Genomic DNA, 70,199 nt, shown 5'->3' with positions numbered 1-70,199 from the left:
CTTTTCAGTACTTTTTAAAAGATTAACCTCCCCCACTTCTCCTCCCTTCCATACTCTGGCCTTTTGTAATGAAATTTAAGACAGCGCAGATCTTTTCTATTATCAGTTTGAACCCTTGGGGAACACACTCAAACCATGAACAGTTAGTAAAATCCCAAGGAAAGCCAACAACAATCTTCTCTGATTATTTATTCTTGAGAAACTCCCAAAGGCCCCCACCTCCGATACCATAGGTTAAATTTCCACCCTCTTAATACCATACAGTGAGGACTAAATTTCAACACACCAGTAAAGCAAAAACTCTTGAAACAGAAATATCTCTGAAATAAAAAGTGAGTAAGTTCTTTATGCCATCCAGGTCTCCGAGGAAACCCTCGAGACCTGCTAGATCCGGGTCCTGAGAGGCAGGGCTGGGATTCCATGCCTCAGGCAGAAGTCAGGTGTAGGCCATCCTGTTAAAACCCGCCTGAGTTCGTGCAAGAAGTCAGGTGCAGGGCTTTGGGACCTGTTCTGCGCATGTGACCTGGGATCTTGTGATTAACAGGTCATGCCTACTTCTCTGCCATCTTTGCCACACCCTAATCTCTTATCGCCTATCTCCCTGCCCCCTAAGAGACACGTATCCCCGTAATTCTTTATGAGGTGCCGAAGGGAATGGAGGTCTCCGTCTTCTGAAGGTGCGGTAGACTCTGTCTACTGCAGACTGTGTGCTCTCCAAATGCCTTGGGGTCCTGTGGCTCACTGGCTGAGAGGAAGAAAGAGAAACCTGTCAGATCATAACAGAAAAAAGTGTTATTGACCACTGGGCCACCTGTTTAACAAGGAAATAAACTTTACTCTTCACCCGAATATAAGGGCAATTCAGATTTCCACGCTTCCTCTGATAGCACTGAAGTCTTGCTTTTTGAAGCTCACAGGAGTCGCTTTCCCCTTTTGAGTGATCTCGTTCTTCAGACAGTTCAGGCGGGACTGCCTTTATCCTAGAAAGATGAATCCAGTTACCTGTCTCTGCCACACTTGCTGCATGGGTGTGGCAAGGGTCACTGAGAAGGAGCCTCCTTTTGAGGGAAGACGGGAGCCCCATCAGTTATGTGTAAAGGGCATCAAAGAGACACGTCCGAGGTCTCCTTGGGAAATCGAAAAGCTGAGAGGGAGGCAAAAGGGGCAGCTTTACAGACTCTTGAGACTCTAGCCTTGGCCGGGGATATAGCTCAGTGGCACAGCACCTGCCTGGCAAGTGAGAGGTCCTGAGTTCAATTGCTGACACCAAATAAAATAAAAAAAACTCTAACCATATTTACAGTTCCTGAGGAACCATTAAAACCAGTCTGTACTATCTAGGAAGATAAATGGACCTCAGGACAAGGAGGAATTAAATGGGACTGGTGGTATATAGAAAACAAACCAGTCCTTCCTAGGAACAGTGGAAGGCTATAAAAACACTTTGTGATTTCTTCCATGTTGCAGGTGATGCAACATTGGAAATAAACGGTAGCTGAAGTTTTCAGAGGACTAGGATTAGTGGCGCGCCACCTGTGATGCAGTCAGGGGTTGCAAGGACAATAGCATACAGGACACAAAATTTATAGTATTTATAATGATCATTCAAGGAGTCAAATACAAAGAAAGTGCAGGAAATCTGTCCACAACACTACAGACATAGAAAATCCAGCTCAAGAGTCTGGATCCCATAGCAATAACCTGCACGAGTTCAGCTGAAGACCCAGAGCCTGTGACAATGGCCCATGCAAGTCTATCCCATGGGTCTGCACTGGGTAGGCCCAAAGGTCAGTGGTAGAAGCTAAAAAGTCTATGCCTTTGGGGTGAAGGATCTGTGCCAGCAGGCTGAGGGTTGTGTAATGGAGCCAAGAAGTGACATTCAAATTAAGGATCAGAGCTTCCTGAAAAATGCCATAGCTATCCTTAGCAACAGTGAGATCCTGAGCTCCTCCGATGGCAGCAGCCAAGGAGTTTATATCGGGAAGTCAGAGTGATAAACATCTGGAGATTAAACAGCACACATCTTCCCATCCAGGCCAGAAAGTGGTGCTCAAAGTAAGGACCAGGACTCCCCCAGGTGAACTGCAGCCATCCTCAGCAACAAGGTCCCAGGCTCTTCTGAAGATAACAGCTAAATTAGGATAGGGATTTAGCCCAGCAGCATAAGTGACTGCCTGGCAAGTGTGAGGTCGTGAGTTTGATCCGCAGCACCAAAACAAAACAAAAAAAACCCAGCCGAGTTCATATCAATATCAGGGGAGCCAGCAGGACACTCTCTTCCAGGAAAACCAATGGCTCCCAACAACCACAGTTAGGAGAACCCACAACACTACTGTTCCTCTCCAGGTCTCCTGTTTATACTAGCAATAGTCCTGCCTGAGAAGATGGCTGCCTCGAGGAGCTGTAGAATTCACTGGTTGTGCTTTATGGATGACTGAAAAGCTTCTGCCATCAGTGACCTACACCTCCCAGGTTCTGGAGGGGCAGTCATTGATGCCCTGCCTGCTTGTGTAGATCTGGGGGATCACCTGTTCTCAAGGGTGGCTAACTTCTGGAGCTGCAGGTATCAAAAAAATAGTAGGCTTAATAGTAGTGCAAGTTTTTATAATAGCTCAGGGGTGTCTAAAAACATGGCCTGATACTCAGCGAGCCATTTTCCTGCTAACCGCAGGTAACCTTTAGTTTCCAGAATAGCTCTGACCTAAGGGAAAGTCAAGGCTTCTCATCTCTGTCCTGGGTTTGCTATGTAACTCCTTCTGTTAGCACAGCTGCAAAGACTTCTGATTAGGGGTTCGGTTGTATAGTCAACTATGGCTACAGATCCAAAGGAGGGTTTTCTAGTGGAGTAAATAAAAAACAGAACGAAGTCATTGAATTGGCTTACCCGAGATAGGTAAGATTACCCAGGCTTCCTCACGGGAGGCAGCAGTGTCCATGGACAGGGGCATGGCAGGTTTCCCTGGGCCTTTTCAAAGTGAACGAGGCTTTGGCTGACCCAGCCCTTCTGCAGGAGCATGGACACTCAAACCTCTCAGAGCAGGCGCCGGCAGAAGCCTGATGCAGTCTTGTACCCACTGTCCCAACCTCCCACACCTGAAACAGCAACCTTTTCTCTGATTGCTCCTGGGTTTTTCCTGGAAAACATGAGTGGGTTTAAAGCATTGCCAACCCCAACAGCTACAATCTTCACGTTTCTCTTTTGTTCCTCTTCTGAGTCTTGACTGTTGAGCACAGTAAAAGCCGTGTCCAGCATTTGAACTGTAAGTGGCTGTGGGCCCATTTCAAGTTTTTGGAGCTTACACTAAACACCCCACAGGTGCTTCTTCTGCCCTGGAAGATGGATCTAAATTGGTATATTTATGAAAGACTCAGCACACCTCTTTATCTCCCTGGTAGGAGCGGCTAGTGTAACAGCCATCATTTGTAGTTCTCCACTGGTATTACAGTTCCAGTTTTGCTCTGTTGAAGGGAAAATAGTCTCTCTTGGGTTTCTTTCCCCTTCTGAAGCACATTGTTCAGTTGCATAGTTCCTAGCCTCTTGTAGATCTGCAACAGAAAAAGGGGCCCAGTTTATCAGCCTGGGGACTACAAGGAGGTGGCGAAAGACCTTCGTATCCTCAAAGGAATCAGAGAGATGCACATTCCTGGGAAAGACAAATGGGGTTTCGGGAGGGGGTCATATAGAGTGCCTTTCTCCCCCTGGGGGCCGTTCTTAACATCAGAGTTCCTGAGCATCCCTTTGGTAGAGTCACAAAAGCCTCACATCAGGCATCTCATTTCACCTTGCCTGATTTAAGTGGAAACACTGTAACTAGAGAATAGTCCCCAAGTCTAAAGCCCCACCCCATTCCCATCTCTTGTCACTTCCCAGCTCATACTGAACCTGAACCATATTGCAACAGTAGATAAGCTGTTCCTGTTTTAGATTGTCAGGGTCAACTTTTTCCCACATCCTTAGTGGCAAAGTCGATGAAATTTTGTGGTGGTGAGGTCCCAGGGGTTTCCCACTGGCTCAGCTTGGAGTTTAGAGAGGAGACAACTAGATCTTGACTCCTTAAGATGACGTCCTACGGGGCTGGGAATGTAGCTCAGTGGCACAGCGCCTGCCTGGCAAGTACAAGGTCCTGAGTTCAATTCCCAGTACAAAAAAAAAGATGGCCTCCCAATGTGGAAGGACACCCAAAGGCCCCAGAGTGTCCTTTGTGGGTCCCTAACATAGGCTAGACAGGTGTCTTTGAGCAATGTTAGCATTATTAAGCACAAAAGGATCCCCCTACACACAAACACACACACCTCCACATTTGGACACATTGACTCATTAGGGAGGAGGGGGCCAGACCCCTTGTGCCCCTTGATGGTTCCACTGGTGTTTTCAGTCCCTGATGACTCTACTTAGAATGGCGCCACTGGAAAAGGGTCTCCTGCATTTACTCCAGTGGTAAAAACCCTAAGAACAGGAGTGGTGCTGCTTTCCTGTACTTAAGCGTCTCTTGAATTAAATTTTAAATGCTATTTATTTGTTCTGGTTGGGTCACTGGGCACAGGTTTTAAATTAACTGCCCTTAAACAAGGAACGCATCCAGCCAGGAAACTGTAGCCTCAGTTAGAACTTAAAACAAGGAGGAGGTGAGTCAGCTAAAGCCAGCTCCAGCATGCCTTCCTGGCCACTGTCCCATCCCTGCAAAAGTCTGTGGTGTTTCCTTTTGTTTGTTTGTTTGTTTTTAAATGATTAATTAATTTACTTTGGCTTTTTTGAGACAGGGTCTCACTATGCAGTTCAGGCTGAACTTGAACTCCCTTTGTAGCCTAGGCTGGCCTCAAACTTGTGGCAATCCTCCTGCCTCAGCCTCCCAAATGCTGGGCTTACAGGTGTGCGCCATCATGTCTAGTTTATAGTGTTTCCTTTTATGTTGTTGAGGTAGGGTCTCACTATGAAGTTCAGGCTGGCCTTGAGCACACTTTATAGCCCAGTCTGGTTTTGAACTCACAAATATCCTCCTGCCTCAGCCTCCTGAGTGTTGGGATTATAGGCACGCACCACTACACCCAGTTTAGTGTTTCCTTTTTCCCTCTTCATTCAGACTACATTTAGTGTTTCCTTTTAAGACAGACAGACTTATGTCTTCCATGCAGGGAAGAGCCACTGTGCCTGGTTAAAATAATTCAAAAGGAAATGAGTTCCTTCCTCTTGTTCTCCAAAATCAGAGGCTTAGCTTGTAAGGCCAGTTAGTTAAAAAAGAAAAGATAGCAGCAGTTTACATAAACCCTTGTCTAGCTGCATGGTTCCATGCAGGCTGTAACCCTGTTTTTGGTGCCACCCAGGATGGGGCACCTCTAATCTCAGCATCACACCTTCAACTAGGTTAATTTCCAAAATAAGGTTAGCAAATAAATGCACAGATGACAAGACATGCCACAAGAAAGAAAGGAAGAAAGAAAAAAGTCTATTGCAGCTGGAAGAAAAACAAAAGCCATCTCATTTCCTTTCCCCAGCCCCACAGCCAGAGAAGCAGTAAACAACTCTGCGCAGCATACGAAAGTCCCCTGAATTCCCTGCCTAGGAGACAGAGTGAGGAGAGAAAAGATTTAAAGCCACTGTGATGTTTCAGGAAAAAACCCAAAAAGGGCACCCGTCGGCTGTACCTGATCTCCTGGTTGGTTTGCCAAATAACGTCACCCATTAGCTCTTAAAAGGAGCTTGCCAGGTAAACCTTACCAGGTTTTGTGCTGCTGACATCACCTTCTGGAATTGGGTTCCAGGTTCTTCTCATCTTGAAGAAAGAATTGAATGAAATGATCAAAAATAAATGCATAAACAAATAAATCATAAAAAGTAACAAAGTTTATTTGAAAAAAGTAAAGCGAAGAAAGTAAGAAAATGGCTCCCTAGAGCATCTTGAGCAGAATGAAAGAGGGAAAAGCAAGAGAAGAGGACACAGGAGGTCTTCCGGCATCCGCGTACTTTTATGGCACCGGAATCCCGATGTAACTTCTGCCTCCGGGTCCTGAGCGGAGATGCTGGCATCCCATGCCTGGGCTGATGTTAGGTCTAGTCCAGTCCTGTTGAAAACCTGCTGGAGTTTTTGGGAGAAATCCACGTGCAGGGCCTTGGGAACTGTTCTGTGCGTGTTCCAGGATCTTGTAAAGCACGGGTCATACCTACGTCCCCAGCCAGCTTCCCCGCATCCTGGTCTCCCATGTTGCTCCCACCTGAGCAACCCTGAGAATGCACGGATGTAGAATAATAATAGGACCTGGGATGATTCTTGAGGTGGGATAGCCCTGTGTACCTGTGGCTCCCAAATGGCATGTGCCATCACAGGACACCAAAATGCCGCCTCCTTTTCCCTAATGGCGGCCAGGTACTTTGTGTGCTCTCTCCAGGGAGCCATCTCTGGATAATCATTACATTCTACATGGTAAGGAGGTAGGATCAAAGAAATAAATCTAGGTAACAAGGAGTCATGGAAGGTGATAACTTCAAAATTATACTTTTAAAGGGGAAAAAACTGTACCTGCTAGGCATAAAACTTATTCACATATTTCTTCTGTCCAGAAAATTATTTTCTGAAAATGTTAAAGATGACTTCCGGGAGAACATGGCGGACAGATAACAGCAACTACCGGAGGCTCTCTGAAAAACTAGGCTCAGAAGCCAGATATGGTGCGGACTAAAGAGACATAAGCAGGTGGAGTTATGCTCTGCTGACTCAGGAACGAACTCGGCTGAGAGAAACCAACTTGGAATGCAGTCCTGGTGCTAAAACAGGAACAGAAAAGTCTCGCTGCTGAGGCTGGACCCTGCGCCATTGGAAGCCGCGATTTGGGTTTCCCGCCACGCAGTGGCTGGCTGCCTCTACATCGGCTCGGCAAGGAGAGAGACACGCGGAAACTCTGAGAACGGGAGTCTGCGAACGGAGTCGAAAACAGGACGGGCAGGGAGGCATGTTCTGACTTGTGGCGAGGTGAGTGAGAGAAACTGACACTCCACCACAGTTTGACTCCAGTGGACTTTCTGGGCCCGAGCAGTCCTGCGGGAGCAGGGCGCTGTGGTGACTCCAGCCACACATTCCCCTCTCGGGCGGGATTGGTAAAAAGTGCCTGGCCTGCGTGATGCTGCCGGCGGACCCCGTAGGCTGGCCCAAACCAGATCCCAGCGCCTGACGAGGCCGGGAGGGGCGGGCCCCTTGTAGGCTGCCTGGTGCGCAGCGGTGAGTGGGAACACCTAACCGGCGCAATTCGATCAGGCTGTGGCTGACAGGGAGAGAAGCTGGGCCTCTCATATAAGCTTGCATATATAAGGAACAGAGAATATGGGAAGAGGCAGCAACAAGAAAGGCTCCTCGGCCCCCAATTCTGAGAAACAGGCAATAGCGGACACCGCACCAATACACATAAAGCACCATATAGAGAGCCTCATAGACCAATTCAGGAATGAAGTTATCAACGACCTGAAGCTAGAAGTATGCAGAATAGTTAGAGAAATGCTAAGCACCACCCAAGAAAAAACAGATGGTGGAATGGAAGAACAGAAAAAGAGGGGAGAATTGTTTGATGGAGAAAACAGGGAAAGCATAGAATACGTGAAGCAGGTTCAAAGGGACTACCAAGAAACTAAGAAGTCTATTGAAGACTGGCATAACAGCTTGAAAGAAACTAAGGACAGACTATCTGAACTGGAGGGCAGAATTGTAATATGGGAGAATGAAATGAAAAACTTCTTAAAAATAACAAAGAAACAAACAGCAATAATACAAAGACAAGAAGATGATAAGAGGATCCATAACTTAAGGATTAAGAACATAAAAGAAGAAGTAGGGACACAAACAAGTGAACTACAAAAGCTACTTACAGAAATAATCCAGGAGAATTTTCCTAATTTAGCAAAAGGTAAAGATACTCAGATGTATGAGGCATACAGGACCCCAGCTACCTACAACCCAAACAGAGCAACACCCAGGCATATCATAATAAAAATTCCAGAAATTCAATACAAGAACAGAATATTAAAAGCTGTCAGAGACAAGAAACAGACCACTTACAAGGGAGCACCCATCAGAATTACAGCAGATTTCTCTGCACAAACCATCAAATCACGAAGAGCGTGGGGGGAAATAATTCAAGCTTTGAAAGATAATAATCTCCAGCCAAGATTGAGATATCCTGCACAACTGTCCCTGGAAATTGATGGAAAAATAAGGTGCTTCCAGGATAAAGAGGAACTGGGGGAATTTGCAACCACCAATTCAACTCTACAGAGAGTATTGCAGGATATTCTAAAAAAAGAAAAATACAAAGAATCCAGAAATAGTGGAGGCCACAACTAATGGAGCAGAGAACAAAGTGAAGAAGACAAACTGACAGCTACTGACAGAATAAGAGCTCAACAGAAATGAGGCAGAGAAGATTGGATGATAGGAACAGCTATTTTGGAGAAAATGACATCTTAATAGGTAATACTGATTTAGTATCATCTTGTTTTGAAGTCTCATCAAGCTTTTGTCCTTCTGTCTCCAATGGTCTAAATAGGTTGTATCTTACTGGATCTTATTATGTACGATAGTATAAGCAAAAACCTTTTAAAGACAAGGAGATTATACAGAAACCATTATTCATTTTCTGTTAGTCGATTCTAAATACTCTGTAATGCTGTCATTCTCTTAAATGGTTTTACATTGTTTTGATATACTTAATGCTACAATATACGAAGTTGTACTCAAGGATTTCAAGGAAAGAGACAATATGGTAACTACTTTTAGGTCAGGATTATCTGGTGGTGAAACACTATTCTGCTTAAATGGTTATGTTTTGATCTGTGCTGTTTCGTTGTTATGCCCTCTTTTATCTCAATCTCCACTCCATTATTTACTTTTTTAATACTTTTTAAAAAAATTTTATCCTTTTAATTAAAGGAAAAAAAATAACAGGATATATTATAGTAACCCACTTTGACTTTCCATTACCTCGATTTAAAGCCCTGTATTACTCTCACCATCTGGTTTTTAACTGATGTTCCCCTATTCTGTTTTGCTGGATAGTATCAGGTTCGAAAATTTAGGCATCAGCTGTGAAGATAATGAGATTCATTATAACGCCCATTCTCGTTGACTTTTATCTACTTTTGAAGACCTACAATGTCTCCAATGGTTTGGTTTTGTCGGTTTTGTTCTTTACTGTTTTGTTCAATTGTATTATAACTAATGGTATAGGCAATTCTATTAGAGATAGCGGGAGGCATTATGGTAACCATTGTTGATCACCTTGTATTATGTTTTCACATTATCTATTATGTCCACCCTTTTGACTTGACCGATTCTGTTCTGTTATGTCACATTTGGTTTTACTCTCTTCCAAAAAAGCAATAAGAACCGTGGGAGCAATGAAACCCAAAATGTGTAATAGTCATTGTACAAAAGAGAGGAAAAGAAAGTGCTCTAAACGATATAACTGCATGTATATTTAAGTGTATAAGATAGAAAATGATATCACAGAGTTTTATTGGATCATTGTACAGAACTGTTTGCAGTATCATTGATGGAATGTCCACTTTACAAGCTTTAATTTTGTGACTTGAACAATTATTTCTAAGATGACAATATGTAATCCATTAACTAGTAATTTCCTACTGTTCATTTTTTTTTCTGCAAATCTGTATAACTTGTACCCTTTCTCTGCTTTTTTTTTTCTTTTCTCCTTAAATAAAATTAAAAAAAAAAAAAAGAAAATGTTAAAGATGCAATAACCTGAGCTTTCCAGATAGCAGTGAAACTACAACCCACCCTGTGGCTGGGAGCGAGTCGGGTTCCCCTCTCTGCCTTGGGGAACTTCCCTGGACCCAGTCCAGTGACAGTGGGCCCTTCTGGAGTCCACTCACACGTGTTCTCTTTTCAGAATACAGCATGGCGTGTAATCCCACGAATTAACAAGGCTTGCCTCTGGCAAGCAGAGTCAGGAAATGGGAAAGGGGACTAAATTTGTATTGCCTGACATTTTGTCCTACTTGAATTTCCAAATTGTTTTTAAAAATCATTTTAGGGGCCAGGGATATAGCTCAGTGGTATAGATATCTGCCTGGCAAGTGCAAGATCCTGAATTTAATTCTGAGTACCAATAAATAAATAAATAAATATCTTTTTTGGTTTTTTGTTTTTGTTTTTTGAGACAGGGTCTTGCTATGTAGTTCAAGCTGGGCTTGAACTCATTATGTAGCCCAGGCTGATCTGGAACTCAAGGCAATATTCCTGTCTCAGCCTCTTGAGTGCTGAGGACACAGATGTGTGTCACCACGCTCAACTTTAAACCATTTTAAAAAGTCGTATATTTAAATTTGGCATTGTTGGGCTGGGGATTTAGCTCAGCGGCATAAGCACCTGCCTTGCAAGCAGGCAGTCGTGAGTTCGATCCCTGGTACCGATAAAAAGGAAAAAGACCAAAAATAAATAAATAAATAAATAAAAAATAAATTTGGCATTGCGGCTGATATCCACAATTCCAGGACTTAGGAGGCAGAGGCAGGAGGATTACTTTGACTTTAAGGCCATCCTGGTTTATATAGTGAGTTCAAGTTCTGTCTGAACCATACAGCAAGACCTTGTCTCAACCCCCCCCAGTTATATATTTGAGTCATGATATCCACTTACCAAAAATATTTCCACAGTTTGCACATTACATTAAAAATTACTATATTGTTCTGGGCACGGACACACATGCCTATAATCCCAAATAATCAGGAGACAAAAGGATCATAATCAATATATTTTTTAAAAATTATATATATATATATATATATATATATATATATATATATATATGTACCAGAGATCAAACTCATGACTTCATGCTTGCCAGGCAGGTGCTTATGCCACTGACCTAAATCCCCAGCCAAAATTACTATATTGTTATGGACAGAAAAGTGCAGTATCTGAGCATACTTTAAAATAATTTAGTAGCTGGGCACAGTGGTACATCCCTGTAATCCCAGCACCAGGGAGGCAGGAGGATCGTTTTGAGTTCAAGACCTACAAAGTGAGCTCAAAGCCAGCCTGAATTGCATAACAAGACTCTGTCTCAAAAAAAGAAAAGAAAGACAAAAATCATTTAGTAGACTTAAGTGAAATCAGTTGGACACACATGTTTATATACGACATTATTTTGCTGGTGTGTAATAGATGTTGGGAAATGGGAAGAAAATGTTTAAATGAGACAGGGAGCAAGGGAAGGGAGAGGGGGAAAGGAAAAAAGAGATGAAAAAAAGAATAGAAGGAAACACAAAACAAAAGCTTTCACGAATAAAAAAGGAAAGGGGTTGAGGGGAGAGGAGAACAAGAGGAAAAAAGAAGACACATCCTGGACAGGTACAAATTATGATTTATGTTATCATGAGGCATATCTAAAATGTACCAATAAAATTTTTAAAACACAGTTGGGTGTGGTGGTACATGCCTATAATCCTAGCACAGGGGAGGCTGAGGCAGGAGGATTGCTATAATTTTGAGGCCAGCCTGGGTTACATAGTGAGTTCAGGATCAGCCTGAATTACAGACCAAGATCCTGTCTCAATAAATAAGTAAATAAATAAATTCCAGTAGGAGCAGGTAGATGAAAGCTGAAAGGAAGCCAGATTAGCCAGGAGGTAACTGAGCAATTGTTCCTCCAATCGCTTCTCGGCTGTGTATCAGAAAATCTCAGTCGTAACTGTTTATTAAGAACATATTCAGAAGAAAGGAGGTCACTGGGTGAGTCAGCCCGCCTGCCGGAAGTCAGAGCCTCCCTCTGCTCTCCACCCACCAGCTCTACAGCCTCCTCATAGACACCTGACTCCCGCCTGTTCACTGTCAGCCGTGCAGTGTTCATGCCGCCCAACACCGAAGCGTCGACTCAAGGACAAAAAAGTGAAGAGCAGGAAAGGTTTGTTGAGAAAAAGCTCTTGACAGAATCGGGAGTAGGGGGTGGGAGTGGGGGGTTAGGGGAGTGGAAAGGGAGTTTCAGAGAGCCTCCTGGTCAAGGGTCTTTTATTTAGTTATTTAGTTAGTTACTTTTTGGCCTCTTTTTGAGACAGGGTCTCGCTATGCAGTTCAGGCTGGCCTCGAGCGCACTTTGTAGCCCAGGCTGGTCTCGATCTTGCAACGATCCTCCTGCCTCAGCCTCCTGAGTGTTGGGATTACAGACATGCATCACCCAGTTTAAGGGTATTTTATATAGCAAAGTCACAGGCTGTCTAGCTGAGGGTCAAACTACAGTCAACCTGTAGGATCACAAGTACAGATACTTAGCCAGTATTGACCCAGTAGGGAATCAAGGCACGTAGCAATGATACACCAGGGAACATTATTAACCTCAGCCTATCTGTAACGTCCAACTAAAAAGAATGAAGGAATTCCCCCACCACATGTCTGATGCCTCTCTGGCCCCACTGGACTGGGCAGTACTAACCACAGTACAGTCTCAGCTGCAGTTAATCTCCAGGGAGCCCCACAGGCCTGGCCATTGGGTCTCCACCTGGAGGCCTGGCTGTCTTCAGAGTCACCTCCAGCCACATTCTTTGTGTGTCTCTACCTTCCTAGAAGGCCCAATGCCTCTCAGACTACCAATTAAATTCTTTTTATTGTAACTGTCTATGATAGTTCCATTCCTCTCCCTTGTTGTGTTTTGTAACTTTGATAACTTTCTAACATTCCATGTAATTCATTTACATTGAGCCCTATTCATCATGGTTCATGTACTTTACAGTGTGTTCTAATGCTTATTCTCTAGTAAAACTATTTCATTCTTTTCCACACTTGTGGAGAGGAGTGGAGGGAGCAAGATGATTGATTGATTGATTGATTGATTGATTGCAGTACTGAGGATCAAACCCAGGGTCTTCACTTGTCAAGCAGGGACTGTGTGCTGAGCTATACCCCCAGCTCTACAGCCCCAGGCTTTTAAATTTATTTATTTATTTAGGTAGATATCCTAAATATAGATATAGATATAATTTAGATATAATTGCTAGGTTGCCCGGTGTTGTAGTCAGGGGTTATGAGGAGAACAATTAGAATTAGGACATGGGATTTATAATTTTATTTTATGATGGTCACCCAGAGTTAACTTAAGAAAGTGCAGGAAATCTGTCCACAACACTAAAGACATAGAATACTCAGCCAAGGACCTGAATCCCACAGCAATGTCCTACATGAGTCCAGATGAAGGCCTAGAGCCTACGACAATGCCTCCCCCAAGTCCAACTGGAGGTCTAGAGCCAATGAGAAGGACTCACGCCAGTCTCTTTTACTGATCTATGCTAAGAAGGCCCAAAGGTCAGCAATGGAAGCTAGAAAGTCTATGCCAGCTGGGTGAAGGAGCTGTGCTGGTAGGTTGAGGGTTCTACAGGAGAGCCCAGAAATCACACTCAAAACAAAGATCAGGACTGTCCTGAAAAGCACCACAGCCATCCTCAGTGACATGGAGGCCCTGAGCTCTTCGGACGATAAGCACAACTGAGTACATGCCAGGAAGCCTGCATGATGAGTTTCTCCTGGAGATTAAACAGTACACATCTTCCCCTCTGGAGCCAGGAAGTGATGCTTGATGTAAGGACCAGGGCTCCCCCAAAGTGAACCACAGCCACTCTCAACAACAAGGTCCAGAGCTCCTCCAATGACAATGGTCAAACTCCACTGGGAAAGCTAGTCATGACGAGCTCCTCCAGGTGAACGAATGGCTCAAACAGCAACTCATAGGAGAACCCACGCCTCTCTTCTCTTTCTCCATGTCTCTTTTTGTGCTGGCAACTTGCCTCAGGTGGAACATCTATGCTCAGCACCATGCTTATTTAATTCAGCTGGTGTTAAGTTTGACCACCAGTTTTTAATCCATAACACCCAGGCTGGGTTTAAATTTGACATCCTCCTGCCTTAGCTTCCCATAGTGTGGGGTTACCAGCATGGGCCACTGCACTCTGCAAAAAGTTCTATTTTTAATTGTTTTTGTGACATTAAACAGTTTGGTTTTGCCTACTGTTTATCACATCTCTCTGCACAGAGGCCAAGTTCCTAGTGGACAAGAATCTGTCATGGTCTACTGGTAGATATTTAATTTATTTATGTCTTTTTGAGACGGGTCTCACTATGCAGTGAAGACTGGCCTTAAATTCACTTTGTAGGTCAGGCTAGTCTCGAACTTGCAACGATCCTCCTGCCTCAGCCTCCCCAGGGCTGTGATTACAGACATGTTCGACCACGCCTGGCTTGTTGGTGGGTCTTTAAAATGATATATTATTTTTAATTTTATATTATATTTAAATTCATATTAAAAATTTTTTTGAACCAGGGAATCAAACTCATGACCACGCACTTGCCAGGCAGGCATTTATGCCACCAAGCTAAATCTCTGGCCCAATATATATTTTTATCAGGCAGAGCTGATAGTTTAAAATTGAGGATTCTAGTGTTAGAATGGCTGAGTTCAAATCCCAGTTCTTCCATCTATCAGTTGTATAACCATAAGCAAGTCAGTTGGCCTCTGCCATCTGGATTTTCTGGTCTGTAAAGTGGGGAAGGGACAGGGCCTCCGAAATGAGGCTGCTCCCCGGGCTTAAGAGGTGATAGGAGTATTTCCACTTAGTTTCCTAGACAAGGCCTCCGATGGATGGGAGTGGTGATTGCTCAGCGCCAGGTGCTTCACAGCGAGACCAAAGTGCTCGCCCAAAGTGTCCTGGGCCAGCAGAGACCAAGAGGCAAGGAGGTTTTATCCCTGTCTGCGGCGGGAAGGAGGTGGGGTCTGGAGAGACGGAAGGGACCAGACAGGAGGGAAGGAGCTGAGCCGCAGAGGCAACGGCGCAGAGGAGGAGGAGGAGGAGGAAGAGGGGGAGGAGGAAGAGGAGGAGGAGGAGGAAGAGGGGCCAGCGGGGCCAGCGGGTGAAGAGGTCCCAGCAGGGTGCGCGGGGAGACTGCAGGTGATCGGGGATCGGGGCGGGACGCCGAACGGCCAGGGGCCAGGGCCACGGCGCCGGAGTTAGAAGGAGGGGCTGATCGCGGGGACAGATCAGGGACTGGCCAGGCCGGGGGTGCGGAGGGGAGGGGGCGGCAGCCGGCTCCGGGGTCCGGCGGGCGGGGCACGGGAGGCGCGCGGAGGCTGCCGGGCCCTGACGCCTGCCCCCCCAACCCCCGTAGCCGCTGCCGCAGTCGCAGCCACGCCGCAGCTGGGCCTGGCCGGAGGACCATGGGCGCCTCGGCCTCCAAGGGCCGGGCCGCCCGGGTTCCCGCGCCGCAGTCGCAGCCCGCAGAGGGGCTGGATCTGAGCCGGCTGCCGCCCGAGCTCCTCCTGACTGTGCTGAGCCACGTGCCCCCGCGCGTGCTGCTCCGACGCTGCCGTCTCGTGTGCCGTGGCTGGCGGGCCCTGGTGGACGGCCAGGCCCTGTGGCTGCTGATCTTGGCCCAGGACCACAGCGCCACCGGCCGCGCCCTGCTGTCGCTCGTCCGCAGTTGCCTGCCCCCCGCCGGCGACACCAAGCCCTGCCCTCTCGGCCGCTTCTGCGAGCGCAGACCCATTGGACGAAACCTCATCTGCAACCCCTGCGGACAGGGTGTGGAGGCCGGGTGGGGTCAGATGGGCGGGACCCCACCGGGAGCTGCTCCGCTCGGGGACCCGCAGTCGGTGAAGGCGGGATCAGGAGAGGAGCCGGGGAGGCAGGGCCATGCGGGATCGGTGAGAGGCGGGGGTCACCAGAGCTGGGGGGCGGAGCCAACATGGGTAGGGTCCAATCGGGGAGCTGGTGGGAGGTGAGTGAGCTGGGCCGCAAGGGAGAAGGTGGAGGAAGTGGGGCGTGGCTAGAGGGGCAGAGTCAAATAAGGCCGAGGAGCGGAGCCAATCAGAGAGTGGAGGGGCGGGGCCGAGCTGCACTGGAGCCCAGGTGTGCTACTGGATCTTGAACACAAGTCTTGTTTGACAGAAGGCCTTCGGAAGTGGATGGTGCAGCACGGTGGAGATGGCTGGGTGGTGGAAAACAACATGACAACCGTGCCTGGGGCCCCTTCGCAGACCTGCTTTGTAGCCTCCTTCAGGTGAAAGCCTCTGCTCCCCAAGGGCCAGGTCTGTTGTTGAAAGACCTGCTTGTTCTCATTACCCTTCTCCCACCTTCCTAGTTGGTGTCGGAAGAAGCAGGTCTTGGATCTGGAGGAGGAGGGCCTATGGCCAGAACTGCTGGACAGTGGCAAGATTGAAATCCATGTCTCAGACTGGTAAGTATGTGACTGCATGTACAATGAACTTCGCAAGGATCACCTAATTTAGGCTTCCTAACAACCCCTTATAGAAGGTCAGGAAGATGAGGGGACCTAACCAGGATTACAATACTAGTACTTAGCAGAGAGGTACCTTGAACCCCTTTTATCATTTCAAAAGGGTATGGGGTGGGGGAGGCAGACAGCAGATTGGATCCATTATGGAGGTCTTGGACACACCTCGGTCTGTCTGAATGAGATGTCCCTTGCCTAGCAGGAGACAAAACACATAATGCAAACAGGTCTTGAATTCTGGAGCTAGACACTCCAGGTGCAACCCTTAAATCTGCAGTTTAAGAGCCTTAAGCAAACCAAGTGCTTTGTAAGTGAAATGACCCTTTTTTAACCTTGATCATGTGGAAGGATAGAGTCCAAACTCTAAATTTATTCAGAAGTTTATAGGAAACAGATCCAAAGAGAAGAGGTGACTTGCCCTGATCACATAGCCAGGGCAGGACCTCAGCAGCACGTAGTGGGGCTTTTTTTGGCTCCAGAGTCCTTAAATGGAGGTACATAAGGACTCTCCAGGGGCATGGGAACTAATTTTAAGGGCGCTAAATCCAAGATCCTCTACAACTATATGCGCCCTATGCTGAAATTAATCTGCTGTGGATCTCATCTGTGGTAGAAGTACCATGGTTCTCCTTTCTCATCTCTTTCTCTGGTCCCCCTTTTTCAGCTCATGGGGAAAAAGACCTGCATCATGGTATATTGTTCCCCCAATGTAAAACTAAAGGGGATCCAATTTGATTTTCAGCCACAACAAATTCACTCTTAAGACATCATAAAGCCTTCCCCATCCTAAGAGATGCATTTCCAATAAAACTCCTTAGTTTAATTGAGACCATCAGACTGTATGGCATATCTGTGCTCTTCTGGTAAGTGGTGGGCCATTTACTTATTTTTTTTTTTCTGTTTATTCTTTTTATCAGTACCGGGGACTGAACTCACAACCTCCTGCTTGCAAGGCAGGTGCTTATGCCGCTGAGCTAAATCCCCAGCCCAGGACCATTTACTTATAAGAACCCTAAATTCTTATAGATATCTCCCATGGAGTTTTCAAACTCCTGATGCCCAGGCCACACTGCATCCTCCTTAAATCTGAGTGTCTGAAGATGAAAGCCAAGTGTCAATGTCTGTGAAAAATTGAGAGCCAACTATAGGGTCAGAGACATGGTCCCCAAGGCTATCCTCACTTCTGTCATGGATGGCACGTTGGTGGAACTCTCAAAGCCTGATCTCTTATGAAGGGGAGGGGGACAGGCAGACACCCAAAGTGGCAAGTCCAGCCTGCAAGGTCTCATTCCTCCCACAGGTGGGGAGCCCGACATGACAGTGGCTGTAGGTATCGACTGCTTGTCCAACTTCTAGATGCCGGCCAGACTGTCCTAGATAAATTCTCTGCTGTGCCTGATCCCATTGAACAATGGAACAACAATGTCTGCTTTCAGGTGAGTCTCTGAGGAGAGGGCAGTGGTGGGAGGGGCCTGGATGATAGCTCTTGCTGTATAACAAGTCATCCCAAGACTTAGTGGCTTCAAGTCAGTAGCCAAGTGTGATGGATGCAATTCCAGCTACTTAAGAGGCTGAGGCAGGAGGATTGCAAGTTTGAGGCAAGCCTAGGCCACTTAGTGAGACCTGGTCTCAAAATGAAAAATAAATAAGATGAGAGAAGTGATGCTCACAGGTAGAACACCTCTGGGTTGAATGCCAGTACTGGGGGAATAAACACCACCTGCATTGATTTGAATAGCTCGCATGTCTACCAATGGGTAGAAAGGTCCTGGCCAAGCAGTCTGGCTTGTCTCTTTGTGTTCACACAGTGGCATTCAGGTGATGGCTGGAGTGGAAATGCAGGATAGTGTGTAGGGTAGCCTCGAGCAGCTGGTCAAATACCTGTGTCTCTATTTAGTCTCAAAGCTCTTCCGTGGGACCCCTGGACTTGGGCCAGGTGATTTTCTCACAGAATGGTGTCCTCAGGACAGTCAGCCTGCTTGTGTGGTGGCATAAAAGCTTCATTGCCTTTTCTAACCTTACCTTGGAAGTCACTTGGCAAAAGCTACTCACTTCTACCACATTCTTGGTGATAAGCACACCCACTCACATTCAAGAGGAGGGGAATGAGACCCCCCCTCTTAATGAGGAAGCAGGAAGGTTCTAGAACACATGCAATGCAGGTGACATGGCTGCCATCTTTGGAAAATGCCATCTTCCCTAAGCCCCTTCTCAGATGTGGAAGGGAGGACTGTGGTACTACAGGGACGACCCCTTCTTCTACCTACAGGTCACCCACGTCTTCTCCAACATCAAGATGGGTGTCCGTTTTGTGTCTTTTGAACACTGGGGCCAGGACACACAGTTCTGGGCTGGCCACTATGGAGCCCGAGTGACCAATTCTAGTGTGATTGTGCAAGTCAGCCAGCCCTAGTCAGGGGCACTCTTCTTGCAAGCCAGCCTGACTGTGCCTTCTCGGAGCTGGAGCCATTGGCTGGGACCCCTCACTGACCAAGTGTTTATGCCTCACTGGCACACTGGGAACAGTGTTCGGGCTCTGGAAACTACTGAAGGAAGGGGCTTCCATTGGATCTACCTGCTGCTACCGCTGCTGCTGCTGCTTTACTGGGGGGCAGTGCTCCACTTAGCCAAGATTCCACCCACTCCTCGGTGTGAGTGGGACATGCTGGTCCTGGAGAAGGAGTCTTACCCTCTCCTCCCTCCGTTCAACCCAAGCCTCTCTGCCCTAACCCCTCAGTTGGCCTTGTCTCCACCAGTTTCTGCTTCAGGAACTTTCCTGGTCCCTTCAGGGAAGTCTCCACTCACCTCTAAACTTAGATCTCATCCTTACAGCTACCAAGTTCTAGCTACCCTACGTAACGAGCTCCATCATCTGGGGCTCCCTAGCCGTCCTAGCTAGAACCTTGTCTTAAAGCTGAAGATAACTGGGTCACAAAAGAAACAAAGATGTGGAGATGAATCTGCCCCCAAGGACTGCTCTGAAAAATGAGGCCAAGCCCTGATCCCCAAGAACCTCTGTAATTGCACGATATTTAAAAATATTTTTTCATTTTGACTTTTTTTCAGAGAATATCAGTATCATGTGTCTAACTACTGATCGTATGTAATAAAGTTATTATTTTGCCAAAACTGCTTCAGACACTCAGTGCTCCTGCCTTGGTTACTCCTCGGTTCAGAGGAACAAGATGTCAAGGGAAAACTGCAGAAGACAGCAATTGCTAAGACTGACAGAGGGGACAGAAGAGTTGAAATAATATTGCCCACGGCCTGAGGAAATTACTGATGCAGACAGGATTGCCAGTCGGGGTCTCATGCATTTGGTGGATGTAGGTGGAGAAAAGGAGGTGTCAAGGTAACGCTGTACTCACAGCTTAATAGTTGTGAGGGTGACATGGAGCCATCTAAGGGCAGCACCTGGCCACCCGAAGATCACTGAAAGCTTCAGTGCTGGGGAAGGAAGGAGATGTTCAGGTCTCACCTGGTTTGGATGTGTTCTCCCTGTCTCCCTGATCTCAAGTGGGTCAGGCCCCCAGCCACACTTTCCCGCGTAGACGCTCCTCAGAACTGATGGTGAGGGAGCTGCATCCTGAAAAACCCATCACACACTGAAAATATCCTAAATCACAAATGCATTGAGCAGGGTGTAATGGCACACACTTGTAGTTGCAACACTCAGGAGGCTGAGGCAGGAGGATTACAGTGAGTTCAAGGCCAGCCTGAACTACGCAGCAAGACCCTGCTCCAAACAAACAAACAAAAAGAAGCACCGCAAGCCAGGTGTGGTATCACATACCTGTAATCCCAGCACTCTAGGAAGCTGAGACAGGAGGAGTCAAGGCCAGCATGGAGAACTTTGTGATTTAGTGAGAACCTGTGTCAGAATTAAAAAAAAAAAAAAAAAAAAAGAGTTGGAGTGGGGACAAGAGCTGGGGATGTAGCTTGGTACAAAGATTTGGATTCAATTTCCAGTACTACCAAAAAAAAAAATTGTGACAGAGTAAAGTATATCTGAAGGCCTGATATAATGTGGGCAAACAGTTCTGCCCTAGAGGACAGTTTGGGGTCAACTAGGGGAATTGGGGGGGGTTGTTTTTTGTTTTATTTGTTTCTTTTTTTTTTTTTTTTTTATCTTTTTGAGACAGTCTCACTGTAGTTCAGACTGGCCATGAAATCCGTGTAGTCCAGGCTAGACTTGAATTCGAAAGGATCTTCCTGCCTCAGCTCCGAAGTGCTAGGATTTTAGATGTACACCACCACATCCATCTCTGGAGGAATTTGAATGTGAGATGAGCATTTACATGAATGGGAATATGGAAATCAAAGCTTGAAAATTATCAAGAGTAGCATTTCATTTTGGCATTGTCTTTGGGCTACCTTAGCAAATACATTAAACTTATTTATTTATTGTGGGTTATCTACCTTTTAATTATTTTTCAAATCCATTTTATTTCAGTGAGAAAAAAATTAAATTTGAAAACACATCAATCGGGGCAACAATGGTACATCCATTGCGCACTGTCGGCCCCAAATCACTCATCTGGAGCACACAATGCCTGCATTCAATTGTCTGAACAGTATCTGCACAAATCTTTATGTTTCAGTGAACTCAGAGAATCGGTAGTACAACTGTCTTAACTATCTTTTTATATACATATATATGCACATACCAATGGTGTTTCTTTCAAGTTTAGTAATTTATAAACAGCAGAAATTTGCTCACAGTTCTGGAGACTGAAAAGTACAAGTGCCTAGATCCGGTATCTGGGGAGGGCCCACTTCCTGCTTTCAGGATGCCCCCAGCGTGCTGCAACTTCTCTTGGAGCAAAAGGGAGGAGCTTGTTCAACTTCTTTTTTTTTTTCTTTTGTAGATAGGGTCTCCCAGTATAGTTTAGGCTAGTTTTGAATTGTCTGTCTAGCCCAAACTGGCATTGAATTCACAGTAATCCTCCTGCCTCAGCCTCCCGAGTGCTGGGATTACGGGTTGTATCACCACGCCTGGTTTCAACTGTCTTCTAAAGGCTTATATCAGTCAGTGTTTACTAGAGAAACAGATATAACACAAGATACACAAATAGCTAAGAATTCACAAGATTGGCTTACAAGGGCCACCAGAGTCGGATGTGGAAGGGTGCAGAGGGTACCTTATAGAGGGAAGAAGAAAGGGGACTGGGGAAGTGGAAAGGCACAGTTTAGGTGCTCAAGTGATATCAGCCTTAGAAGTCCGGAGAAGCCCTGGACAGTCCTGCATACCTGTAATCCCAACACTCTGAGAGGCTGAGGCGGGAGGATCACAAGTTTGTGCCCATTCCAGGTGGTATATTGACTTAAGAGTCGCAAAATTCTTTAAAAAGTAGAGCCGGGTGTGGTGGCGCACACCTGTAACCCCAGCACTTGGGAGACTGAGGCCAGTGTGAACTACATAGTGAGACCCCGGCTCAAAAACCAAAAAAACAAAACAAGGACCTGAGTTTGATTCCCGGTATCCAAAACAAATGAACAAAAAAAGCTGGAGTGACGTGTGTCCACCATTACAGCACCAGGTGGGATAATGCCACTGCCTGCAAACCCTCTATGTGCCACCTGTTCATCCCTCCTTCCCCTGACCCCTGATAGCCACTGATCTTTCTACTGTTAACATACAAGGGATGATCAGAATATATGGAGACTGCTTCAAAAGTGTAGAGCAACAAATGACACATTGCTATTAATCTGCCTCACCTGAGACACACCTACCATCCTTGCCACCTTCCGAAACAGTTGCAGAAATCCTCTTTCATGAATGTCTTTATGAGGTTCAATCAAAAACACGGTGAATGCCATCCAGTAGAAAGGTAGGCTTGTAATACCAGATCTGGCACCGTGTGACTTCTGGCTCTTCCCCAAAGTCAAAGTGAGCATAAAAAGTAAATATTTTTAATTAATTCAAGATACCAAGGTGGCCATACCAGCGCAGTTTTTGCCTTTTCCAGAATGACATAAACCTGGATCGTGCAGTGTGTACCTTTCCCCACGGCTTCTTCACTAAGTAGCATGCATTTATGGCTCTTTTGTGTCTTTCCATGGCTTGGATAACTCATTTCTTTTTAGTGCTGAATAAAATGTCACTCCTTGATTTTACTAATTTATTCATTTACCTTCTGAGGACGTCCTGATTGCTTCCAAGTTGTGGCAATTAAGAATAAAGCTGCTGCAAATATGCACGGGTAGGTTTTTGTGAGGACGTCAATGTTTAGCTGCTTTGAGGAAATGCCCAGGAGTGTGGCCCCTGGCTCATACGGTGAGAGACCTGTGAGAAGCTGCCGAACCGTTTCCCAAGCGGCGCTACCATTTTGCCTTTCGAGCAGCAATGGATGTAAGTCGTGTTGGTTCACAGCCTCACCAGCATTTAGCGTTGCCAGTGTCTTGACTGGGGGGCCACTCTAGGAGGTAGACACCGGAATCTTGTTACTATTTTAATTGGCACCCCCGGGATGGCATGTGATCTTTTTCCATGCTTTTTTGTCATCTGTGCGTTGGCATTGTCAGGAAGAACCTGCTGGCAAGGCCAGCCCTCTCCTGGGCTCTGGAGCCTTGATTTAAGTGGGGCCCACAGCACCAACACTATGCAAAGGTTCAGGCCCCTTTCCTGGGGAAATCTGGGATCTTGGTGCACACCGCGATCGATCAGTCGGCCGGAACTGTTTCATTTGCCCAGCCCGGTCCCATGAAACACCCTGTTATCAGGGAGAAGGGAAGCCCCAGTTTCCTGATGCCGCCAAGGTCTTTCTGGAAATAGAAGCCTCAGCTTGGCAGCAACATTCCCAGCTCCTGGGGAGGCTGAGACAGGAGGATTACTTGAGAACTAGTGTGGGCAGCAGACCATAAGCTTATCTCAAAAAAAGAAAAGAAAAGAAAAAGACCCAAGTGTCCAAGCTGACAGTATTCTGCCGAGTTCCCCACTGAGCTTCACACAAAACCAACCACACATCAAACTTCCCTTAGTGACTCTCCTGAAAGGTGTGGAGCCTCCTTCTTTATCTGATTCCTGAGCAACCTGTGTGTCTCACTTGGAAAGCACTGGAACCAGTAGGTAGAGTGTGCTTTTCTTTTCCCAAGACTTGGCATTGAACTTGGGGCCTTTGTACTGAGCCACACACACACCCCCCCCCCCAGCTCATTTTTTATTTTTTATTTTTTACTTTGGGACAGGGCTCACTAAATCTCTACATTACCCAGGCTGGGTTCAGATGTGCAATCCTTTTGCTTCAGCTTCTCAGAGTACTAGGATTACAGGCATGTGCCACAAGGCCTAATTCTTCTACTTTTAGACATTCTTTTGAGTACATCAGCCCATACATAATCTAGGATAATCACAGGTTGCTGTTTAGCAACTTTAATTCCACCCACAACCCTAACCAGCCTTCCCTGCACAGCATGAGTGCTGTAGGCTGGGCTGCAGCTCTCCTCGAGGGAGAGCAGGAGGGTCAGCCTTCCACCTACCACAGAGAATTTCATCCTCAGGAGACCGAGTCCTCTGTTCCCAGAGTGCTGGGCAGACCTTAGGGAGAGCCAGGAGGGCCCTGAAATGGGGCTGCTACAGGTACACCCGATTTTGTTCTTGGAAGACTATGCAGGAGCTGCCTTGATGGAGAGATGGAGATGAAAGTGCCGGTCTTTCTGGGAAAGATTCAGGAATTGGGCCCTTAAAAACTGGACTTCCGGGGGCTGGGGATTTAGCTCAGTGGCATAAGCACCTGCCTTGCAAGCAGGTGGTTGTGAGTTCGATCCCTGGTACCGATAAAAACTGAAAAAGACCAAAAAAAAAAAAAACTGGACTTCCCCACCTGACCGGAAGCAGAGCCGCCTGATAAAGGCTCCAGGACTCCCAGAAGAGACAGGCTCTCCCTCCAGAGCAGCAAAGACGCAACCTGAACTGCATGGGAGCCAGGCTGAGCCTTTCTCGTGACCAGGTAATATATCATGGCCACCCCAAAAGCTTTAAAATAAAACACAGTAGAAAACATGACTGTGCCCTATGCATAGGAAGAGATAAATATTGCTGCAAAGATTCTGTCTAAACCAGGTTTTGTGGTCACATCTGTCACCCTAGCTACTAAGAGGCTGAATTAGGAGGGTTCCAAGTTGAAAGCCAGCCTGGGCAATCCAGAAAGACTCTGTTTGAAAATTAAAATTTCACAAGGGCTGGCGGGGGATGGTGTGCCTCAGTGGTAGAGAACCCCAGTATCACCACCACCAGCAACACAAAATTTAGAAAAATGTTATTAGCAAATATAGACGTGGGTACGGGTGATGAGACAGAAGGAATGACCTGGAAGTTGAGTTAAATTCTGTTTTTGTGTTCAGCCTTTGTTCTCCTGAAATAGTGTCACCTAGTCAAGGTCTTTTTTTTTTTTTTTTTTTAAACCGAAGATCAACTCAAGAATTCGTACTTGCCAGGCAGGTAGGTACTTGTACCACTGAGCTAGATCCCCAACCCTTTTATTGTCTTTTTGAGATAGGGTTTCACTATGCAGGTCAGCTGGCCTTTAGCTTACTTTTTGTAGCCCAGGCTGGTCTTAAACTTGCAACAATCCTCCTGCCTCAGCCTCCCCCAAGTGCTGCAATTATAGGCATTCGCCACTATGCCAGGCTAGTCTAGCTTGAGTTACTGCACTTTCCTGAGCTAGGTTTTCATCTCTGGGAACGGATGTGGCTGTCTGCCTGGAAGGGGCTGTTGCGCTCTCCTCACTCCATAGCTCATGAAGTCCTTCACGAGGGTGATTAGTATGCATAATTAATACACATTAATAAACAATAAAGTAAAAATATTTGCATTTAAAGAGACAGGTGCCCTGAGCCATTGCTCGCTTCCCTTTTCTTCCTGGTTCTCAGAACTGCGAAGCCTGGGGAGCCAAGCCTACATTTGGCTGCAAAGGGACAGCCAAGGTACCCTACTTGATCCCCTTTCTGTGACAGTGACAGCCCAGTGCCTCTCATGCCCCACCTTTCAGGGACATAGCTCTAAGTGAGAAGACTATAGCTAAGACTCACTGTGATGTGACCTGGGCAAGCGGAGAGTAATTTCCATCTTGAGGAAAACCCTCAAAGTATGGGTTTTTACATTGGAAATGCCCAGGCACATAGCAGTGAGAGCCCGGTGTGTGGGTTCACAGATGAGGCAGAAACCCTCCCTCCTGGGCTGCAGTGACCAAGTGCCAGGGTTGGACAGCACCGAGGACAGAGATGTCTTGTCACTCAGCTTTAGAGTGTGATACAATGGTGGCCAGGCCTGCACCTGCTGAGACTTCGGGGAGCGCTCTCTCACCAGCCTCTGGGCCATGGCTGGGATTCCCAGGCATCTGAAGTGTCCTTCAGCCTGCAGCTGCGTGGTGCCAGCCCCACATGTGTCTATGTGTCCTCTCCGTGTGTCTGTCTGTGTCCTCACGTGGCCCTCTTGGACGGACACCACCCCTACTGTCGATGTCACTCCCGGCCGGCAGGAAGGACACACAACAAAGTCTGGCAGTGGACAACCTTTTCTTTTATTTTCCTTCTCCGTACAGCCTGCCCCGGGAATCCTCCCGGCCGAAGCCTCTGTTGGTCCGCTCCCCGCGGCTCCTTGCGTGCTTCTCCCTACAGTCTGTCCCGAAGCCTCTACCGGTCCGCTCTCCGCGGCTCCTTGCATGCTTCTTCCTACAGTCTGTCCCGAAGCCTCTACCGGTCCGCTCTCCGCGGCTCCTTGCGTGCTTCTTCTGCTTCTTTTGCTTCTTCTTCTTTTTTTGGCAGGAGAGGCACTCACTTTTATAGGGTTACAGTGGCCAACCAGTTCAAAGCGCGCGATGCGGGCTGATTGGCTAACATCAGTTGTTGCTAGGCAGACTATCTTACAGGGCGGGTTGTGAAGCAGGAGATCTTACAGGGCGGGTTGTTTACCAAGCAGGAGATAAGCGCCATCTTAGCACACTCGATGGGAGGGGTAATCTAGCTCAGGCTTTGCTCTTTCCTACAGGCCTCACGTCCGCCAAGTAAGGCGACCGGGCTCGGGGCTGCGGCTCCCAACATCTCCCCCTTTTTTATTTTTTATGAATGTGCGCATCGTAGCCCTTCCTGGACTGGGTGCAGAGGCTTATGCCCTATGCGTAGGCCCACCGTAGGTCCTTGGCTTAGACCCTGGTCGGCCGTGCCATGGTCTGCCAAGGCCCTGAGGCCCTCGTCCTTTTTCTAGGGCCAGGCACAAACTGGACGGAACCTGGATGCACACAAGCTTGCACTCATTTCCTCTCCGTAAAGAAATCCCCTCGGAGAGAAATTTAGACCTGGGCAGCATCTAACAGTCCAGCGGCTTACGTGCAGGATGGGGTAGGGCCTGGCTTAGGTTGAGTCGCACCGGGGGAGTACGCTCTTACCCGTCATTGACTCTCCTACCCAGCTATGTCATAATTTTTTAGAGGAGGAGTGTGGGAAGCTCACCGCCCCTAGACTCGGTCGTAGGCTAGGCGAGCGAGCCATGCATATGCCTGAGGATCTTTTTGTCCATTTCGGGCTACCGCTATTTCTATTCATCTTGTTGGTTGGTCTGTGATGGATCTCCGGTAGGGCAGGTCTGATCTTTAGTCGAGGGCTTTGTTGCCCGTGTCAGTCTCTCCGGTACCCACAGTGGTTCTCGTCCCGGTTCCTGTGGGAAAACACAAACCGCGCCTCGGTTCCAGCTAACCACCGGATCCGGGCCCATCCATTGTCCTGTTAGGACATCTTTCCATTTAACCCACCCTTTATGGTTGGGGGAAGGGTTGCAGTGCTCCATAGCTGGGGAGCAATTATCATTATTTAAATTTAAAAAATTGTGTGTGAATAGTGCCATGGATAATCGTGCCTTTGGGGCCAGTCCTTGGCCTACTCCCCCTTTTTGTTTTTGTACTATAAATCAAGACAAATAAAATTTACATCCTCTTGAGCCTTCTACAACTTACAATCAACTGCCTAACCAGCGGTTGAGCCACTTCCCTATCGGAAAAGATCTTATCGGCGGCATCTTGCATCCGAGCCACAAAATCAACGAATGGCTCTGTTGTGCCCTGGACTATTTTAGAAAGGCACAAGGATGCCGTTCCGGCACCACTCACCTGCTTCCAGGCGCGAAGCCCAATGGTATTGATCTGCTCATAAACTGCACCAGGGAACTGAGTCTGATTATCAGCGTGTTGGCCTTCCCCCATAAGCATGTCTCTATTCCACCCCCGGTTCCCTCGGTTAACGTTTCTTTCCGCCTGTTCGGCAGCGAACTCGGCGTACCAGGCTCGCCAATCCAGGTAACTACCCGAGGGCAGACACGCCTTTGCCAGCTGAGTCCAGTCCGTGGGGGTGAGGGGCCCAGAAGACAGGTTTTTCAGCATGGCAATGGTGTAAGGCGCAGTCGGCCCAAAGGTTGTAACTGCATTTTTAAGTTCTCTAATCTGCTTTATTTCAAAGGGTTCCCACACATTACGTCCCTGACCCATGGCCATCTGTACAGGATATATCCCATAGGGGCCGCTATCTATCCCTGGGAACGGGTGGTCTTCATTAGACACACGACCCCCATGCCACAGCTGTCTGTGGAAATAACGTTCCGCCGGTGGCGGAGCATCGTAAGATGGCGGCCGTGGCTGAACAGAAAATGGCGGCCTGTGCGTTATTTCCTGTACTGACGGAAGAGGGGGGAGTTCCCATGCGGCGGCATCGCGGCGAGGGACCGCTTCCGGGAACGAGTTCCAGGGCGGAGCAGAAGGTTCTGTCTCCCTCCCCTGCCAGGGGGCGCTCAGAAGCTCTCTGCTTTTTCGTAAGCCTAGCTGAGCGGAGCGCAATTCGCGGCGCAACGCAGCGAAAGAGCCTTGCATCTCCCCATCAAGCGACTTAGGCTCCTGACAGCTGGTCTCTTTGGCCTCCTCACCATTCAACCTTCCCTCGTCCTCGGAGTCAGACGACTCCGAGGCTTGAGCCCCGTCCTCCTCCTTAGCATCCTTGTTCCCCTTGACGGACCCCTCTCGGGAGCTCCCTGACTGGGCCTGCTCAAATACCCTGCGTACTTTTGTGAGCTCTTGAGAGCTTTCCCCGCAACCACCCTCACTCTTAGTGCTGCTACCTAGCATGTTTCCCATTTTTTAATATGTTACTCACCGCGTGAGGCCCAAGGAATCCGCCACTTACGCGTGAGCCTGAGAGGAGTCTACAAACCCTGTAGGTGCGCGCCACCCAGGGCCCAGGTTTATCCTCTACTCACCTGTCTTGCAGCTCTGCGTTGGAGCGTTGTCCACTGCCACGTCTCGGGGGTGATCAGCTCCCCGTACGGGCCACCAGATGTCGGTGTCACTCCCGGCCGGCAGGAAGGACACACAACAAAGTCTGGCAGTGGACAACCTTTTCTTTTATTTTCCTTCTCCGTACAGCCTGCCCCGGGAATCCTCCCGGCCGAAGCCTCTGTTGGTCCGCTCCCCGCGGCTCCTTGCGTGCTTCTCCCTACAGTCTGTCCCGAAGCCTCTACCGGTCCGCTCTCCGCGGCTCCTTGCGTGCTTCTTCTGCTTCTTTTGCTTCTTCTTCTTTTTTTGGCAGGAGAGGCACTCACTTTTATAGGGTTACAGTGGCCAACCAGTTCAAAGCGCGCGATGCGGGCTGATTGGCTAACATCAGTTGTTGCTAGGCAGACTATCTTACAGGGCGGGTTGTGAAGCAGGAGATCTTACAGGGCGGGTTGTTTACCAAGCAGGAGATAAGCGCCATCTTAGCACACTCGATGGGAGGGGTAATCTAGCTCAGGCTTTGCTCTTTCCTACAGGCCTCACGTCCGCCAAGTAAGGCGACCGGGCTCGGGGCTGCGGCTCCCAACACCCTACCCCAGTGAAGAGTTACCAAATGTGAGCGAAGTCAGACTAGGTGGGAAGTTTGTCTTTGGCCTTGATGGGGAAAGACCAGGGTGACAGCCAAGAGGACTGAAGACACAGATTCAGGAGCCCTTGTCCTTCTGGTGGTCAACAGAGGCCCCGGGAGATGATGTGCCTGCTCAGTGAAGAATGAGAAAGAAAAAGGCTCACGGCAGAGCCCTCTGAGAAGCCCCTAAATTTCAAGCTGACTAGAAGGGGGAGCAGGCAGAGCGACTGGGATGCTCAGGAGAGCAAATCAGGGGGTCAGGACCAAAGTTCCCTTTGAGAAAGGGGCGAGCAGTTGTGAATGTTTTTGAGAAACAGTTGTCAGCCTTCCAGGGGAGGTGGGGCTAAGCCAAAGCCATTAAAACCGAAGCACAGAACCTGGGATTCCTGACTCTCCTGGCTCCGGTGTAGGGCAGACTGTCCGGGATCCTGTCTTCCTAACTGGTCTTTGATCCCCAGCTCCACCTCTGCTCCTGAAGAAGCTGTCAGGTAGACCCTGTGCCATGTCACAGTGAGAGTTTGCCTGTGGCAGTGAAGTGCTTCTCTGCTGCCATCTTCGCTTCTGATGTTGCTTCTGGGTGCTGACTGTGTCTTTGGCTTCTGCTTTGATATCCAGAAAAGCAAGTTGGGCCAGTGGGGTTGAGTTGCTGGGTTACTCTGTCACTGTTCCTGCTTTTTTTTCTCCCTGGATGGCTTTCTCTGTATCTCCCTTCTTAACAGATAATAGCCTTTCCTCCCAGATCATGCATGGCGGCGGTGGGCAATTTTGTCTCTGACCCAACAGCTAGATTGACCAGAAACCTCTTCAATTTCATTTCCAGTGCCAGGACAAAAACCACAGTCCACCCAAAGGCCCCTCAGTGGCATGCTAGGAAATGTTTACCATCCAGCTCACCAGGTGTCCTGAATTGCATTTGACAGTTTCTATAGTAAAAATATTCAGCCAGGTGTGCTAGTACATAGCTAGAATCCCAGTACTCAGGAGGCTGAGGCAGCAGGATCGATGTAAGTTTGAGGTCAGCCTGGGCAACAGAGCAAGACCCTGTCTTAAAACAAAATAAAACAACAGAACAAATAAAAGATAGACAGAGTCACTGTGCTTTACTTCATTTTTGGGGACCCTTTGCACTTCTGATTAATGATCAGTCTCCATGAGGGTTTTCAGTTCTGTTTAGTCTAGAAAAATAAAGTGTTTGATTGGCATGGTTTAGTCAGGTGGTGTGTGACTGTGGACACCCATGCACACCAGCACAGACATAAATTATGTGTGCGTGTGCCTGGACAAACATGTGCACGAGTGTGTTCTAGATTGCTGGGCTTGAGATACTCTTGCTTATGTATTCCTGATTTCACTGCTCATGCAGACTGTGAACAGAGATTTGGGCCCACAGGCTGATGGAGAAGGTCTATGGCCTTCTTCAAGGCCGCCTTTGCCCAGTCCTCAGAGACCTCATCCTCAGAAGATGAGCAAGATCACAAGTGGGCCTGGAGGAAGCCAATTTCAAAAGCTGTCCCCACACTGACTTGGGGGAAACCGCATCTGTGACACATGGGATGTCAGTGTCTCAGACCTGGGGAAACAGTAATGGTTAGTCTGGTATCTTAACCCAGCAAAATTAGCAGTCAGTGGTGATTAACATTATATTTGTAATTGGGTAGAGCAGAGTTCTTTCTTCTCTTTTTGCAATGCTGGGTATAGAATTCAGGGCTTCACACATGCTAGACAAGTCCTCCATCTCTGAGCTACGTCCCACCCCCAAAGTGTTTTTTTCTATTTAGTATAAATGTGTAGATAATTTTAGGACAGCTGTGTTTCATAATATTGATTTTTCCAACATACCCTAGTGGAGAAGAATTTAAATATAGTAAATTGATTTTAAAAGATAATTTTTTTTTTTTTTTGGTCTTTTTCCTTTTTATTGGTACCGGGGATCAAACTCACGACTGCCTTGGAATGCCGGTGAGCTAAATCCCCAGCCCCAAAAGATACTTTTCTTCAACCCAATTGGCAAGGTGGTCCAAGGATTGTTGGAAACCGTTTGGCCAGGAGGCACAGGGGCTCTCTGCCTCCCACCCTGTGGGACAGCTTGTGCGCCATGGTTGACGTCAGCCCTGCCTTGCCTGCTTGTAGGCGTCCACTAGGGAGGTCTGTCCTCGGGATCGGAGAGGGGCCCACAGGACTCAAAGCCTGACCGGCTCTTTCCACCCTGCCAGGAGTTTCAGGCACAGGAAAGGAGGCCGGTGCAGTTGGAAGGAGTTTCCCATCTAAGTCTTAGTGTGTCCTGCCTGTTTCTGTCAGGCAGTGGGTGTAAAGCTGACCCCTATGGCCAAGTGCACCAAGTGTGTCACACCGAGAGGCACATGTACCCGAGGGCACCCACTCCAGGTCACCACACAGAAATAGAAAATCTTATTTCTTTTTAGGTGATTGTAAATACAGATTTCTTTTCTCTGCAGGGAAAAGCCCCACTTCTTAAATTACAAAGTCATACAGTTTGAATTTTAAAAGTACAGATATGGCTGCATAGGATGGTCACACCTGTAATCCCAGCCCTCCAGTGGGCAGAGGCAGTAGGATCCCAAGTCAGAGTCCAAGGCGGGCAGCAAGTTAGTGAGAACCCTGTCGCGAAACTTAAAAATGAAAAAAATTAGAGAATTAGCAAGAAGCCTCAACATTTTAAAAAAGTGGTCAAGGATATAGCTCAATGGAAGATCTGAGGTTAAATGCCCAGACAAACACACACATTCACAAAATGCAGAAAGCTTAAATTCTTTGTAATCTCACCTCCTAGGAATAACACTTAGCATTTTGATGCATTTTTTTTCCATTTTCTCTCCCTTTTTACCTGAAAATGTAGTCATCTTTTAAATAATGGGGTTGTTAACATGAATATGGTTGTTTATTTTCATTTTTTCCTTTGTTAACAGTTTATTCCTCACCAGTTCTCTGGGCTGGGACCTGGTCTTACATCCCCGTTGTTTGCTGTTTGTTTGTATTAATTTTTTCTCAGATGGCCCCTTGAGGACTCCTGTATCTCAGCTCTGCAGTGAGCTGGAGTGTGTACCCTGGGACACCCTTGGTGCACCTGGGCTTCCTGTGTCTGACTTCCCTGCCCCAGTGGCCCCGAGGGCAGAGGTGGCTCGGTGGCTCGGTCCTCAGCCCCTGGCCTGAGCGGCTCGAGGGAAGTAAAGAGAAGCACACTGTTTGTTCGGTGGGGAAAGACTTCCACGGATGAATGCCGGACAAATGAGTGAGGGTTTTCAGCGAGTGAGCCAGCGCCTCCTGCGCCCGCCTGACACCCCCCTTCCCGCCTGAGATGCAGAGGGGCAAAGCAGGAGCTCGGGCGCTGCCGCCTGCCCCCCGGTGAGCGCAGAGTGCCCGGCTCACCTGCACCTCAGCTCTAGGCGGTCCCTGCACCCACCCACCGCTCTAACCTGATTCCCGGCCCACCCGACCTACTTATTTCCTGTTTATTTCTGGCCACATTTTGAAACCCGTTGCCTCCACCTGGTGCCTGAACACAGCTGTTGCTCAGCAGCGCGGGAGGCCTTTAAACCTTCCCTTCCTGGATTCAGGTGTGTGTTGTAGACTAAGAAGCATCTGAAGTTTCATAACTTAGAGATGTAAAAAAATTTTTTTAAAATCTCTCATACAAAGATAAATGGGGAAATGCAAGGATAGGAATATTTTAAGTTTTTTATAGTTTGGCCAATGAAGCAAATAAAATAAAACTAGTTCTTTCTGAAGAAAATACTGTTCAAATTCTTCTGCTGTCTGTGAGCAACTCTTGCGCACTGCCATCTTACAATGACATCTCCTGATAAAATGTTTAAATTGCTTTTTATCATCTCTTTGAAGGCTGCATTAACAAATGCCTGATAATATGACCTAGATATATAAATACCATTAATTCCATATGTACTTTATATTTTCCTACAGTACACATTTAAATATTTGGTTTGATTAATTAGTGCCACTTTCAAAGAGATGCTAGAAAGCAGAAACAAGTATAAAGTTTAGAAAAACTGAAGTGACTGTATTTTCTCATTTGCTTTAGTTGTTTAGATCTTTAATTTAAAATTGGTGTTGGCACTTGAAAGCTATTTTGTGAGATAATTATTCCTTCATTATTATTCCTTCTATCTTTTCCAGGATGTGTTTGATACCTCTAAAATAATTAACAACAATTTGGTGTATAGTTAGTTAGGCAACATGGTTTTCTAAAACTAGCATGAAAAAAAAATCAAGGGAGGTCAAATTCTGAAATAACTGATGAACTCTAACTCTAAAAAATTGGAATACTTATGAAGTGGGTTTGGAAAACAGCCACACTTCTGAAACAGCTCAAACTTCTCTTTAGGTGGAAAAAGGATGTTTAATGACTTGTACGGCTTCTTCTATCATGATGTTTGCTTGTTTGTTTTTGATCACCTGCAAATTAATAACCTCTGAAAACATTTTGGTCTGAATTGAGGTGGTGGTTCTAACACAAGCTTATGTAACTTGTTTATTTTTGTTTATTTTTTCTTCTGGGGCTTGAACAGAGAGACTTTGGTTGGAGATTCATCCCCAGTCTTTTTAATTTTTACTTTTTTACTTAGAGGCAGAATCTTGTTAAGTTCCTTGAGCTGGCCTTGAGTATGATCCTCCTGCTTTGGCCTCTTGAGTAGCTAGGATTATAGGAGTGTGCCACCATGCCCAGGTTCTTTAGCCATTTTTAATTATTATATACATTATGTTGTTTTGGTGCTACTAGTTTTTTTGTCCTTTTGGGGGGCATGGGGTTGATACCAGGGATCAAAATCATGACCTTGCACTTGCCAGGCAAGTGCTATGGTTTTTAGTATTCCCACTTATAAGACAAATTCTGTTTTCTTTTTCTTTCATATATATATATATATTAGGGACTGAAGTTACAACTTGCCAGGCAGCCACTTATGCTGCTGAGCTAACTCCCTGGCCCTATAAGGCAAATTCTTATAAAGTATTTTTTTGTAAAGAAATGACATATGAAGAGCTAATTTTTGTGTGTGTGTGTGCCAGGGATTGAACTCATGACCTCATGTTTGCCAGGCTGGTGCTTATGCCACTGGGCTAAATCCTTGGTCCTGAAGAGTTGATATTAATATGCTGAATTTTGAGCTATGAGACTCAAATACCTGGTCTGAGCTCATCCTCCATATGTCCCTAAGAGAGCAGGGATTCTTGTCACCTGTTTTAACAATAGGGAAGGAGACTTGGAGAAGTTGTGCCATGCGCCAGAACCTTGGGGTTGGCTCTGGAGCCAGGCCTCGTCTGGCGCCGAGCTTACTGAGGATCCATTGTAGAAGCGAGTGGGTTTTCTGCTGCGACTTCATCTCCATCCAGGTCCTCGGCAGGAAGGGCCTGCCTGGGTTGCACAGTGTGGTACTGAGGCTTCAGGCCGCTTCCTGAGCAGCGCCACAGCGCCTCGCACTCATCTGTTCATCACCGAAGCAGACGCAAATCAAAGGGCGGGAGCCCGGCGTTCACAGAAAGGTTCTGTCCCGTCGGACTCCTAACAGCAGTTTAGGAGCTTATTTTCTTAGTACTTATAGTTCACGCGTTTATTATATTCGTGTTTCAGAAACCTGAGACACCCCAAAAAGAGAAACATACAAAGAACAAAGGAAAACAAGACCAAGAAAGGGCGCAAATGGAAGAAAGGTGAGTAACTTCCCCGTGTCCCAGGATCAGTGCAGGGCCTGGTGCTTCAGCTTCTGGTGTCCAGAGAAGCCCCGGAGCCTCTCATGGAGCCAGGCAGGGAGGGGAACAGGCTGGGATAGGAGACAGGGATCCCACTGGGCCTTAACAGAGGATATCAATGCAAATGCTTGGTTTTTCAGATGTTTTTTATTTTGTTCATAGCAACATATTTTAATTTATTTAGCTGTATTTTTTTTAATGATGAACATTACAAAGTAGGAAAAAACACATTTTAAGGCATCCTAAAGGCTGGACATTAAATCATAAAACTCATTGTCCCATATTAAATAAAGGGTTTGTTTTGTTTTGCTTTTGAGACAAGGCCATGCTATGTAGTCCAGGGTGGTCTTGAACTCTCTATGTAGCCCAGGCCGGTTTCAAACTCTGTGATCCTCCTGCCTCAGCCTTCTGGGTGCTGGGATTACAGAGATGTACACCAAGCCTGGCTACTTTTATTTTTTAACAGTAGTAGGGATGGAACCTTGGGCCTTACTAGGCAAGCACTACTGCTGAACTTCCCCTGACCTCAACTACTTTGGCATTATAATAAATAGAGCCATTGGTACATAGGTTACCATCTGAACCCAAGGAAATTTGAATAGAAAGAGTAGCTGTGCCTCTACTGTTGACATCTCTTATTGTACCTTGGCGTCTTCTTCAGGCTTTTAACCAGGTTCATGTTATTACTGGGCACCCAGTGTGGTTCAGTCTGGGAGTAGAACAGATTGGAAACTGCTCCAGTGTTGGTTCCCAGGGAAAAAGTGTTCTGCACATCTGAGTGTGCAGATGACTAAATTGTTGGTGCAGTGCAGAAAAGCAACCAGAGCTGACGGACTGCAAGACCAGCTCCGGTTTGGCTTGAGCAGTGCACTGACCTGCTACCCAGAGATGACAACTTCGCTGTTTTGGAATAGTTCCATCCAGTCTTCTGTTTCCTAGCCAAGGGCCTGTTGTCAAACAAGAGGCAGCATTTTGTTCTCCCCATCTGTCGCTGATTTAGTGACATCTTTCCCTTACAATCTCCTGTGCTGTGTGATCCCACCCCGACCCAACATCGTATTTCCGCAACGGCCTTTCCTTCAGCTATTGACTGTTTCTCCATCAGTTGACAGAGAGAGCTTGCCCGCAGCTCCCACAGAGCCCAGAACACAGAACTCCCCCTGCTGGGGAGACCCAAAAGGACGAAACAAGGGCTCTTTCGGGCCCAGAACCCGAGCTTGTTTTTCCGGGGGCAGCGGGGTCCGTGTGGGAGGCTCCGCGGGGAGGCGCGTGGGTCCGAAGGCCGGGGTGGCGCGGGGCGCAGGGGTGCGGTTGCCACCGTCCAGCGCCAGGCCTGGGCGGCCACTGGCGCTCAGGATCCGAGATGGCCTCGCCGCCGCCGGACTCCCAGAAAACCTGGGCCGAGAACCCGAAGGGGATGCTCGCGGTCCAGTCGCTCTCGCCCCACGGGGTGCCCTGGGCCACCGTGGTGACAGCCGTGAGCCACTTCAGGATGTCGCTCCCGGCGCTGCGCCGCGACCAGCTGCTGGCCTCGCTGGACCCCCTGGCCTTGAACAAGTACTCTCTGCCGTCTGTGCAGCACCCCACGATGCCACAGGCGCTCTGGGGCGACCAGGAGCCCCTCTCCAAGGTCAGAGCCTCAGGGAAGCCCCGGGTCCTGGGTCCAGTCCTCCACCCCAGCCTCGCCCCTCTGTGGCCCCCCAGGAGAGGCTGCGGCAGGGCCAGCTGGAACAGACGCCGGTGACCCCGTTTCCACATTCTGCTGGCTGGGAAACAAGGGCGCCTCTGGGAGCCGCCAGGCTGGGCTGTGGCCCCCGGAGGTGGCCCTGCGTCTGCCACCTAGCACAGCTCCCCCCACACCCCCTGGCGGCAGGCGCCTCGCCGAGTTCCCACTCCCGAGCCCCTAGGAGGCGGTGTCTTCTCACCCCTACACTCCCACGACATTGCCATCCCCAGCCCCCTACCTTGCTTTCACCCTCCGCCTGCACCTCCTTCTCACTGTCCACGCATCCTGCGCTCAGGCAGCGCAGGAGTCCAAACGCTTTGTCCGGTGTCCCGCACTCACACCTCCCAAAGCTCCCAAAGCCAGCTCTCCCGCATTCTGACCCAGCACCCCAGCTCGTGGCCATGGGGGGGGGGCTTTTGTTCTCAGGCTAAGTGTCTTTTTATTTTTAGCTTTATGAGTAATAATTCATATTCCATATAATTCTACTATTAGTGGTTTTTAGTGCATTCACAGACTTGCGTAGTCATAACCACAGTCAATGTTAGCATGTTTTCATCACCCAAAATGACACCTGGTGCCCATCAGCAGTCACCCCATTTCCTCAAAGCCCTTTCTGCCAGCCCTAGGCAGTTACCAGTCTCCTTTCTGTCTCCACAAATTTTCCTGTTCTAGACCTTTCATAGTGATAGCATCAAGTGACACTATGAGGTCTTTTCCTTAGCCCAGTATTTCAAGGTTCATCCACACGGAAGTACACATCAGTACTTTATTCCTTTTTATTTCCAACTAATATTCTCTATATTTGTTCATCATTGATGGGCACTACCACCATATGTCAGTTTCTTGTGGATGTGTTCATTTCTGTGTGGTATACACCTAGGCAGAAATTATTGGGTTATATTTTAACTTTTTGAAGAACTGCTTTTCAAAGTCACTGTACAATTTTACACTCCTACCAACAATGTGTGACAGTTCCGTTTCCCACATCCTCACCAACACTTATTGCTATAGCTATCCTAACAAATATGGCACGGTATCACACTGGTGGCTTCTGCTTGTATTTTCCCAGTGGCTAATGATATTCAGAACCTTTTCATGTGCTGTCAAACATTTGCATTTGTCTTAGTTACTTTCTCATTGCTAAAACAAATTACCCAACACCTGAAAGTTAAAGGAGGAAAGGTTTATTTTAGCTCATAGTTGTAGAGATTTCAATCCAAGGCAGGGCAGCATGGTAGAGGAGAAACAATTAGTTACAGAGAGAGAAAAAGCAGCAAGCCTTCCTTCTTTCCCTTTTTATTCCATCCTGGCTAAAGCCTATTGGTTGGTACCACCCACACCCGAGGTAGGGCGCTCCTTTTCAGGAAATTCATCAACTCTCAGAACTGTGCTAAACTAATCAGTGTACTAATCCAGCCACTCCTAAAAGCTCCACCTATGGACACATGCGGCTATGTGGAGACATCTAGATATAAGCCATAGCAGCATATCTTTAGAATAACATCTATCTAGATCACTTGCCCATCTTTAAATTGAGTTCTCTTTATTGCTGACCTATAAGTGTTCTTTACATATTTTAAATACAAGCCATTATCACATACATGATTAGGAAAAATCCTGCCCATTAATAGTGGTTTGTCTTTTTACTTTTTTTGTGGTAGCCAAGAAAACACAAATGTTTTTAATTTTGCTAATGGCCAGTTTATCTATTTTTGTTGGTGTTACTCATGCTTTTGCTATCATATCTAAAAAAGCAAACCTAGTGTATAATACATTCATATCTATGTTTTTATAAAAGTATCATAGTTTAAACACATTTAAGTCTTTGATCCATTTGGTTTTTTTAAAAAAATTGTGTGTGTGTGTGTGTGTGTGTGTGTGTGTGTGGTACTGGGAATTGAACCCAGAGTCTTGTGCATGCTAGGCAAGCACTGTACCATTTGAGCTACATTTCCCAGTTTTTTCTTTTCTTTGTAATACAGGGGATTGAATTCAGGAGCACTATACCACTGAACTGGTTTATTTATTTATTTGTTTTGAGACAGGATGTCTCTAAGCCATTAAATTGCCTTGTTTGATCTTGAACTTGAAATTATGCATTGGCTTCCCAACTAACTGGGATTACAGGTGTATACCATTCCTGACTTGGAGTTTATTTTTATATGATGTACGGTATAAATTCAACTTCATTCTCTTGTATATGCCCAGTTTCCTAGGACAATTATTGTCTCCCAAGTTTATTGCCTCAGAACTTTTATTTTTAAAAAATCAGTTGACTGTAAATACAAGTGTTCCTTTCTGAATTATCAATTACATCTCATTGATTTATGGTTCTATCCTTATGCCATTATATTGTCTTGATTAGTTTCTTGATAGGACACTTCAAAATCAGGGCGTGTGACTCCTTCATCTTGGTTGTTCTTTTTTAAGATTGATTTGAGTTTTCTTGAATTTCCATGTAATTGTCCTGTCTGTTATACCAAAAAATCAGCTTGGAACTTGAGATGGTATTGAATCTATAGATTTTGGAGAGTATTATATCATCGTAACAGTGCTATGCCTGGCTCTCTGTGAACGTGGAATATTTTTCCATTTAGTTAGGTCTTCTTTAATTTCTTTCAACAATATTTTGAATTTTCAGAAATAATTTTTATACTTTCCTTGTTCAATTCTTACATATTCTTTTGAATACTTTTGTAAATGCAAATTTTTTTCTTATTTTTTTCAGGTGTTCATGGTACCCGTGTTTAGAAATACTGTTGATTTTTGTATATTGACCTTGTTTCCTGCAACCTTATTGTTTGTTCAATCCTTTCTTTCAGATCCCACTTAAAATTCTGAGAGGGCATGAGCATATTGTGAGTTCCTGCCACTTCTGTGTGAATGACACAAAGCTTCTCAGTGGCTCCTATGATTGTACTGTGAAGCTGTGGGTAAGTGGCTTCATGTTAGGTTCTCTGGGAACTAAAACATCTCAAAAGCTTAAGCATCTTTTGTGGAGAGTTCTCCAGTACTGAGTTCCCTAACACTCAGAAGCTCAAGCTTTGTGAAGAGCTTCTGAACAAAATATAAAAAGGAGGTACTCACCCTAGCACCAAACTCTCAGAGAGAAGTCAGTATAGCTGTAGCCTGTCTGTGGATCTAAACATGGTAGGAACAGGGATGGAGTCCATTAAACTGAGAGTCCCCTGACTATTTTGGGGGTGGTCCCCGTTATGTCTGAGTTATTTCTGCAGACTCTCAGCCAATTCTCTTGGTCTCTTCCTCATCTGGAAAACTCAGTTCCATACACAAAGACTCCATGGCCAGCTCTAGGTGGTCACAGAAGATAGAAAAGTGGCCGAGCCTGGGACTAGTCCATAAGGGTGGTTGAAAGAGACAGACCAGGGGCTGGGGATTTAGCTCAGCGGCATAAGCGCCTGCCTTGCAAGCAGGCAGTCATGAGTTCGATCCCTGGTACCAATAAAAAGAAAAAGGAAAAAGACAAAAAAAAAAAAAAAAAAAGAAAGAAAGAAAAAGAAAGAGGCAGACCAGAGTAGAGATCAGTACCCCAAGGTGCAAGAGGCAGGGGCACAAGGAACAGAGATGTGTTTAGGAAAGTGGCCACCTGGAGCCATCCAAAGTTTTGTGAGCACGGCCAGCAGACCCTGGCAGCGCTGTTTGGGGGCACTGTTCATCAGTGAGGAGGGGGTGAGTAGAGAGTAGGGCTAGAGGATGGCAGTGGTCATCAGGGGCCAGACCACAGATTGTGGGCATCTGGGGTTTTGGGCCATTGGAAAGTGTAGACAGTTCTGTGATGTTTGTTTGTCTGGGGGTTTTGTTTTGTGTTTGTTTGTTTGTTTGTTTTTGTACTGGGAATCAAATCAGGACCTTGTGCTACAGGCAGGCACTGTGCCCATGAGCTATATTCCCAGCCCCGGCAGTTGGCAGTTCAGTTTGCTGTCTTCTGGCTTCAGGGGCAGCAAGGAGGTACAATAGAATGAGTCAAAGCTGCTTCTCTGGCTCTCTGCTATGAGTAACTGGGCCCAGCACAGCCCCTGACTCTATAGGTTGACCTCAGAGGAACATCTGTCACCTGTGAGTGTCAAGGCCAGGCTGGCCACAGGAGGCCTTGGGGACTGTCCAAGTTGGATCCATCCACACTTAGGAATCATCAGTTGTACAACCCTGGAGGATACATGAATGACCTTTGGGGCCTCCGTGAGTCCCACAGCCTCATAGGACCAGCTGTGTTCTGGGGCTGCCCCAGAGCTTAGCAAGCCCACACCAGACCCCACCAGACCGCCACATCCTCCCTATGCTGTATCAAAGCACAGAAAAGAAGGAAAAACTCATTCCATGACCCTAGAGTTAACCGCTGTGACAATGTTAGAGGGTGTCTTTTTTTAATGTGCATTCACATGTGCATACATTTACATTTACAAAATTGGGACCATACAGAAATACTGAGTAGGTAACCATAAGACACTTGAGTCACACGTATTGTTATCTTCTTGGTTGTTCTAACTACTAATTAGAGACTCTACCTCCCCATCCATAAAAACTTCACCACTTAACTTGTCCTATTCCCAAGTAAAGAGGGAGCTGGCTTCTCTGTCCATGGCTGCTATGCCTTCTCTGGGCCATGTGATGACTCTGTTGAGTTCTGAACCTGCACAGCCCCTTGATCTCTGGTTCATTCGTCTGCCCTTGGTTGGCATGAGGCAGACTATGTAGGCCTCAGTCCCAGGCCCCTGTGTGATCACCACTTTGGTTCACAATCATGTGTTTTTTCCCAGGAGCAGCCCACCAGCCATGGAGGCTCGACCCCAGGCTGTCAGAAACAGCCCATTCTTCTCAAGCCATTGGACTCTAGAACCCTGGCCACTCCAGGGACTCCAGGACCCTAGATGGGTCCTGTCTTGGGCATTCCACTTTGGGAGTCCTATTGTCCTTCCCTCCCTCTGGGCTTTGAGTAGGGCCTGCTGGGATCCCTCAAATTTAACTCCATTGTATCAAGTCTTATAGAACAAGGGGTCGGGGCTGAGTCTGTACAGAAAAGTGTTCATATGGAAGGCCCAAGCTGCTGGCCTTAGGAAGACTGCCCTTGGCTTGCAGCCAGGGCTTGCCTGGTAAAGTTTCCTGTGATCAGTGGCTCAGTCTGCCTCAATTGTTTATGCAAACTGGGTTCTTTCCAGAAGTCTGGAATTTAGGTCCATGGTAGGCAGAGAGTTCCCACTCCTTGCCTCCAAAAAAACAAACAAACAAAAAACCCCTAGACTCAGGCTCCGCTACAACCTCCCAGTAGACACTTCCTGTGTGCTGTTATAATGTGTTGCTGGAGGATTTCAGCACTTCTGAGCCACTCTGTGGGAAGAGGACTCTTGGACACTGTGCCTGGATTCCTCTGGACTTCACTCCCCTCTCTCCCTTCTCTTGGCTGGTTTGGCAAAGAGCCTTAGCTGTGAATGTGACTGTAAGAGAATATGACTGTAATGTGACCTTGGGTACTCCTGACACTGGGTCCTTTGCTTCCCAGAAGGTCTTGGTAAAACGGCAAGTGGAGACACTGAAATGACACCCAGGATTTGGAGGCAGATTTATTTCACATCAACGGACACTGATCAGGATCATTCCTAAAATACCAGGTCCTGAGCCCTAGTGGTCTAGGGTTTATATGGGATAAGCAAGCAGGAAGTACAAAGGCAGGATGGCTTGTCAGTTGGGGTTTGGTTTATACAGTGTGCATCACAGTGACCAGCCGTTTCCAAGAGACCAGAAGCAACTGGAACTGGAACAGGAACTGTTACTTGGACAGCTAAGAAATATACTGGCCCGGGGGAGAGAGAACATTTCCTGTTACACTGGAGGTCCTAATGCAAAGCAGTCCCTACATAACCAAGGAATCTTATCAGCAGCTGCCCTTGGCAGGCAGGCTGAAAAGTCCCCATACCTTTACTCCATGGTCTTATATAACAACACAAGATCTTTTTAGTAAGTCACTGTTTTACTAACAACCTGCCGCCCCAGCTGCTTACCCAGAAAAGCTGATGGTGTGTTCCTTACTAAAACTATTTTCTCTTTGCTGCCACAGCTTTGGCAGCTTTGGTGCCCCTGCTTTGTTCTCTAACATTGTTTACCATCTGCATGATCATTAGCAGCTGCTGGTGCCCCTGTGGGATGTGCTAATTTGTTTAACTGTTCCTCTTTAGATGGACACCTAGATTGTCACTAGAAACCTTTTATGTATAAATCTTTGACCATAAATCTGGTGGTTTCTTTGGGAGCAGAACTCCGAGTAGAACTGCCAAGTTGAAGGTGTGAAACTTTAAAAAAAAGTTATTGAAAGATATGTCTACCACGGCTCCCTGGAATGAGACCTAACCAGAAAACAAATTTCCACTGTAATTAATAGCTGTTTAGCATGGTGCTGGCCAGTGTTGTATGGGAATTCACACCTCACTATTCTTTGTTCAAGGGCCTCTGTGTAATGGCCAGTAAGGTAAGGACAGGCTGATTGGGGCTGGCAGTTCTGATCTCTACTTAGGTCTTATTTTCAGAGTAACAGGCAGCATGTGCAAAGCCCCTTTGGCTAAAAGAGAATGAGAAGATGATCCATTAGCCCCTCTGCTCCGAGTAGCAGGTGCCCACCTGCTGCCTGTGGAGCTGTTGAGGAGTTATCCGTGGCTGGTGCGGACCTTCTTCCTGCTTGGGGAGCTGTTGGAAAGGTCTGCTCTTTGAGGATGAGGGAAAAGTCGTGGGACTATGACGTTTTCCAACTAGGCTCTGTAGACAGGCTAAGCCCTGTGCTGACATGACCGACAGACACAGCCCTGACCTCTCTCTCTGCTCTCTCCCCTTGATTTGAGGATCCTGTGGATGGAACTGTGATTCGGGATTTTGAGCAAAGGCCCAAAGCTCCTGTGTTAGAGTGCAGCGTCACGGCTGACAGCAGAAGGTGATCTTTCCTTTGTTTTACATTGCTCAGCAAAAATGAGAGTCCACAGAGAGGCCAGCATACAGCACGGCCATCATAAGGTGTTACTTTGTTTGTTTTTAAAGCAACTATACAACTCTACTCTCCTAGATTGGTCTCAGGGTTTCCACTTTTTTTTTCTTATTTTATTGCTACACTTTAGATATACATGATGATAACATTCATCATCAGGAATTTGTACTTGCACGTGGTATATCTTGCTTCTCTCTTTTTTTTTCTCCTGAGATCAAGTGGATGTGACAACATTTTGCAAGCTTTATATGTTTAAAGAGAACATTTGTTGTGATTAACATAAAGACGGTCTGGATTTTGTTTGTGAAGTATCTTTTTCTACAGCCGCACGTAGACTGTGGCAGTTTCAAGGGGCTTTAGCCGTCTAGTCCAGGCCCTCATTTTTTCAGGGGAAACTGAGGCTTGGGGAAGCAGGGAAGGCCTGAGCTGTCATCAGGGAAGGTCCAGGGCCAGGAGGCAGCAGCACACAAGAGGAGGATTTCGGGGCTACCTTTGCTGAAATCCACTCACACAGACAGGAGATGGGCCTTCAACAGACAAGGGAATTTTCTTGAACGTGGATTTGTTTTTAATCTGATCAGCAGCTCCAAAACCAGTACACCGGTTACAAACTAGTATGGGATTTAAGTTTCATGGGAACTTAACTTTATATATCGAACAAGCTTTGCCACAGAAAGATGTAATACAAGATATAGGCATACAGTATGAATATATTTTTGTTAAATGTATGAGAAAACATTCCTGAACATCACCCACTGCCTCCGAAAACATTTTCCTGTTAAAAGACAGATGTGAGCAGGGAGGGAAGAAAGTACCTTGTGAGCTGTAGAGATCTTCTTAGAAAGAAGAAATGATAGCAGACGAAATGATGCTTTTAAAGTCCTCTACATAAAAGAGCACGTTCCGGTGGCTGGAGGAGTAAGGACAGCAGTGGCCTGGACGGCTCTGCTCGTACCAGGTCATTCCTGTGTTCAGTGGGAACCACCACTCTCCAAGTGGACATGGACCATCTTTTAAAAGATGCTGGTATTATTTGCAATCTTGGTCCTAAACTGTGTAAAAAAGAAATAGTTGTCAGGGAAACCACAGGCCTTGTCTTGGTGGTTAAGACCCATATTTGTCATTGTATTGCAGAATTCTTGCAGCGTCCTATGACAAAACAGTGAGGGCTTGGGACCTTGAAACAGGCCAGCTGCTGGTAAGCCCACCCAGCCCTAGGGGAACACCGAGCTCGGGGCTGGTCTGGGCCTTGGGAGCTTTGGGCTGGACCAGGACCAGGGGAGATGATGAAAGCCCCACCCTTCCAGGATAAGAGCATTTTCTCAGCAAGCAGCGTGCAGCGGGAGCAGCACCTGCACTAGCCAGCACTTGGCGTGTGGAGTCCACAGATGACTGCGGCCGGGCACAGGGAGGAAAGTTTGCTGCAGCAGGCAGAGGAAGGGCGTCTGCTTGAGAGATGTGGAGGGTTCGGGCCCACAGAAAGAGCTGGGGCTAGGGCTGGGCACAGCATTGCAGGCTCCCCTGGGGGCTGTTTGGATTTGGTGAGGCGGGAACTGGGGCTGAGGCCATGGGGCAAAGGGCTGCCGGCCTTTCTCAATCTGTTCTCATTCTCTGGGGTGGGGCCACTGTCCACCTATCCCAGGGACCCTGCTCCTGTGCCTGGCAGCCTCAGCCTGCTCCGGGGCCTCCTCAGGACCCCTGTCCCCTCTGCGCTGTCTTCCCCTCTCCTCTCTTAAAAAAACAACCTTTCTTTTAGTGCCAGAGCCAAGTATAGCCACTGTACACATTTTCGTCCTTTTATTTTAATTGTAAACATTTTTAGAAAGACAAGATAAACAAATAACAAGTGTGGTGGTGTGTGCCTCTAATTCTAGCACTTGGAGAAGCTAAGACAGGAGGATGACAGATTTGAGGCCAGTCTGGACAATTTACCAATGCAGGGAGACCTTGTTTGAATTTTGTTTGTTTGTTTGTTTGTTTGTATTTGGTTTGTTTTGTTTAAAGGCTGGGAAAGTAGCAGAGTGCACAGGCCCTGGGCTCATTCTCCAGTATCACAAAACAAATAAACAACAAAAACCTGTAAAAGCACTAGTCAGAGATTACAGATAACATCTCAGTGTCTCTTTTTCCTGTACAGTTTGTTTATGAACCCAGTCAAACATATCCTATTAACAAACACAGTGTCATCACATATGTACTTTTTGGGCCCTGATGCCCCCCTGCCTTTGATTAACAGTAAACTTGAATAAAAATAGATCTCCATTGTTTTTTGTTTCGGTTTGATTTTTTTTTTTTTTTTTTTTTTGTCTTTTTGAGACAAGGTCTCGCTATGCAGTTCAAACTGGCCTAGAAATCACTTTGTAGCCCAGGCTATCCTCAGATTTGCAATGACCCTTCTGCTTCAGCCTCCCAAGTGCTGGGATTACAGGCATGTACCACCATGCCGGGCTCATCGCAATATTCTTGCCTCAGCCTCCTGAGTAAGGGGATTGTGGGCATGCATCACAAGGTCCAGCCCCATCGTCCATTTTAATGACTACATGGGACCCCATGGAACAGACAGGGCAGGGCCTGTCTTACCACTCCCTGTTAGAGAGCTCTAAGGCTTTTCTTATTTTTGTGTATGAACAACACTATGATAAGGAAAGTTTGCATGTGTTTTCCGTATATGTGCTCCCATATATCTTTAGTGTCAACAGCTAGATTTCATTGCTGCTTCAAATATAATAGAAGCACAGAGCACTAAAAACACTTTCCAGAAAGTTCGCCCACTCATACCCTAGGCCCTCAGGGAGAATACACCACCGCCCACCCTCAAGCACTGGGCATCATGAGTTTTCAAAATGTAGGCAATGTGGGAGGTGAAAAATGAGACTTGCACTGACTATTCCTGACTCTGAATATTTTCCTAAGTGTTTATTTCTTCTGCTGTAAATTTCCTTTTCCTGAACTGGTTCTGGCTCAGGCCTTTTGTGAAGCCCCAGTGAGGATGTCTTCTGAGGCTACAGCCAGTTTAAGGCTCCGCTGGGGCTGGAGAATCCCTTCCAAGATGGCTCACTCACTGGCCCGGGGCAGGAGGCTTGGTTCAGCTCCATGTGGGTCCCCAGGGAAACACAGGGCTGCTGTGTGTCCTCAGGACGTCCAGTAACTTCCACGGGGCAAGTGGTCCAAGAAAGAGCAAGGAGCAGACTGTTTTTCCTTTTAAAAAATATAAAACCAAACCAAATAAAACAGAACAAAGCCAATCAAAACAAAACAGTGAAAGTGATACAGAACTTCAAAATGGAATAATAGGAAATCAACAATGGCACCATAATGCCTCTCGTTATCTTCAAAATTGCTGCCTGTTCCATCAGACCTAATAAAATCAAATAAAACAGAACAGAATAAAATCAATCAGAATAGAATGTTGAATAAAACAAAGCAATTCAATGAAGCAAAACAAAACAGTGAGAACAATATTGGATTTCAAAAACAAGATAGAAGGAAACCTCCCATAGTTGCTATATTGCATATTGTTACCCTCTAAATAGATGCTCAGACTTTAGCAATACAAGCATTAAGTGGTTTTTGTACCTCAGTAGCTATCAGCTCAGCCTGTGATCCTCTGAATCAGCCGGTTGCTTATGCCTGGAGGGGTGGAGGAGTGGGGTTGGGGGATAATTTGTCTCCTAGCCCAAGTGCCAGTTTGCTCACAGGAAGGCAAACTGGCTTCTTGTTTCTCCTCCTGGACCTCACGTGGCTGACACTGGCTCATGATTTCTTTTGTTTTGCTTTTTTATTTTTTTGAGCCGGAGATTGAAGCAGGGGCCTTGAACATGCTGACCATGTTCTCTACCATTGAGCTACAGCCCCAGCCCCATGATTTCTTTTATAGTATAGCCTCACAGTCTCCCTTCTGCCATACTCTGCTTGTTAAAATTAAGTCACCGAGTCCAGCCACATTCAAGGAACTGTTGGAGGAGGAGTACTATTAAAGAATTTGCGGGCATACATTAGTCACAATAGCAATAGGAATAGATCCTTTCCTTAGTCACTGGGTGGGAATGCAGTGCTCCTTTCCCTGCCTTTTTCCTTATTTTTTTAGGCAGTTTCACTATTTGTAGTCCAGGCCAACCTTGAGCTTACTATGTAGCCCAGCCTGGCCTTAACTCAAAATTCTCCTGCCTCTGTCTCCCAAGTGCTAGGATTACAGATGTACAACACTGTAGCTAGCTCATCATGCACTTTTTTGTCCACAGGGTACTCTGAGTGTCTGGGACTATGGCATCCTGTGTACAGTGCCAGGCACAGGGCAAACATTTAGTAACTTGTTTACCCCATTGAACAGGAATAAATTTGACCATTGCTAGAAGCTTGCTGTCAGTATTCTGTGTGTGCCCCTGTCCCTGTGCCTCTGTCTTGGACAGATTAATTTATTAAGAAGTTAATTAATTAAAATTAAACCACCTTAAACATTTAGTTCCTTCTTCACATGGCCCAGTACAAATCCCACTGACCACTTGTAACCAGCAGCCACCATTTTGGATGCTGCATGGATAGAAATTTCCATCATCAGAGAGTTCTACTGGATGCTGGGCCAGTGAGAGGGTGGAAACAACTTTTTGATTGTTGCCCCTTCCAGTGGAAGATCAGATACGATACCTTCGTAGCGTCCTGTAAGTTTTCTCCGGATGGGAAATATGTGGTCTCAGGCTTGGATGTAGATCATGGAATCTACATAATGGATGCAGAAAACCTCACCACCGTGAAGTACATTGAAGGTGAGATCACCTGGAGGGGGAGGGGGAGTGAAGAGGAAGAGGGAGAGGGAGAGGGAGAAGACAAGAAAGAAAAGAGAAATTTGAGGCAGGGTCTCCCTAAGTTGCTTAGTTGTCCAGACTGGGCTCACAATTGCAATCTTCCTGCCTCAGCCTCCTGGAGTGCAGGGATTACAGGCCTGTGCCAATCCCAATGCCTGGCCAAAGATGTCTGTTATTAACAGTACATTTCGCAGTGGCCTCCCTGAACTGCATGTGTGACTACTTTCTCTGTTTCTTTTCACCAACATGCTACCATAACACGAGCATCACCCCACAGCTTGCTTTTCCCCCCAATGAATCACCTCACATTTGGCCTCTCCGCCACTCCAAATTCCAGCCCTGCGCCATCCTTCTGACTCATTCCCCCTGCCAGGTTTCTGCATGTGCTGTTCCTTCTGCCTGGGGTGTGCTGCTTTTCCTGCCTGATGACTTTTAGGGTCCTTGTGGGCCCCTGGAAGGTAGGCTAGGCCGAGGTGCGCTGTTCGGTCCCCTCATGGCCCTCACACATGGGAGGCTGCTGCCTGCTCAAGTCTCTCCCGTCTCTCGCATCACCAGGGAGCAGGTCAGCTGGGCTTGGTGTTCCAAGCCTGGCTCACCGAAGGCACTCAGAAAATGTGTGTGCAGGTGCAGAGTCACCTGTGTAAACTGGAATCGTGTCTCCATGATAAAGTGTCTGAGTGGTCCAGAGTGTGGCCTTCATGGTAACGAACCACTTTCCTGGCTGCAGGCCATCACCAAAGGTCCATCATGGCATGCTGCTTTGACCCCGACAGCCAGAAAGTGGCTTCTGTCTCGTTGGACAGGTGCATCAAGATCTGGGATGTCACTTCCCAGGCCACGGTGCTCAGCATCCCCAGGTAAGAAGGGTCCCAGAGGCCTGTAGCATCCTGCAACAGTGATATGGGTGGTACTCCGCTCTCCACACCCTCTCAGTGTCTGCCTACAAGCAGGTGTCCGTGTGGCAGTGTCTCCGGTGTGGTCCTGGGTGCTGCAAGGAGGCCGGAGACACAGGCAGGCAGAAGCTGCCAGCTGTGGCCTGCAGGCTGGGCTGGGCCCAGGTGCACTTGTTTCCATGTGAGTCCACCCTGGAAAACAGAGCAGAGATTTGCAGAAATATGTGAAATCCAGGAGGGCGTGGGGGCCTCCTGCACTCTGGGAGACCAAGGAGGAAGACTTCAAGTTGGAGCACTGCCTAGGCAACTTGGTGATACAATGTCTCAAAATAAAAAATAAAAAGAGGACTGGGATGAATCTCAGTTCAAAGGCCGTTGGTTCAATCCCCTGTCCACCGCCATATACTGACACACAAAGCAAATTTTGAGCTTCTCCTGTAAAACAGGAAGTTGTGCTAATCAAGCATCTGCAAGGGTTCCCCAACAGATGGCCACCCCAGACAGGGCAACCCTTGTATCAGGATCCCAACATGTGCCACTCCGGTCACCCTGCCTGCTCTGCTCCATTACTCCTGCTGGGGCCAGCTTCCCTTGGTGCCCTGGCCAGGTGTGGTTTCCCATTCTGGGAGACTGGGACCTCAGTTTCCTCCTGGTAGGCCGAGCAGTGGTGAGTTCTAAACAAGATAACACAGGGGCAGGACCTTAGCACAGTCCCGGCTGCACTGCGGGTCCTCAGTATGCTGTTCCTCAGAGCGAGAAGGCTGGGCTTAGGGGATCCTGGGCGCCCCCTCTGCGCACTCCTCAGAGCAGCTCCGTGGTGGCTGTGAGAGAGGTGAGGGCAGCAGAGGTGACCGAGCCCCAGCTGTGGGCAGCACCCCAACTCACCCTCTTTTGCTGTCCCAGTGGACGGTGGTGGTGGAGAGGGAAATCAGCAAAATGACTACCAGTTTTGCTTTATGTTAAATCGATTATCTCTGGAAATACACATTTTATTTATTTATTTGTTTGTTTGTTTTGGTTTTTTGAGACACTGGGGTATACTCACTGTGTACTCCAGTCTGGCCCTAAACTTCTGGAAGGATATCTTTGAAAGATACAAAAATTGTGATTACCAATTCTTTTCTTTTGGTGCTTAGGAACTGCCACATCTCTTCCTTCTGGCCTTCGTGGCTCCTTGACTTGAGAATTTGTGCTGAGAAGTCCTCTGTGATTCCAATAGACTTTCCTTTATAGATGATTTGTTTCTTTTCCCTAACAGCTTTTAAGATTCTCTTCTTGTGTTGAATTTCTGGAATCTTGACTATGATGTGCCTGGCTGTAGAATTTTTTTGATCATTGCTTACTGGAGTTCTATATGCCTCATTTATGTACATGTCAAATTCTTTTTCTCTACCAGGAAACTTTTCTGCCATGATGCCTGGAACATTTTTTAAATATCCTTTGTGGTATCTCCTGCTTGTTTACTGACTCCAATTAATCTTATGGTTTTTTTTTTTTTGTCTCATATAGCAGCTGCTAGATTGATTTCTCATGGCCCCTTGCTACTTGTGAGAAGTCTTTCTTTTCCTGTTTGCTACTACAAGTCTGTCTTCAGTATCTGTGATCTTGTCTTCACATTGGCCTAATCTGCTTTAAACACTTCCAATGGAATTTTTACTGTCCTGGGTGTCTTATTGAATCTGATTTGTAGATTCCACTTCTTTTGTATGCTGAGCTTCATAATTTTCTTAAGTTTGTCTATTTTTTGTTTGTATCTGTTCTAGCATCACTAAGCATGGTCTTTATCTGAGAGATTATTTCTGATTTGATTTTTTTTCCGGAGCCTCATTAAATTGCTTTGCTGTTACCACTTCAGAGAGGCCCAGTGGGGTGCTTTCAGATTGTCCCACCTCATTGCCCCCCTGGATTTGCCTTTGGTGAACTTGAGATGTCTAGGGTTGCATTTTGGTTAAGTGCCTTCTCATTTTTTCTCTCTTCTTTTAGTTTAGTTCCTGGGGTGATGCTTGTAAATTGCCTTTGGTAGGTTGCCTTATTGCTAGTATTTAGGATCCCTAGGTGATGACTGCTTCTCAGAAGTATCTTCCAGGTATAGCTGGCTTTTGGGTTTTGTGTCTGTTGGAAGATCCTACCTCTTCAGTTGGTTGCAGGTGAGAAGTTGTTGCTTATTTGACCCAAGCCCTGGTTCTTTGGCACTGTGCCACAGTATTTTCTGTGACCCTTAGTCAATTTCAGTCATGGAATACCAGGAACAACAATTTAGAACAATTATGTCAATTTTGACTATAGTGTCACAAATAGCATCAAACACAGCCTAGAAAATGACAAACTAGGGCTGGGGATTTAGCTCAGCGGCATAAGCACCTGCCTTGCAAGCAGGCGGTCATGAGTTCGATCCCTGGTACCGGTAAAAAGAAAAAAGAAAAAGAAAAGAAAATGACAAACTGAGCTAACTCTTACTTTGCTACTTTTAACCAGATGAACTAGATTTGTGGTTATATAACAAAATCTAAAACAAACTAGAAAATTATACTCAATAAACAAGTCCATTTTGCCCTGAAGGGTTAAGATTTAAAATGGATTAAGAAGAAAATGGAAAAATGGAAGAAGAGAAATAGATCAGAAGGTCAGAGAACAAAGAGGGATCATATCAACTTTGGGAAACTAGTACAAGAGACTGAAAGAAAAGAGAAATGGAAGAGATAAAAGGAAGAACAGACCAGAATCACAACTACACTAGACTAGGAATCACATTCACACTCCTATGAGAATAAGACCAAACAATGAAGGTGAAAACGATAAAACAAAAAGAAAAAGTCCACTTGCAGGGTTCTCTCTGGTTTCACTCATGGCCAACCTGTGGAGACAAGGTCCCAATTCTTGCATCTCTCTCCCAGTAAGCCAGCAGTAGCTTCTTGGTGGGGTAGTGGATAATCTTAGCAGGTCTGCACCAAGACCAGACTCATTGGATTGCCACTGTCAGAGCAGTTTCCGCAGGTCTGAGGACCTGCTAGTTGGAGCTGGCAGCAGCTCTGGATTCTGGTTTTAGCAGGCAGGCCCATCTCAAAGGTGGCTCCCGGCTGATAGAATTGGATTCCCGGTCAGGAAGCCATATAATAGAATTCTGGCGCGGCTGAAAAGATAAGAAGTATGGAATATAAATGACCTTTATTTTAAGAATGCAGGGAGAGACCCCCTGACCCTCTGGGGTTTCTGGGGGCTGGCATTCTCTCCGTCAGACACATGGAGTGGAGGCATACGTGTAGCTTAGGTTTGGGGTGGAGCCTAAGGGGCATTAGTGATGTGCAGGTAGCCACAGGTAAATTCCTAGGAGTGGGGAAGATGGAGCCCCTTGGTTCTGCCTCCAAGGCTTTACGGGCTACAGTGTCTTGTCTGGGCCAAAATCCTTTCACCAGCTAATTGCAGTCTCCTGCAAGAGGACTAGGTCCTCTGCACTCACCTCGGCCAGTGTAGTCCCTCACATCTGCTGCTCCCTTCTACTCTGAAGAGGCCTGCAGGGTCACAGACATCACCGTCACCCTGGGTCCACGGGTTTGAACTGCTCCTCTCATGCAGTGAGTCCTGTCTTAGGAAGAAGGCATCACTGGCTGTCTCCTTCTTTGTTGACGTTTCTCTCCTCATTCCCTCCTCTCTCTCTCTGTGAGCTTCAGTTCACACTTCAGATTCTTCCTGGGCCCAGTGAACCCACTTCTTTCCTTCTTGTCTTCCTTATTCTTCTGCCATCTTGGTCTCCCATGTGTCTTCACTGAAGTTTTCTAACTTCTTGTTTCAAGAGTGATTTTTTTTTTTTTTTTTGATACCAGGGATCGAACTCATGACCTTACACTTGCCAGGCGCTTATGACACTGAGCTAAATCCCTGGCTTTTCAGTGTGACTTATAATAATTCTCCTACAAACACTTTTATGATGATTGTCTCCTAGCCAAACCTGGACATGCTGTCACATGCCTATAATCCCAGCACTCAGGAGGCTGAGATAGGAGCATCATCAAAAGTTCCAAGCCAACCTGGGCTACATAGTGAGTTCAAGGCCAGCCTGAACTATATAATGAGAACTTGTCTCAAAAAGAAAAATCCTAGCCAGGAGTGCCCAGCATAGGCCAGATCTCTGGGAAGTTTATTCTTGGCACCCTTAAGGAGCTGACTTTAATGGCACTGAAGACAGATGAGGAGAGGTGGGAAAAAAAAAGAGGAGAGAGAGCACTGGTGTGCAAAAATAAGGACAATAAGTGAGAGAGAAGTGGGACAGGGGACTCGGGGGTGGGACACGGAGAGAAGGAGCCAAGCCCAGCCTCACAGGGAGAAAGGAGTGGGGAGAGGGAGCTCCTCCGGGTACCTGGATCCAGCACTGAAGCTGAACTGTTCTTAACCCATTAGCCACCACTGAGAGCTTTTCAGGTGTTTTTTCCTCAGGCCACAGTGGCTTTTGAATATTCCAGTGCTTCTCAACTAGGGGCAGGTTGGTGCCCAGCTGGACATTTGGCATATTTGGGGACATTTTTGGTTGTCATAAATGGCTTATGACAGGAGCTACTGACATCTAGCAGGTAGAGACCAAGGATACTGCTAAGCACCCTACTTCCTGCAGCTCAAGCCTCTACAACGAAGAGTTATCTAGCACAGAAGGTCAGCACTAGGGTGGCTGAGAAGTCCTGGAGTACTGTGCCACCGTCTAAGCAATTCATATCTTCACTGTGGTGCATCAAAGGACTGATGTCCATTTGCTCACAGGAGATGGTGGCCGCTTCCGGCACCTCCCCTCCTCTAGGGATGTGGGGAACACCAATCCCGGAGGTCTAACACACCCCCTGTCTGTGTTTCAGAGCGCACGAAAGCGGTCTATCAAACTGCTGTTTTACCTTCAGTGGCCATTTCCTGTGCACAGCCTCCTGGGATAAAAGCTTAAAAATATGGAATGTCTACACAGGGGAGTTTCGGAACCGAGGTGCCTGTGTGACTCTAATGCAGGGCCACGAAGGCTCCGTGAGCTCCTGCTGTTTTGCCAGAGACAGTGAGTGATGGACGCATCCCAGGCTCTGTTCTCCAAGGGTGCTGGGCAGAGTTCCTCATATTCCATTCATGTGGACTTTGCTAAGCCCAGACAGGCGATTTGCAGTGATTCTAACTCAGGGTGGGTTTTTGTTTTGTTTTGTTTTGCTTTTCTTTTTTTTTTTGCCATGAGGACAAAATGATTCATAGGCTCAAGTTTGTTTATAAGCAGTGGAAACTCAGCTCAACATGGCTTAAGCAACAAAGCTCCAGCCCCAACGTTTCTGTGCTTTTATCAGTAGTTTTACTGTTAACATGGCCTTGTGCACAGTCTGAAGAGCTGTCTAATGTTGCTAAGTGCAAGAACTGTGATGTGCTTGACGGAGAAAACACGTGTCAGAGACTCTTGAGTTCAGCCACAAGCCTTGCTGCCGTTGGCTATGAGTTCAGTGTTAATGAATCAGTGTCTACAAGTGCGTGCGTGTGCGTGTGCGTGTGCGTGTGCGTGTGCGTGTGCGTGTGTGTGTGTGTGTGTGTGTGTGTGTAAACAAAAACACTCATGAAACAAGGTTAGGTACTGATGAACTGATGAAAACATGATCAGAGGCTTGTGGGAACCTAACCCCGTTCCCAGGAGCAGTGGTTCCGCCCTTGCTAGCCCAGCATCCACAGTAAACCGATGGACGATGGATGCTGATGCTAGGCATGAGAGTCTGCTGTGATTGGCTGGGGGTCACCAACACCCAGGAAGGGTTTCATTGTGATCAGAGTGAGCTGCTTGGGCCTCACAGAGGGGGACCCCGCACAACAGTCTTAGACTCTCCCCTGCTGTGTTACAGGTTCTTTTCTCATTTCCGGGGGCTTTGACAAGACTGTGGCCATCTGGGATGTGGCAGAAGGCTACCAGAAGCTGTCCTTGAAGGTACAACTGGAAGCATCAGACAGATCTGAGCTGTACTCCTGAGTCATTCCTAGCTGTGTCCCCAAGCTGATGACACAGCAGCTAGACAGACCTGGGTGCCTCCTATGAGAGCTGGTGCCCTGTGAGGGAAACAGACCAGAACCAGCAATGAACCCGACAGGGATGAGGGGGGTAGAGAAGCCGCACCACGGGACATGGTAGAAACAGACTCAGGACTGGCTCACAGTGGTGGGTATGGGGGGCTTCTTACACAAGGATGTGCTTACCCTGGGATGGAGGAGAGGTCACTGCAGTCAATGGAACAGAAAGATAGCCCCAGGGATGGGGAAATGTCCATGACAGCAGCTGGGCATGGGGACAGATATCACAAAGAGACAGGCTGGAAAAACTGAGGGTTCCAAGATGGGGGCTGTCACCTGAGTGCTATCGGCTTGAAGTTAAGAGACCCAACAAGGACCGGGGCTGTAGCCCAGAGGCACAGCACTTGCAGTTCGATTCCCAGTACCAAAAAACAAAAACAAAAAGAGAGACCCAATTCAAAGTGTCTCTGTAGTTAGAGACCCATTAGCCAACAGGGTAGAAGCCAAGATTGGGTTATTCAGTCTTCCTGTTCCAGGGACACTGTACCCCATGATTTCTGCATGTTCCCCGATCTAGCCATTCCATACTCGCCTTTATTAAGGGCTCAATGCTTGCACCCATGATTCTTGATCTTCATGTTCCCAGGGACCTGACCGTAGACTGTGCCACCTTAAACAGTACACGTCCAGGCCGTGGGGCCAGTCTGTCTCCAGTGAGGGCTTGGGGATGCAATGAAAATTTACATCCCAGCAAATAGGTGGCTTTAAATGTTAAACCTTCCAGTGCTTAAAAATCCCTTTGTCCCCTATCAGGCTGTTCTAGTTTCCTCCTTTCCTCCGCTCTGTCTCTATTCCTCCACCCTCCAATTTCTTTTTGTCACATGCAGCAGACATCACAGCAATGCCAGCTCCCCACCCCCATCATTTGCTCACACACTGTGGGTCGCAGAGGTTTGCAGTTAATGTGAAGCCAAAAGCCCTTGCACTGCTAGGACCTCTGGGTGGTATTTCCCAGAACGAAGAATGAGATATAGCCCTTTATTTCCTTCTGTCCTTCTGAAGAACCACAGAACTGGGGTTTTTGTTTTGGTGCCGATGATCAAACTTGTGACCCTGTACTTGCGAGGCAGGTGCTTATGCTGCTGAGCTAAATCTCCAGCCATGGGGTTTTTGTTTTGTTTTGTTTTGTCTTTTTGAGACAGGATCTTGCTATGCAGTTCAGGCTGCTCTGGAGCTCAGTTTGTAGTCCAGGCTGGTTTCAAACTTGCAACAACCCTCCTGCCTCAATCTCTCGAGTTCTGGGATTACAGGTGCATAGAACTGCTTTTTTATTTAAAACACACACACACACACACACACACACACACACACACACACACACACACACATTCAAGAGGCTGGGGATTTAGCTCAGTGGCATAAGCACCTGCCTGGCAAGTGCAAGGTCATGAGTTCCATCCCCGGTACCAAATAGATAAATAAATAAATAAATAAAAGCAGACACAGTACCAAAATATACTTATATAGCACCTATGTTTATAGTATGTATTCACCTATGTTTATAGTATGTATTCTACCTTATATGTTGAGGAAACAGGAAATATAGTTACTGCTCTTAAATGGAAGCAACATTGGGTTCTAACTTTGTTCCTGTTGTTTCTATAAAGATACTTTCTCTATAGAGATTCTTGTTAGATTTTTATTTTTCTTCAGGGCCATAAGGACTGGGTGATGGATGTTGCCATTAGTAATGACAAGAAATGGATTCTGTCTGCTTCCAAGGTAAACGTGCCCTAGTTTTGAGTGACTTAAAGTGTCTATCACATCTGTCAGAATTGGCCATCACTGGAGTGTTACTCCCAAGTATGAAGTTGCTGGCCAGACTTGGCGTGATGCCTGGGAGCTGCCTGGGAGCTGCCTGGGAACGTGGAAAGCGAGTCTTTCTATCAGGGGGGATGGGAGTTGGCAGGTATTTCTGCATTTGAGCTTTCTTGGAGTAAGAGGCTGTTCGGACAGGGGTAGTGGAGCTGACAAGGAGCTAGGAGGGCAGGTACCGAACATGGAGGAGCAGCAGAGACCCGCGGTGGCCCAGGAGGGCTTTCCCTCCCCTCCACACCATTGTACCTTGGGATGCCACTTTGGTGGCACACGATGGCTCACCGTGAATACCCTAAGGGCTATTGTTCTTCAAGCAGGAACATCTGAGAATCGGGGTCTCACTTCACCACCAGCCTTCATCAAAACATTTCATTCTCTATGCGGAGGCTTCTAGGCCTCCAAGACAATGGGCGGGACTCGGTCTAACATCACCAAGCCTTCAGAGGGCCGGCCTGGGGTACAGATGTCTCAGACTAAAACACATAGTAATACAATAGGTAAGAAAAAGTACGGGCCATACATGTTTGCTGTACTACTATAAATAGGAAAAAAGTGAGTCCTTACTTGAAATTATATATTATTCTAGGTTTTTTTGTTTTGTTTTTGCTTTTGTACTTCTACCCCAAGCCTCATACATGTGGCTGGGCCTATCATTTCTTTTTTTGGTTGTTTGTTTTTCCAAATCCATTTTATTTCAAGGATAAAAAGAAAGAAAAGAAAGAAGAAGTAGGAAAAAAAGCTACAACAAAAGTTCAAAACACATCAGTTAGCAGTTATTCTGTATTTTTTACTTTCCTGTTACATGGATACTATTACTTACACAAAACATTAAGAAGGTTAGTTAAAAGTGGCACATAGTAATTAATGATAAGATGATCTAAACAAATATCTAAGAAAATATAAAAATATTTTGTACTTCTTCCTGTCTTATATGGCAATTTATTTTGACTTTTAAAGCCTTTATTAAATATTTAAGTTTTATAAAATATATTATTATATATTCTTGAGATACACAGATCTATTATTTTTAAAAGAATATCAATGCAAAAGAACTAATTAAACAGACACTATTTACATTAATAAGAAAATGACCTCATTCTATGGAACCAGGATTACTTTGATACCAAAGTCAGATAAAGATATCACAAGATAAGAAAATTACCAAAAAATGCGTAGGCTGTATTTTTTGCATTTTTTCAAATTCATTGTATTTCAAAGAGAAAAAAATAAAACAAAATTTCAAAACACAAAAATCATAGGCCAGGGATTTAGCTCAGCGGCACAAGTACCTGCCTGGCAAACATAAGTTCGTGAGTTCAATCCCCACTACCAAAAAAAAATTTAACCAAAACACAACAATTAGAGGACAACAATGGTACATACATTGTACATTGCCATCCTTAAATCATTCACTAGGAATGCAAGACATCTGCATTCAATTGTCCAAGAAATATCGGCACAGAACTTTCTCTTCAATAAACTCAGAGAAATCAGCAATATATCTTAACTATAGTATAACTATTTCCACGCTAGTGAGGCAATATGAAGTTTATACATGCAAGTCTGATTTATTTCACTTATGAGTGTGGTCTCAAGTTGCATCTATTTACCTATAAAAGTCTCATTTGTCCTTCTTTATGGCGAGTACCCTATTGTATAAAAATAGACATTTTTTTATCAAGTCTTCAGTTGATAGGCATTTAGGTTGTTTCTAAGATCTAACTATTACAAATTGTGCAGCTATGAACGTGAGTACACAGAAGTCACTGTGGTATAATGTGTTTAATTCTTTTGGGAAGCTACTCAGAAAAGGAGTATCTGGGTCACTGGGACCTCCTGTTCCAGTTTTTGAGGAATCTCCACACTGTTTTCACAGTGGCAGCACCAGTCTGCACTCCTGCCAGCAGTGGAGAAGGGTTCCTTTTTCCCCACAGCTGCTCCAGCATTTGTTGATTTCTTGATAAGCAGCCATTCTTTCTGGGGCGAGGTGGAATCTCAGTGTTGCTTTAATTTGCATCTTTCGAATGACCAGTGATGGTGAACATTTTTTCATATGTTTATTTGCTGTTTGTATTTCTTCATCTGAAAAGTGTGTATTCATTTCAGGTACCCATTTTGGATTGGGTTTTTGTGTCTGGAAGGACTGATTTTTTTGAGTTCATTATTTGCTCTTGAGAATAACTGTAGATTGTATTACTGTATATTTTTAAGACAGATAAATGTAAGACTTTTGAAAAAAAAAGAACATAAATTTAATAGAACTAATTGAGCAGCTATTTATATAAGCCACATCCTATGAAGCCAGCATTACCCTGATATTATCCCAAACAAAACATCACAGGAAAAGAAAGTTACAGACCAATATTCTTTTTTTTTTTTTTTTTTTTGTCTTTTTCATTTTTATCGGTACCGGGGATCAAACTCACGACTGCCTGCTTGCAAGGCAGGTGCTTATGCCGCTGAGCTAAATCCCCAGCCCCGAGACCAATATTCTTTATCAATAGAGATGCAAATATCATCAAAAAATGTTAGAAAATAAAATTCAATAGTATAGTACAATGATTGCTTACAGTGACTAAGTGAAACTCAGAAATACAAGAGTAGTTCAACATAAAAAGCTGTCAGTGTAATAACATTAGCAGAGCAAAAGGGGAAACCCAGATGATCATCTCAGCTGGCACAGAAAAAGTATCTCAAAAAATCCAAAACTCATTCATGATTTTTAAACATCTCAGAAAACTGACAGAAATTAAGGAAGACTCAAATAAGTGGACAGACATCCCATGTTCACAGATAGGAAAACTTAACATTTTTAAGAGGTTAGTACTATTCAAAGTGGCGCACAGACCCAATGCAATTCCTACTCAAATTCCAACAACCTTTTTCACAGAAACAGCAAAGCCAACTCTCAAGTTCATAAATAATTCAGAGGGTTCCTGAACACCCAAAACAATCTTCAAGGAGAAGAAAAGGAAGAAGCCACCTGCAGTGGTATACATCTATACTCCCAGCACTCTGTGAGGCTGAGGCAGGAGGGTTGCACATTCAAGCCCAGCCTGGGCAACTTAGTGAGGCCCTCAAATTAAAAATAAAGGGGCTGGGGATTTAGCATAAGCTCCTGCCTTGCAAGCAGGCAGTTGTGAGTTCGATCCCCAGTACCAATAAAAAGGAAAAAATAAAAGAATTGGGGGTGTAAGTTATTGCAAAGGTCTTGGGTTCAATCCTTGTACCTGGTTGGTGGAGTAGGAGAAGAGAAAAAATTTGGAGGACTTGTACTTCCTGTCTTCAACTCTTACCTGTATTATATTGACGTAGTGACAGCCATTTAGATTAACGCAGTAGAATAGCAAACCCACAAATAAACCCTAATGTGTGTGATCACTTGATTTTTGACAAGGGTCAAAGATCAGTCATCAGGGAAAGGGCAATATTTTCATCAAATGATGCCATAAAAACTAGATAAGCACATGCAAAAAAAAATGAAATTGAACCTTTATCTTATCTATCCACGGCCCTGCATGTCACTGGGTTGCACATCTGTGGATTCAACCAAACATGGAACAAAAATATTTTTTACAACAGCCAGGAGGGCTGGGGATTTAGCTCAGCGGCATAAGCGCCTGCCTTCCAAGTGTGTGGTTGTGAGTTCAATCCCCGGTACCGATAGAAAAAGACAAAAATAAATAAATAAATAAATAAATAAATAAATAAATGAATATAGTGCCTTTGTGCACTGCGGATTGTAATGTAACATAGCACAACTACTGTGGAAAACAGCTTGCAGTTTCTCAAAAGGTTAGAAACACTCTATAACTCAGCAATTCTACTGCAAGGTACCGACCCAAAAGAACCAAAAATAGATACCTACATACCCACATTCATAACAGTGTGATCCACCATAACCAATGGGCAGAAGCAACCCAAGTAAACACTCATTAAAGATGGGTGACTAAAATGTGATGTGAACATGCAATGGAAGATTCATCACTCTGACACACGCTATAGCCTGGATGACCCCGAGGACGTTACGCTAAGTGAACTAAGCTGGTCGTAGGGATAAATGCTCTGAGATTCCACTTCTCCACGGTATCTGGATTCCACATCCACAGAGACTGACTGCCTAGGGCTGCAGCAGGGGTGAGAGTTATTGAACTGCTAATAGACTTTGTTGAGGATTAAAACAGTGTTGACTACAGATAGTGGTAATGATGACAGGATATTGTGAGTGTACTTAATGTCACTAAATTGTGCACTTGTGTGTGGTTAAAATAATAAGTATCTCATGTACATTTTTAATTTTTTTTTGAGACAAGGTCTCACTATGTAGCTCAGGCTGGCCTGGAATTCATGGAAATCCTCCTGCCTCAGTCTGTCAAGTGCTGGGATTACAAGCATGGACCACCACACCCGATGTGTCATGTACATTTTGCCATCATAGAAAACCTCCCAACAGTGATGAGTTTCTTTCTGACCTAATATAGTAAACTATTTTTACTTTTCCATTTCTTTTTCCAGTAATATTTTTCTGAAGTTCTTATAGCCTGTAAAACATTCTTCTTTTTTTTTATACAGTGGTAAAATGGAATACTGTCAAATGTAACATCCGCTTTGACTTCAGGTCTGTTCCTATCGTGCACACATGATTTCTAGACAAAGTTAGGATGTTGTTGTTTTGAGACAAGTTCTCACTATGTGGTGCAGGCTGGTCTCGAACTCCCCATGTAGCCCAGGCTGGCCTAGAACTCATGGTGATCCTCCTGCCTCAGCCTCCCAAATGCTGGGATTACAAATGTGCTTTACCACCCCTGGCTTTTATTATTCGATTACTTGATTGTAGCAATTCTTTTTAGAGTAAGATGATATCTCAGTGTTGTTTTAACCTGCATTTCTCTGGTAGCCCCAGATGTTGAACCTTTTTTTCATGTATTTCCTGACTATTTGTACTTCTTCTGAGAAATGTCTGTTCGTTTTAGTTGCCAGTTCTTTATTCTTTCATTTTCATTTTGTTCTAATTTCAGTGTAGTAGTTTTTATATTCTCTCCATAATAAATTACCATGGACTTCATGTTTAAACAGTAAACAACACAAACTTAATATCCCACAATTCCAGAGGAAATAAGTCTCACAGCAAAGGCTCACAGTGCTAAAATCAAGTTGTCCAGAAGACTCCTTTATGGAATTTTTATTAACTAAACGCCGTGGGTCACATTGTTTCACTCTTTGTTTTGGACATTCTGAATTTTGCCAAATCCATGCCATGTCTCTGCCATTTTAGCAGCCTACAGAATACAGAAGTGCCTCGGTTCACCAGTTTAATTTTTTCCATGATTCTGATTGTGGAATTTGAGTCAAGTTCATGAACTGAGGTACCACTGTAATTTTACCCCCTAAAAATACTACATGCTGTATCTATTTGTTCTTCCTCCTCTTCCCCAGAACCTTGACAACCACTGACCTATTTACTGTCTCTCTAGTTTTTCCCTTTCTAGAATATCTCAGAGTTGGAGTTATATCCTTTTCAGATTGACTTCTTTTGCCTACCATGCATGTAAGTTTCTTCCATGTCTTTTTTGTGTGTGACAGCTCATTTCCTTGGGGCACTCAACAATATGCCAATGTATCAATGTGTCACGAACTTTTTCCTGATCAGTGGTTTACTGTTTACCTTGTTTTAGGATCGGACCATGAGACTATGGAATATTGAAGACATTGACCAAATTCCTTTGGTAATCAAGTACAAAAAGACCATGGGCTTAACGATGAAACAGGTTGGTACCAGGTAAAATTAAGCCCAGTGAAAACTTTCATTCGTTTGCAACAAATAAATTTATTCTTTGAACAAACATTTACTGGACAAGTGGGGATGCAGCCATCAGAGTATAACCCTTGCCCTGTAGGAGCTTTACATTTTGAAAGAAGAGACAAACAAGGTGGAAAGGTACAAAGAAGATATGTAGTAAGCTCCACAGTGAAGAATGACGCAGGAAGGCCAATGGGAGCGGTGGGCTTGCAGTATTTTAAAGGGTAGCCAGGTGACCTTGCACAGCCTGGAAGGTGGCGGGGGTGAGCCAGGTGATGTTCCGGGGAAGAACTTCCCCGCCGTGGAATCAGCCTGCTCCTGAGGCAGCAAGCCTAGCTGGTGTGGTTCAGCATGGAGCAAATGTGGAGGTGTGGAGGAGACAAGGCAGTGCTGTGTGTCCAGTGCAGAAATGGCCAGACGCACAGCTGGATACTGCGTGAGCTCCTGTACTCCAGCTGCAGACCCCTTGGCCGGATCCCTGGGCCCCGTTCCGTGCAGGAGGCTCAGGAACTCATATTTCTCTAGGGCGAGTGGCCAGCAGGTGAGATGGGTGAGCTTCTGTGGGCTGTGGCCAGAGGCAGGCCCAAGATTGGGGGTGGGGTTGCTGAGCGCTTGCATTAGCCAAGTAGAAACCCCTGTTCGTTTTGTTCAGCCTGCCTGCTTCTCACGGTTCCATAAAAGTCAGGTGTCCCCAACATGTCAAGGTGTTAGAATGTCCCCCTACAATTCTGCTCTCCACAGAGCAGTGGACAGGGTTGGACATTTGCCCCTGTTTTCTCCACAACCAAGGGCTGCCCTCCATGCCTGCTTAGCTTTGGAGGGGAAGGGGGAGCAGAGCCCGTCTTCACCCAGTGGCGTGCCGTGGCCACTCTGTGGGATCGGAGACTCCAGAGAAGAAGCCTTGCCTTGGCCCAGCCGGGGCAGCTGGGTGAGGAACTTCACCTTCCTCCTTCATGTCCTCTGACCAGCATCTCATGCATTTCATGGCAGTGTGAAAGATGCAGCAGGCCTTTCTCCATCTTCGAAAGCAACAGCTCTTCTGAGATACTCACCAAGTGTGTGTTCTGCCGGAGACAGGCAGGGGACTCACTACTGGACGCTTCACTGTCGTCAGAGGAGTACAAGGAGGACTGACAGCCACTGGGCCCTTAAAGTGACCTGAGCATTAGCCACCTGTCCTGCAGGTTGCAGGGCTCTGCAGAGACCTTTTTCTGGGGCCCCTCATCAGCTGAGTGGGCCGATCACACCTGGGCAGGGACCACCCCTAGGCCCGGCTCCCAGCACCAGCCACCTCAGCACCACAGCACCCTTGGGGGATGAACACTTTGGGTTTTCACGCAGAGTAAATCTAGATTCCTTTGGAAAGCTAGTGTGCGTGTGAATTGTAGAAGCAGCTCAGCTCTTTCTAAGCCTATGTCCTGGTGTCATTCTGTCACATGTTTGGAACACAGTATGGGCTTGCGTCTGTCCTGTAAGGGGGCCCCCAGGGGGATGGCACCAGCACTCCCTGAGGACAGGTTTGCCTAATGACGGTGAAGTCACAGGAGGCTCCTCTGTGGATGATGCCAATGCACTGTGGCTGCTATGATGTGGATATGGTTTGTCCCCTAACAGTTCATGTGCTGGAAGGTTGGTCCCCACTGCAATACTACCAAGAGGTGAAGGAACCTCTGAAGGTGAAGATGGAAGGTGATTAAGCCATGGGGCAAGGAATTAATGCCTGTCCCTTGAGAGTGGATGAGGTATCAGGAGACTGGGTTGGTTACCTAAGAGCAGACTGTTGTAATGTTGGGTCATCCACATGTTTGGTTTCTTCTGAATGTGCTGTTTGCTGTCCTCACGTGTGCTCCTGCTATGTGACTTGGTCTGCCATGTTCTGCACAGCATGAAGCACTCATCAGATGAGGCCACCTGACCCTGAACTTCCTTGCCTCCAGATCCATAAGCTTAATAACCTTTTCTTTTTGAAGTACTCAGCCTCGGGCATTTTATCATAGCAACAGGAAACCAACTAAGACACTGGCTAGTGCTCCCAGGTAGCTTCCTGGACATCACAGAAGGAGGTCTGGCTAGGTCAGGGGTGGTGGTGGCATTTTCATCACAGGATGTTTTATGCTCTCTAATCAGGCTTTCCAATGTCCAGAATGCCATGACATAGGTGCAGCCCTCTTCCTGCTCCCACAGCACACCGTGCAACATAAATCAATCCAGGAGTGACATTTTCAGTTAACAAACACGAAAGCCTTTGTTTAACCTGATGTGGCTCACAGGAGTTCTGCCAAGTACTCCCGAGCCCACTATAAAATTTTTTGATTTTCAGGACCGATTTGTACAATGTCTGTAAGTCTCACAATCTGGCACCGTTATTGAGCAGGTCCTGTGCTGGGTGCCATTCCTGTCAGTCACAGCGTGGGTGACTGCCCAGATTCTGGCTCACTGCTTGGTATTTATTCATCTACTTGCAAAACATAATATAAACGTGACATAACAAGTGGTCGAAACTCCACAGTTGGCCTCTGTCCTCCAGTCGGTTTCAAAGACTTCCAGTATATAAAGATGCGCACAGCTGCGTGTTACTGGGGCTGTGCAGGACGGCTGGACTGCATACGAGAACACTGTCCCCACTGATGGGCACCTAGGTTGCTCTTACAAACAGTACTGAGGCGAACCTCCCTGGGCATAGATTTTTTAACTTTTAGTTATTAGTACATGTGTGTAACAGTCACAATGCTTACATTCTTTGTGGGGAAGTGATGCGCATCCATAAAAATCTTAATTTCCTTTTCCTTTCCCTTCCTTCCCTCTCCTCTCTCAATCTCTGCAGAGACTTAGCATCTCTCCAGGGGAATCTCCCACTGGAATAAAGTCAGGGTAAGGGGGAGTGCTGCCAGTGGCTGGCTTTGCTGCGGCCCAGGGGCTCTCTGGAAAGTGCTGGGACACTGCGGCTGGTGGGCCCAAGGAGGAGACGCAGGGCGCAAGTGGGAAGCCATGAGCGAATCTCTCCCCCCAGGAATAGGGGCTCCCATAAAGGCTTAACTTTGAGGGAAAAGACAGGAAGCACCTTCAACACTGGGTGGGGAGGGTCCAGGCTGGGCCCTGGGGCTGGGATGCTCTGCCTGAGCTTGGAGTCTGCCTGGGAAGAGGATTCCTGGGATGCTTGCAAGCCCTGAACTAGGGTGCACAGGTGTAAGGAAAGATGGGCAAGTGGGAACTAGCGCTCTGCTTCCAGGAACCCTGCAGGTCCCTCAGGAGGGCTGCCTCCTGTGTGGCTGGGATCTCTCTACCTGAGAAGAGCCACAACAGGGCCAAGGACAAGGCTGCAGGCTGCACTGAGGAGTTTAAGTCCCTGATGTGCAGCACCTCCCTCCAGCATGGGAGTTGATAATGGAGTGCACTCACGGGGTTTGGACACGGATCTCCCTGCCTGCACCATGTCCAGCATTGTAGGTTTGTCAAGGAAGCCTCTTCCTGTCCCTGGGGACAGTTTGGGTCAGTGTCAGCCCTGGGCTGGCCTCCGTTTTCCCAGGTTTCTCAGTGCAGACTGGAGCCATCAGAACCACAACAGTCAGAGATTTAAACTCATTCTCCCTTCTTGTCAGAGCATTTCTGAGCCCCCCAGGTCACACTTAACAGCCCAGACCACAGGGCCTGATCTCATCACTCCTCCCGCACAAGGGTCCCCGCTGTGGAGTTTCCCAGACACCACAAGGGTCCCGATCCATCCTGTTGTACAGAGACTCCTGGTAGCCTGGCCACCTCGCAGAGGCCACACTTTTTACTACAGCAATAATGGTGAATTTTGGAGAGAGAAACATTCAAACCGTAAAAGATCATTCTGAAGAAAGTTCTGAAGCAAAGCTGAGTGAGGGGCAAGGCTGAGAGGAATATGAAGAAACAGGGAAGGGTGCAGGGGAGAACCAGTCCCCCGGCCAACCTGTGCAAGCTGGGTTGGAGGAAGTCAGTGGGCAACAGCGGACTGGAATTAGAGAGTCAACTGGATGATGGGATGGTGCAGGGAGTGGTGGGAAGGGGGTGTGCTCTGGAGAGGGAGGTCAGGAGGTCAGTTTTGCTGGGAGAGACTCTGCAGCCATTGTGGAGACAGAGCCTTGGGGTGGACAGGCACAGCGGCAGGATATGGGCCACGAGGGAGGAGGCACAGGGGGCCCTGGACCTGTGGGCTATGCCAAGAGAAAGCCCTGCTGGTGCCTTGCATTTCTGCACATCTTGTGAGCAGAGTGCTGCCTGCCCCTGTGTGGAGCTGTCCCTCCGAGGAGGCGGGTCTGTTCCCGGATAGTCAGGGAACATAGCAACTGTGACTCCTTTCAGAGCAAAGGGTAGGGCTGCTTCCTGTCTGGGGCCTGAAGATGCTGCACCACTAGGCAGACTCACTGCCCACTAAGCAGACTGGGTTCCCCAAACCAAGGGCTCCTTTGCAGTAAACCAATCCACTGTGTTCCTGGCGTGGCCCTCTTTACATTGGCCAGCAGGAACTGGGGCTTGGGGAGCCACCCCAACTGCTGTTACTGTAGCTACTGCTGTTGCTCTGAGACTTGTGTCTTGTTGGAAAGAAAACAACTCAAGCATTTCAGCTGGGTTGACAACCTCTCACTGTCGTCTTCTGCCCTGTGCTGCTCATTTTATAGAAACTGGGATATAAATAATAATTTCCCAGAGTTTGGGCATAGTCATCTGACTGAATGCTGTCTGTCAATGTGGTTTCAGAGAAAGCCTTTTTGGAAGGATTGGGTGGTGGTTCTGGGAAAACATTTGTCTTAGAAGTTTAAAGGGGAGACATTTATAATAATAGAAAATACATATAAAAGACAAGGCACACTGGTTTCTGTTCTTCCTCCTCCTTACAGCCTACAATGCAAGTGTGACATGTGATGGTGTAGCAACCATTTCGTGACCATGAAGTACAAATATAAAATGAAAACAGACACTCTAAGAGACAGGAGTGGAAAGCAGAAAAGTCTTGGTAGTGTCATTAGCTACAACACAAACCTGGGCTATATTGCCCAGCCTAATTATAGTGAAAGACCACTAAACTCAAATTAATTAGGGACACAAATGTCAGAAATTTTTGTTTTGTTTTGTTTCTTTGTTGCAGATTAACAGATTAACTGACATGTCTTGCTTCATGTTTGATTCTTTGTCACTTAGAATTTGGTGCAATGGTTAGAGTAGCTGCTAGGGTGGATGCTAAATAAATGACTGTTAAATACATTTATATGAAAAATTTGTAGGCTATGGGACATATATGTTCACAGTAAAACAAATAAGCTTTAAAACTTTTTATCATGAAAAATTCAAACAGCCTAAAGAGATGTTTTTCTATGGTCTGTTGGCCATTTCAGAACTTGGGCAGTAAAATGGTCAATTCATTAGAAAGAAAGAGCTTGAAGCAACCCTTCCTCCCCTGGTGAGCAGCTGTGAGTGTGACAGGCTGCGGTGGCTCAGGACGGGAGCCAAAGGTGTTTACTGGGACCCATGCCATGCTGGGACCTGGAGTGCCAGGAAACCAAGCAACCCTCCCCCCTGCCTGTTTTGTTTTGTTGAACTTCAATATACATGAGGGTATGGACAGAGGTTTTGAAAAGAACAAGAGACTCTATAACAGCCATTGGTGACTTCCCTATTGTCTGGTTTTGAAGACCTAAAATGCTTTCCTCATTCTGTACGGATCAGTTTTATACTATGTTGTTTTGTATGAATTCTCTGTATGTGAAGACATAGACAGCTATTTGGAAGAAAACGAGACAAAATGATAGGTAGTGAAAATCTCAGATCGTCTAGCTTTGAAATTTATATCTCTTACATTGCTTTCTTATGTCCTAGTTTGTTATGTTTTGTTGTGTTTAATTTTACCCTCTTTAAAATAAAAATAAAAAATGTTAATGTAAAGAAAAATTCAAACATCTAAAATTGTATACAAGATAACATAATTAACTTCTAGAGGCCCCCATATCCATCATTCAGACTTAACAATTAAGGTCAAAATCATTCAATGGTGTTTATCTTTCTGTTACTACATAAAACAATAGAGAATGCATCTGTCTAGATAACTTTTTTTGTGAAAGTGATCACTGTTTCATGGACCTTCCCTCTCCTGTATCTGTGATAATGATAAAGATGTGATTATGTTATTGCCAAATTATCATTCTTTGGACTCTAAGCAGAGAGAAAGGGAGATTTTCAGCAAGTTATAAAGTTAACATCAAAAATTATAGCTGGAAGAACAATTCTGGGAGTCAAAAACCCTGCTCAGTGCAAGCTCTGTCCAAGCTTTTTATCCGTACCAAGTGAGGACTGGAGTAGAATTGTCTCTAAGTCCTTCCTAACTCCAATGTTAGATGATTTGAAAAAACGTCTTAAATGCTTATTGGGTAAAAATGGCATTTGATTCACACACTCCAAGTCCTACTTCTGCTTTGAATCTGCACTTGAATTTACTTATAAAAGTGCAGAGCTCCAGAAAAGGTTGAATTTTCAGTCCTGCAGGTCAATTGCCAATATCTGGGCCCTAATTAGGAAGGAACAGGACTCCAGCACGTGTGCTGTGGATGGTGTGCTAGCAAAGCCTGAACCTAACCTGCCAACTGACAAAGGGTAAAGAAAATGTGGTTTGGACTGGGGATTTAGCTCAGTGGTGCAGCACCTCTGAGGTCTTGAGTTCGTTTCCCATTACCCCCCACCAAAAAAAAAAAAAAGAAAAGAAAAGAAAATGTGGGTTGTGTATACAGTGGAATACTACTCAGCCAGATGAAGGATGAGATCGGGTTAGTTATGGCAAATTGGGTGGAAACAGAGACCATCACGTTAAGGGAAATAAACCCATACCATGTATTCATATTCTCATGTGTAAAGGATAAAAACTAAAAAGTCAACCTGACAGTACAGGAGTGACTACTAGTGGCTTGGGAGGGTGAGGAGAGTAGATCAAGGTGGGCTGGATTCGTTCAGAGCATGCTGCAACACGTGTGCTGAAATATCACCTAAAACTCAAGTAAGTACTGAAATAGGGTCCTCAGGGTTTCTCATCATGAGGAATTAAGAGCACTCCTTTCAACCCCAGGTCCCTGGGTAAGAATTAACTGCACTTTAAAAGTAATACTGTTTTCCTTTTTTTTGAGGCAGGGTCTCACTACGTAGTCCAAACTAGCTTTGAACTCACTGTGTAGCCCAGGCTGGCCTCTAACTCTTGTTGATTCTCCTGCCTC

The 70,199-nt window shown here is 46.3% G+C and overlaps 2 protein-coding genes and 1 long non-coding RNA gene across 9 annotated transcripts; 2 read left to right on the top strand and 1 right to left on the bottom strand.

Moving 5' to 3' along the window:
- Positions 1-13,909: 13,909 nt before the first annotated feature.
- Fbxo27 (F-box protein 27) lies at positions 13,910-19,406 on the top strand. 6 transcript variants are annotated; one of them, XR_010048629.1, is made up of 7 exons: positions 13,911-14,234; positions 14,605-14,716; positions 15,153-15,565; positions 15,932-16,043; positions 16,125-16,220; positions 17,020-17,140; positions 17,578-17,713. XR_010048629.1 is itself a non-coding variant. In XM_063252722.1 (7 exons), exons 2-7 carry the CDS (start codon positions 14,625-14,627, stop codon positions 18,688-18,690), a joined length of 993 nt encoding a protein of 330 aa, XP_063108792.1. In that variant the 5' UTR covers positions 13,923-14,064; positions 14,605-14,624; the 3' UTR covers positions 18,691-19,406. The 6 variants fall into 6 exon arrangements, 5 of the variants coding, with proteins under 5 accessions (XP_063108797.1, XP_063108792.1, XP_063108794.1 ...); XM_063252722.1 differs by lacking the exon at positions 17,020-17,140 and adding an exon at positions 18,547-19,406 and having other exon boundaries at positions 13,923-14,064; XM_063252727.1 differs by lacking the exon at positions 17,578-17,713 and having other exon boundaries at positions 13,910-14,234; positions 16,942-17,080.
- A 6,370-nt stretch (positions 19,407-25,776) lies between these two features.
- LOC134476850 (uncharacterized) lies at positions 25,777-30,351 on the bottom strand. Its single transcript, XR_010048628.1, has 2 exons — positions 28,516-30,351; positions 25,777-26,931 (listed from the first exon to the last, which is right to left on the bottom strand). It is a non-coding gene; the product is annotated as an uncharacterized LOC134476850 (long non-coding RNA).
- A 5,666-nt stretch (positions 30,352-36,017) lies between these two features.
- Positions 36,018-69,031, top strand: Wdr88 (WD repeat domain 88). Of its 2 annotated transcripts, XR_010048627.1 has the most exons (12): positions 36,018-36,513; positions 39,432-39,542; positions 43,458-43,546; positions 44,732-44,795; positions 48,222-48,360; positions 49,127-49,256; positions 54,134-54,321; positions 55,139-55,221; positions 57,015-57,083; positions 62,654-62,727; positions 62,855-62,947; positions 63,970-64,052. XR_010048627.1 is itself a non-coding variant. In XM_003467158.5 (11 exons), exons 1-11 carry the CDS (start codon positions 36,247-36,249, stop codon positions 64,111-64,113), a joined length of 1,377 nt encoding a protein of 458 aa, XP_003467206.1. In that variant the 5' UTR covers positions 36,019-36,246; the 3' UTR covers positions 64,114-69,031. The 2 variants fall into 2 exon arrangements, 1 of the variants encoding a protein (XP_003467206.1); XM_003467158.5 differs by lacking the exon at positions 62,654-62,727 and having other exon boundaries at positions 36,019-36,513; positions 63,970-69,031.
- Positions 69,032-70,199: the final 1,168 nt, after the last annotated feature.

The sequence above is a fragment of the Cavia porcellus genome, unplaced genomic scaffold (genome assembly GCF_034190915.1).
Source record: "Cavia porcellus strain 051 isolate PalLab524CR breed Dunkin Hartley unplaced genomic scaffold, mCavPor4.1 scaffold_7, whole genome shotgun sequence".
In the NCBI taxonomy this organism is placed as follows: domain Eukaryota; kingdom Metazoa; phylum Chordata; class Mammalia; order Rodentia; family Caviidae; genus Cavia; species Cavia porcellus.
The sequence above is the reverse complement of the archived record's forward strand: the minus strand, read 5'-3'. Positions and strand labels throughout refer to the sequence as shown.

Coding starts and splice junctions, on each gene's coding strand:
- Wdr88 (XM_003467158.5), top strand. CDS start 36,247: ATGGCCTCGCCGCCGCCGGACTCCCAGAAAACCTGGGCCGAGAACCCG. Junction 54,322..55,138: donor CTGCTGTTTTGCCAGAGACA/GTGAGTGATGGA, acceptor GCTGTGTTACAG/GTTCTTTTCTCATTTCCGGG. Junction 62,948..63,969: donor TGGGCTTAACGATGAAACAG/GTTGGTACCAGG, acceptor ATTTCATGGCAG/TGTGAAAGATGCAGCAGGCC.
- Fbxo27 (XM_063252722.1), top strand. CDS start 14,625: ATGGATGGGAGTGGTGATTGCTCAGCGCCAGGTGCTTCACAGCGAGAC. Junction 16,221..17,577: donor GAAATCCATGTCTCAGACTG/GTAAGTATGTGA, acceptor TTCCTCCCACAG/GTGGGGAGCCCGACATGACA. Junction 17,714..18,546: donor ACAACAATGTCTGCTTTCAG/GTGAGTCTCTGA, acceptor TTCTACCTACAG/GTCACCCACGTCTTCTCCAA.